At 46.5% G+C, this 72,089-nt stretch overlaps 1 long non-coding RNA gene across 1 annotated transcript; it reads left to right on the top strand.

Moving 5' to 3' along the window:
• The first annotated feature begins 12,918 nt into the window (after positions 1 to 12,918).
• On the top strand, positions 12,919 to 66,631 carry LOC113612786 (uncharacterized). The gene is made up of 3 exons (XR_003429962.1): positions 12,919 to 13,147; positions 66,036 to 66,134; positions 66,447 to 66,631. It is a non-coding gene; the product is annotated as an uncharacterized LOC113612786 (long non-coding RNA).
• Positions 66,632 to 72,089: the final 5,458 nt, after the last annotated feature.

Here is a 72,089-nt window from a genome sequence, read left to right as displayed (position 1 = left end):
AAGGATATCCTGGATGCTTCTTACTCTTGTATCCTAAACACTTAATTGAAGTGACTGATCCGTGGATCCTCGTAGGTTTTATAAGCCACCCCTGGAGTGCATGGGTCTTCCCCGTGCCTCTTGCCTTGTCTTCCCAGCAAGCATGGGGTTGCTGATGTAATGGGTCAGTGTGATACCCTGTGGGCTGTCTAGGCAGTCAGATCTCTTTGGATGATATTGTGACAGAGGGTGGGTGAGTTCACACAGCCCTGTAGAGAATCTGTAAAGGAATATTGTTTTCTGCTGCACACAAGTGCAAACTGTTTCTGATTCTCTTTTTTATTATTTATTTATTTATAAATTTATTTATCTATTTTTTGGCTGCATTGGGTCTTTGTTGCTGCGCGTGGGTTTTCTCTAGTTGCGGCAAGCGGGGGATACTCTTCGTTTTGGTGCGCGGGCTTCTCATTGCGGTGACTTCTTGTTGCAGAGCACGGGCTCTAGGTGCATGGGCTTCAGTTGTTGTGGCACACGGGCTCAGCAGTTGTGGCTCGTGGGCTCTAGAGCGCAGGCTTCAGTAGCTGTGGCACTTGGGCTTAGTTGTTCCGCGGCATGTGGGATCTTCCCAGACCAGGGCTCAAACCCATGTCCCCTGCATTGGCAGGCGGATTCTTAACCACTGCACCACCAGGGAAGTCCCTGATCCTCTTTTTTAAATTGGAGTGGAAAAGAATGCATTTGCAAAGGCAGTAGTCACATACCCTGTGGTCTTGTTAATCTGCTCCAGCAGTAACGTCACTTTGGACACAGCAGCTGCAATGGCAGTTCCTACACATTTAGGCCTGTGGTGGTTTATAGACACTCTCCGTAGCTTGTTGGTTTCTGCAGGGACCAGACTAATGAATTAAATGAAATATTATAAGGATCAAAGACGCAGCATCTTGTAGGTCATTAATGCTGACACTCATCCTGCTGTCCCCCCAGGGACATGATACTTTGGATGCGATTCAGAGGTTCCCAGTGAGCTTTTCCAACTCTGATAGCTCCTATCCCGTGAGCCAGGGATCGAGTGTGAGGGTTTCTCCATCGGCCAAGTATCCCAGCTCCAGCGATATCCCTGGGGACTGTGTGTAGCAAGTCTGTGGACGCAGGGCCTCTGTGAGCTGTACCTCAGCCAGGCCTGCGTTTGTGACCTGGCTCCAGAGGCCTCATTCTAACAGGGGAGCCATTATGATGCTTTGGGTCTGTGGCTATTGATGTCAGCTAGGGCCCTCTGTTCACCAGTCCTGGAGAATTCTTTCCTTTCCCTTATATACGATCACCTGAGCAAATGGCAGTAAGACCCTTTGGGGAACCACAGGGTATGTATTTGCCATGGAGTTGCAGGGTCCTTCCTCTTGGGAATCTAGTCATCTCTCCGGTCAGTGGTTCCAGGTACCTGTGGAGCGAGTGATCCTGCAAAGGGTTGTGTTTCTTATTTGAGGTGACCGTCTGCCTTCAACCTCTTGCTCCTCCAGTGGACTTTTTGGGATTATAGATATTCAGCAGCACCCTTGTTGCCTCTATTTCTTGGGAGCTTTGTCCTTCCTGTGGATTTTAAGAAGTCCAGCTTTGTGACTGCCTTTCCCAACATCAAATTTAACTGGAAATCCTATATTTGCTAAATCCAGCAATCCCGGCCCCTCTAGTCTTCTCAGTGATCAGTGGCCTGGGGAAGAATGGTCTTTGGGTTCTATAGGAACGGACATAATGCCTTAGCAGGGCTTCTGCCTCATAGTCTGTACTGTCTACCCCAGCACGCCTACTCCCCCAGCCTCTTCTTGCCTTTCTGTTGTGTCTGCCAGAGTAGCTGGAGCATTTCCATTTGCTGAGTGGCCATTGCTTTTCCCTGGCCTTAAGAGCCACGCCAGCAGCTGTTTGCCCCATTCCCTGTGGTCCGTTCTGGGGTATAAAATCCATTAATCAGAGAGGGTGCCCCGAAGTCAGTCAGTGTTTGCTTACCTGGTCTTACATCCTGGCCACTTCGTTTATGTTTTGGTCTGTCCCAATGTACTGATATGAACATACCAATAATCCAATATTCTTCCTTTTTTCCTTTTAGAAACATTGGGGTATAGTTGATTTACAATATTATATAGTATTAGTTTCAGGTGCACAACATAGCGATTACAATTTTTGTAGCTGCGTCCTGGCCGCTTTGATGTAGTGCCTTCAAGTTCAAGCCCGGGAGTGATCCCATGGGGCCTGCTGCACAGGCAGGCTGATTCTTCCATTTCCTCCAGTGGATGGTTTCTTTCCTTCCCTCTCGGACACAGCGTATGTAACATGTCTGTTAGAGTCACAGAGCTGAACTTCATTCTAGTTATTGTCCCAGCACCCAGTAGAGAGGATGGGGTCAGCTTCTAAGGGGGCACCTATCGCCTCGTTGTGGGGAAGAGGGCCCTGGAGCACCGTCCATCGCTGAAGCGCTAGCTGTCTGTAGGGAAGGCTGGGCCATCGCTGCAAGGCCTGAGGCTCTGGAAGGACAGGAAGTCTGCAGGGTCAACATTGTCCATCAGGACATCCCCGTTTTTGCAGGGTCCCACGTTTTGCCCACCAGGGATCTCCCTTTTGCAGAAGAGACCCACTGGCTGAGTATTGAAATGCTTCTGGAGCTCCGTTTCCGGAGCTCTGTAACTCTAACGGACACTGAGCCTGTCACTTAGCTGTGTCTGTTTGTCCACTGTAGGGGACAAGGTCCTCACTGGGGGCTCCCTCGGTGGTCCCCTAGCTCACACACATAGCCATTAAATGGTAGTAGCCCTGGTGTCCATCGCTTTGCAGGGCAACATTGTAACGTAGCAGTAATTAGCTAACTCTGCTGTCTTTGTAGGCATTATCCCGTCCATATTTTAAAAATGCCACAGCATTCCTCCTACTGGGATGCTCCCTAGGGCACCACTGGTGAAATCTTTAGTGACTTGAGCCATCATCTTGTGCTAGACACCATCTGTGCCTCCTCTACCAAAAAGGATGGTGGTGGTGGGATCCGGTACCCAATCCCTATCTTTTTCTTCTTGGACCACTCCTGGGGCTACTTGTGCGAGCAGTGTCTTCAGAGAAGCAGATGTCAGTAAGGATGAGAAAAAATGGGGAGGGGGCTGGGGGAGCAGTCAGCCTGTAGTATTGGTCTGTCCCTGGGTGAAGGTGGAGGAAAGAGGGGAAGGTTGGTGGAAGCATCTCAGTCTGCGGTAAAATTCTAAGAGAGACACCAGGGGAGCGTTCAAGCCAAGGTGGCTTGTCAGAGGTGCCCCGTGTCTTCTAGTTGCTGGCCTGCTGAGAATCCCTGCCGTTTGCTGGGAACAGCCAGTGGGACGTGGAGCCTCAGAGTGACAGTAGGGGTGGAGTTCAGAGGCTGGTAGCTGGTGCTGTCAGCCACTTAGTCTCCTACCACTGGGGACATGAGAGGGGCATTTCCATGGTTCCCACAGGGACCGTGTCCTATGATCTCTAGACTCCAGGTCAGAGGCTGAATTGGCACCGCCTTCATTATTGTAGAGGTTCTAACAGAGGCTGTCATACCCTTGCCTTGCTCCTTATCCTGAGCTCCCCATGCTCTATTGGCTGCTTTGTATATTTGGTCTGTGGTGCGATTTAATCTGTTGTAGGCTGTATTTTAATTGGAGAAATTTTACTGGGTAGAGAGACTGGAGATAAGTTGTTTTATTTATATTCTTTCTAAAATCTGAGTGCAAATTGATCAGTTATTTCAAAGTTTTTCTCTTTTTATAATATCATGTAGCGCTAAAGAAGTCAACGCGTGTTTTCAACATGCTGCCCAAGTTCACACGTTCATTATATATTTTTTCAATCTCCAAGTTACTGCTGGATGTAATTTTACCAAATATTTCACCGCCGTACAACACAAGTTGCCATTTTCTTAGCCTCCACCTGCTGTCCAGTTTCAAAGCCCAATGCCATATATTTTAGCTTTTTGTCGTAGCAGAATCCCGTTTCTATGCCAGTAAATATCAATTTCTATGTCATTAAATTGTTGTTTCAGTAATAGTCCATAACAATCAACAACATCGTGTACAACAATGAGGCTTGATTGAGCTCGTGCCTCTCTGAGTTAGCAGACACAGGCTGGACCCTGTTGGAGCAGCTCTACTCCATGGGTCTCTCATCCCTGTGGGACCAGCAGGCCAGCTTGGAAGGTTCTTTCCAAGGTGATGGCAGACGCACAGGAGAACAAGTTCAATTATGTAAGTGCTTCTTTTGTCCTTGGTTACTTTGCACTTGCAAACCTCCCATTGGTCAAAAGCCCAGGGCCAAGGATGCATCCTCTGCTCCTGGAGATGAAGAGAGGAGAGAATGTTTCTGAACAATGATCTCTTTGACCACAGGTATTTACTCTCTCTTTGTTGCAAACCATGTTTCCATTTTATTGTTTGGAGGTCAATTTTGCTTTCAAAGATCTTTGAAGTCAAAGAAATTAAAGTTTTCCTGGAACCAGAGGCTAATTTTTGTAAACACTTGTGGGGCTACTTTCAAGTCTCTATGAATAGTCTAAGATTGAAGATAAAGAGGTGGTCTGAGAAGAATGGGTTCCTTGTTGGAATTCCACCCATGTTCCGTTTGTATCTTAGGACTCCAGGGGAAGCCCTCAAAAACTCTAGAACTCTCCCCAGCCACTGACCCCAGGAACAGATAGACAAGAGCTTTTCTTCTGGTACACGATGACTTTCTTTTTTTTTTTTTTCCAGTTATCATTTATTGACCAGTGACTGTGTCAAATGCTGTGTTAAATGCTTCAAATGTGGTATCTCACAGGATCATCATAGTGCTATGAGGCTGGCATTCTTATTACCCTTATTATAATCTCTTCCGGATGTGTAAGTGATATGCTTTAAATCTCACAGCAAAGTAAAAGGGATTTGAACTTGAAAGTTTCTGCTCTGACTCCAAAGTCAGTGCTTCTAACCTTTTCAATCAACACTAACCTTTTTATTTGAATCCTGCTCCTGTCTCCTCTTCCATCAAAACAAAGACATCTCAGGGCTTCCCTGGTGGCGCAGGGGTTGAGAGTCCGCCTGCCGATGCAGGGGACGCGGGTTCGTGCCCCGGTCCGGGAAGATCCCACATGCCGCGGAGCGGCTGGGCCCGTGAGCCATGGCCGCTGAGCCTGAGCGTCCGGAGCCTGTGCTCCGCAACGGGAGAGGCCACAACAGTGAGAGGCCCCCGTACTGCAAGAAAAACAAAAAGAGACATCTTAAGAGCCCGAGAGGCTCTTAAGATCCCAATGAAACCAACAGAAACTGCTGACTCAGAAGACTTTAACTATAGACCCCTGTCAGAGGGGTACATGGTGTTGGGAGGGGAGCCTCGCGTTGAGTGTCGCCATGAGAAAGTACAGCTTGCTGAAGGCTGGTTGCCAAGTACCACTCTGTGCCCCGGTCTGCGTTGAGGAAGCAGCAGTGGCTGTGCAGAGGAAGTCAGCTCCTCCCTGCCACATGCTCCTTTTCCTCTCTTCCTAACAGTCAATGCTGCTTCAGGAGGCTCTGCATTGTAGGGCGGGGGCAGGGGGTCAAGGGAGGAGGGGTGGTGAAGGATTTATTGTCCAGTGAACAAAAGGCCAAGGGACTCCCTCTTGGAAGTTTCCTTTGGGGTCTCGGGCCATCGATACAGAGCAACTCAAGCAGAAACCCCACGACCACCCTGTCCTGGCAGTTTGCTCTAAGCCGTCTTCCTCTTTCCTCCGTAATCCCGGCCCCACTCGGCTGCGCACTGCCCAGCTCCGCATCTCTGGCCGGCCTTTGTCTTGGGAGTAAACCTTCTAGCTCCATCTCCGAGAGAGTTGTCTTCATTTCAGGGTTAGCAGCTCCTCACTTTCAAATTACACAGTGAGTTTCTCAAGAAGAATGAGATAATGGACCTGAAAGTGCTGTAACAGGAAAAAGGAGAAGAATGAAGAAAAAACCAAAGCGTCGCCCCCCTCAAGCCCCATGTCCAGTGTGCATTTAATACAGAGAGAGAGAGAGCTGGCTTGGCCAGAAAAAGTACAGGTGTTTGGGGGGCAGGGGGCAGGGAGGGAAATTTCTAGCTTAGAAGTGGCCCTTCTTGTAGGGACAGATTAACTGGGGACCATGGGAATCTGAGCTTAAAATCCCTGAGAGTTGACAGCAGCTTATGATGGCAAGCCCAGGGCCTCACAACTTCCTGATATGGAAACTCAGGTACAGAAACACCTCAAAGATTTAGAAGTTTACCTAGACCAACCCTCTCCTGCTCCCCACGTCTCTCTCCAGCTCATGCTTGGTTCTCTCTGACAGCTCAGCTTGTCTTCTGCCCTCTGGTTGGAAACATCCAATCATGCTAAACTCCCTCTCTTCTGAGACAGAGCTTTCTCTCCTTGGGCAGGTGTGCTTTCTCTCTTTGGGCGGGTGTGTTTTCCCTCTTTGGGCAGGTCTGTTTTCTCTCCCTGGGCAGGTGATGGTGTTTTCCCATCACCACCCTTCCTGATTCACTGTGCTCTGGAACTGGAGTTAAAGCATTGTGAGCAGGGTTTGGAGGTAAAGGATGTGTTGAGGGTCTGGGAAATAAGGAAGAGAGGATTTACAGCATTTCCCTGTGTGGAGAGAGTAAGAGGCAGACGAGGCTGGAGAGGTGCTGGGAGGAGGTGCTCACAGGCTGCAGTCAGCTGGATGTGCTCTGAGTCCCGGACTGATGCACGAGACCCAGGCATCCCAACCACCCTCTTAGGAAATGGCAACCCCCCAGCAAGAGGCTGAATTTCCCCACATGAGGGTTTACAAGGTCTTGCCTTGGCTCTGGAACACAGATATTCCCAAAGCTCAGAAAGTCAGAAAATGATGGAGTAGCTGGGAGACAAAGAGTGGGGCAGTGGGAGAAAGAGAAAGAGGGGAAGGGAGAAATCCACAAAGACAGGAAGTGACACTGAGACACGGAGCATAACAAAGGGAGGGGCAGTGAGTGTGGACAGACAGGAAGAAAAGCGTGAAGCGTTAGAGGGTAGAGGACAGAGGAAGAGAAACAGAGTGACTGCAAGGCTGCCCAGGGCAGCAGCATCTGTGATGCACCCTTGTGGCTTCTTCTGGTCGACCTGACTCCTCCAGGACCAGATCTCCAGGCTGGGGAACTCAGCGGGCAGGGCAGAGGGAGGCGGGGGCTGTGTTTGGAGGGCTGTGGACGCTTCTGATCTGTCTGACGTGGTCCCTGAGCACCCCAGGAAAATGGGCGCTGCCTGGGGAAGGGGGATCTGGGCAGAACTGCTGAGCACTGTCACCACCTGACCTCCTGCTGCTGTCAGAGAGGCTGATGGGAGTAAAAGGTGGGCCCTCGCCCCCCCAGCTGGAGCCCCTCAGCGGCCATCCAGATAGCCCTGAAGCCAGGCAGCGGGTGGTCCCACCAGGGACCTGGGAGGGGAGGGGAGGGGCACAGGTGCACACGTGCAGGTGGCTCCAGTGCTTGCCACATCTGGATCCACTTATGAGATGAGGGGAGAGACATTCCAGGCTCGCCACCCCCCTTCTTAGAGATTGGGAAAATAGACTGGGGCAGGCTAGGGGTTACAGACCAGGGTGGCTGGGAATTGGGCCTGGTGTGGGCTTTGTGTTTTCATTTTTATCAGTGAAACGTGTTTGCAAAAAAACTTTTCTAAACTCTGAAGAGCTATTTGTTATTACCCCGTCCTCACCACAAGCCCTGGGGAACGTGGTCCCCACTTTAAAGAAGAGGAGACAAGGGCAGGGGTGGGTCACAGGGTCATGCAGGAAGACTCCACATCCAGGGCTCTGTCCATCTTGGTGTATTAGCACTGGCTCTCCTGAAGGCCTGAGGTGGTGTTAGTTCTGGACTTTGCTAGCTGGGGGACTGGGCAGGACGTGGCTTTCACTCTCCTTAGGTGCACAGCCTAAAAATTGAGAGTTACGTTTCGTTCAGCGGACAGTCCGAGGACCTCAAGCCCGAGAGGCAGCATCTCAGACAATGCTGAGATGCTGTTCCGAAGAGGCGAGGGGGTGTCAGGATGTATGTTAGGAGTTTTTGCAACAAAAGACCGGGTAGTGGGAACATCAAACGATTACTGTTAATCAAAGAAAACCAGACATCTCAAGTTAATGAAATCCGCACTTTTCTATGTATGGGACGATGCAAAGTCTGGGCTCACTGGCATCATTCCTTTGATGTGCACCTCAGCTGTCTGGGGCCAGTATCCTGCGTTTTCACATCCTGCGTCACTTCAGGTGCACTGTCGTCAGGGGTGGCTGCAGCAGTTGACTGCTTGATGGTGGGCATCCTGTCCCATACTGAGTTTCCTCAGGGCTCACCTGGGGAGGCTGTAATGTGATGACTTGACGGCTGCAACATCCTTTGTTTACTGATATGGCAGCAGTATTTTAGTTCACAGAGGTCTGCCTGCATTACCTGTGGAGCTGCATGGAGTAAAGGGAAAAAACCATTCACTCTCTTTGTTTCCCACCCCCAGGGTAAAGCCACCAGCTGCTAAGCATACGTCTAGCATGGGACTCCTGCCAGGGCTCACATACCTAGGAAGGTACACTGTGGACCCAGTAAAAAATCAGAGATGGTCTGACTCTCACAAGAAACCCCGGGCTAGGGGAGAAACAACTGGATACCAATAGCACGTTGCAGGGTGCAGTGGAGGGAACCTTGATGTCTTCCAGTAATCCCAGACCCTCCCCTGCCCAACACGGCCAGCCTCAGTCAGAACCCAAGGAACCTGGGTTGGTAGGATCCAGATTTAACCCTGCAAGTTTTTATTTTGTGCAAGCGTGTAAAGTTTGCTGCAGGAGGTTGAAACTGAGCAAACTAGTTCTGTTTCACAGTCGAGTCGATGGGCCAAGACCAGCACTCGTGGACCCGCAGTAACAGGAGCGCACGTGCACAGAGAGGAAGGAGCAGACACGGTGCTGTGTGAGATCAGAGGAGGGAGGCGGTCCCTCTGGAGAGTGAGAAATCAGGGAAAGCTTCTCGGGAGAGGTGGCAAGCAGGGTGCCTTTTCAGATCTACATGGAGCTTCACAGTTTGTAAGACTTTTGCATGCATTACTTTGATATACAATGTTAGGGTAACAAATGTTGGTGAAGTGGAGAAACAAGCAATAGCCCGCTGCTGAGAGCATAAATGGAGCATAAACACGTGTAATGCACTGGGAAGCAACCCGACACCATCAGATTTCAAAATTCTAGGAATTTATGCTGCAGACACACTGACACATATGGGCAGATGGGCGTGAACTAGAGACCCACTCTCACAATGTTCCTAGTAGCCAGAGACTGAAAACAACACAAGTGTTCATCCCTAGAGATCAGATTGTGAATTACAGGACATCCAAGTCATGGAACCCCCTGCCGCCATCAAAAAGAATAAGGCAGCTCCGTGTGTGTTGTCATGAAAACAATCTCTAAAGTGTAACTTTAAGTAAGACATAAAGCAAGGCAAAGAGTGGAATGTACAATATATTCTCATTTGTGTAACAATTGGGCACGTGTTTATGGAGGAACAGGAAATTTCCAGAAGGACACACAAAAAACTGTTAACAGTGGTTATTTCTGGGGAAGTAGGGTGAGGGTCTGGAGTGGGAGATGAACTGTGAAAACATTTTCAGTGATTGTGAAATGGATCGTATAGTTCGAAGGGTACACTGAACGTATGTGCTATCTGAAAAGTCATTACAAAACAGAGCAGACTGAACGCATTTTGTGTAATAAATTCTTGTACTCAGAATTTAATAGCATTTGCATATAGTAATATGTCACTTTTCCTGTTTAAAACAACCTCTGTGAGGCAGACAGAAGTATCTTTTCCCATCCCAGCTTCTCAGGACTGGCAGGGTCTGGGTGCTTGGCGGGAAGACCTGGCAGTCTGCTGGGGGCGGCCAGGAGAGAGGCAATGCTGATGGCGGGGTGGAGGCTGGAGGAGGTGGGGCAGGAGCCCCGAGCCAGGTGCTGAGCTGGGGTTGCCAGGCCAGGTCTGGAGTTTGCTAGCTTCCGAGGACTGATCCAGGGTTTTGGGGAGTGACACCATGCAAGACTTACAAGGAGGAACTAAAATCAAGTTGACATGTACACGCTGCTGTATATGAAATAGGTAATCAACAAGGACCTACTGTGGAGCACAGGGAACTCTACTCTACTCTGTACTGACCTATATGGGAAGAGAACTTGAAAAAGAATAGATACATGTATGTGTACCAACTGAATCACTTTGCTGTACTCCTGAAACTAACACAACATTGTTCATCAACTCTACTCCAACTCTACTCAGCAGGTCCATCGGCCAAGCAGAGTAGCCCAGTTGAGGTCGGGGGGAGGGGCTGGTTTTCCCGGCTGGACTCCAAGAGCAGCGGGGGCGGCACCTGCTGACCCTGCGCGGGGGCGTCCTGTCCCCATTTTACAGCCGAGGAGACTGAGTCCCACGGAGAGCAGGTACCTTGCTCGGGGCCACACGGCTGGTACTTGGCGGGGTGCCGGGATCGGACTCCACGTTGCCTGGTTATGAAGCCCGTGCAGCCCTCTCTGCGTCCCGTTTTACTGTCCCTTTGTCTGACGCCCGCTAGTGGTCTGGTGGACTTGCCTGCCTCTCACTCTGGGAGCTGGTGACGCTGGCCCCGCCTCCGAGACGGGTGTGGAGGGAGGGGAGGCCAAGGTGGTTACACGTGACTCCGGAGGCCCCCGGGCCCTCTGGTCCCTTCACCTGGCCTCCGTCAGTCATGGGGCCTCCCCGTGCGTGACGAAACTGCAGGGCAGGGGGGCAGCGTCTGAGAGTGAGTGGAAGATTCCCGGAGCACGGCCTGTGGGGCGTGTGGGCTTGGGAGTCAGAGCCCTGGGCCTCCCTGTGCTACTCTCTAACTTTGTGGGCCTCAGAGTGGCGTTGCGCGTGCCCCAGCTTCGCTGGGTGTCTGCACGCGGCTTCTAGGAACGGGAGGCGCTGATGGCGGCGCTCCCCTCCTGCCTCCATGCGTCACACCAGTTTTATTTTTCAGTCTAGCACATCCTACTGATGAGCGCCATTTCCTGATGTCTGACACAGGCTCCACAGCAAGATTTGGCTAGAATCCTAAAAAAAAAAAAAAAGAAAGAAAGGAGGAAAGAAAGAAAGAGAAAAAGAGGAAGGGAGAAAGAAGGAAAGAGGGAGAGAGAGAGAGAGAGAGAAAGAAAAAGAGAAAAGAAAGAAAAAGAGAGAGAAAGGGAAGGAAGGACGGAAAGAAAGAACGAAAAAAAGAGAAACAGTAGATGCTGCAGGGTGGCCTGGGTTCTGGACCGTGACCCCTGGATTTGTACAAGGACACGAGGGATGCCAGCCGTCCTCCCGAGTCTGCAGAACTGGTGAGGAGCGCGGCCGTCTTCACAGTCTGGATTCGGCCGTGCGCTGGCCGGGGTGGCGGTCAGGTTTGGTCCCAGGGCCTTATTTGTTTTGGTGGAGCCGCAGGCTGTGATAGAGGCCTGCAGGGCCGCCTTCCTTCTCTGGGAGTTTGGTGGGAAGCACCAATGTAATAATCCTGATTTATATCTCTAGCCAACCCCCAAGCACAGCTCCAGTCCCTGACAGAAGTAATTCTCCCTTGAACAGAAACGGGTGGGAAAAGTGCCAGTTTGCGCCTGTGCTGTACATTCTTCTTCTTGACAGGACGGGGCTCCAGGAACATTTCACCTTCATAATGTTGGCCACAGTCGGGGGTTTGCGAAGCTGTCTAAATCCAGTTTATCAGCAGGAATAAATGCCCTCAGACTTGAAAAGTGGGAAGCTGAACTTGGCTCCGTTGGGCTGATGATTTATGGAGAAGCGGAGAGCTGGGAGTGGAGGAGGTGATGGGGGGCTGGGGGAGACAAGGTCCGTGGGGCTCCACTCACAGCCTATAGAAGCAGCGGCGTGTCCTGTAACGAGAGATCGGGTTCCGAGATATATTTCCTCCCGTGAAGGATACGGTGTCTGGCACCCGTCACGTGGTAGGGACAGAGGAACTCCGTAGGGACGCAGCTGCCTTTGGGGTGCTTGGGAGGTGTGGCATGAGCCCGAATTGGGCCCAGGGCTGGGTCTGCGAGAGCTGTGGCCTTGAGGTTGTGCGTCCTGTCCCTGCGGGACCCGCTGCACCTGGGTTTCCTTGTCCTCCTCCTCCTGCAGCTCCTGAAACTCCATCCTCTCCATAAATCATCTCAGACTGATGTCTCTGTGGAGCGTCCTGTGCCTCCACAAGGCCACCCCATGGCTTCACGCGGCCCAGTCAGATCCGTGGTTTTCCTCCTTGTACATTTTGCCATGGGTTCTGTCTCTGTGACATCTGTGAGGTGACCCCCAACTTCGTGCAGGTAGAATCTCAAAGAATAAGCAGTGTGCTTGACACTATGGGATCTGGGGTCAGGCTACCTGGGCTGGCATCTCAGCTGTGCTACTTAATAGATGTGTAATTTTTTTTTTGGCGGTACGCGGGTCTCTCACTGTTGTGGCCTCTCCCGTTGGGAGCACAGGCTCCGGACGCGCAGGCTCAGCGGCCATGGCTCACGGGCCCAGCCGCTCCGCGGCATGTGGGATCTTCCCGGACCGGGGCACGAACCCGCGTCCCCTGCATCGGCAGGCGGACTCTCAACCACTGCGCCACCGGGGAAACCCTAGATGTGTAATTTGGGTGAGTTTTCCCCATGCCTCAGTTCTCTCATCTGTAATATGTGGACAGTAATCGTGCAAGTAAACCCATTATTGGGAGAATGAAACTGAACCATAACTTGGCTCAGTATCTAGCAGGTGGTTTTCGTTCATTACACAGTCTCATCAGAATGATTGGTGATGGAGATGGTGATGATAAGACAAGCATGGCTTTACAGTCACTGAAAAATACTGTGAACAAATGACTGTTTTAAACTGCAAACCTTTTTGCAGGTTCTGTAACGAAGCTGTCTTTTGCTTTTTTGTAGTTTTTTGATAATCAGCACCGGAGTCTCCTCTCAGCTCCTCCCTGGGCACAGCGCAGTGAAAAGAGCGTGAGCTTTGGACTCACACGGGCCTGGAACAGAACTGTGATCATGGGTAGTAGTCCCTCTGAGCCTCAGTTTCCTCATCTATGAAATGGGAGCAGTGATGGCAACTTCACACAAGTGTGGGCAGAGGGGTCGAGATGACTCGTACATCCCGCTGACCACAGCAGAGCATGGTGAGTGCCCACCTACTAGTTTCTTTTTCCCCTCCCTTGCTCCATAGGTTCTAGGCTCCATCTTTCTAAATCCTCTTTCTCTCTCAAGATTTGTTTGAGACCTGCCTGCTCCATAAATTCTCCCCCAGATAACTGGCCAAATCCCCTGTCCGTAATACATTTACAGCCTCACGTCACTGAGTTGGAGATGCCAGGTCACTTTGACCTGCTGGGCTGGAATGCCACTGCTTTGGGTTTTGTAATCCAAAAAGTTCCCTTCGACTGATTCCCTTCGACTCAGAATTTGCCCAGAAAATGTAGATGTCACTTGCTTCCCAGCTAGAAGGAAGGCTCCTCGAAGGTGGTTTTCTGTCTCACCCGCAGTTGTGGATCTTGCTCCTAGCCCAAAGCCTGACAAACAGTGGACCCCAGTACGTGATTGTGGAGTGAAGGAAGGAGCGCACGATGATCTAGAGAGGCAGGGAGACCCCTTACAGTTCAGAGAGGCCTCCCTCGCCACTCTGGGGGAAGCTCTTACCCAGCACCAGCTGTGTAGTTATGTCAGAGGGGCTCAGGCCTCCAGTGTGGCTCTGTAAACAAGGGGAAAGAACCAAGAGCTTTCTGATTAGCCTGCTGTATTTGGATTGGCATCAGGTTTTCAGTTGGAATGAGAGCCTCGGACGTGAATATCAGAGTCATTCCATATGAGAGGAAGGCTTGTTGGCTCAGCCTCCAACTTTGATGTGGAGCATATGGGCCTGGGGGTGCGACCTCAAGACGGGAGGGGGGAAGGGCACAGAGGGACCGCTTGCGTTTGGAACTTCCCAGGTCCTTCCCCGGTCATTCCCATCGGCCGGGAGTTCTGACTTGCCCGGCATGGTCAGGGGTCAGGAATAGCAGGTTCTAACCTGGGCTCTGTTGCTAGCTAGCTGTGTGACCTTAGGCCAGTCACTTTACCTCTCTGGGCTTCAGTTTCCCCATCTGTAAAATGACAGGGTAGATTAGATGATCCCTTCTCATTGTTCTATGCATTTTTTGTTAGTCTGCAGTTTGTTACATCCTGACCAGAAAGCACTGACATTTCTGATGTATGTTGAAGAGTTGGGGGAATTGGGAGGGGATACTAAGAAATGGAGATATAAAACACACCCTGAAATGGAACCCAAGGCTCCTTTCCCCAGTCCTTGGCACTGTAACTGCTTTCCCCTCTGCTCTTGCCTGTCCTCTACTGGCCCCCAAAGATGAGCCTCATGGGAGATGCTGCAGGTGTGGAGGAAGCGCTGGACGTCCCTTAACCTGCGAGCCTTGGTTTTCTCATCCGTGTGGAGACACTGCTGCCACCTCCTTTACTTGGGGGCTTTGAGGTTGGAGCAAAGTCGAACGCATGCTGAGCCTTGGAACGTGTCAAGCACCACGTAAACGGGAGGAGTGGCGGTTGTGGTGTAGAGCTGGCCCCACTGGGAGAAACAGTGCGAATGTCCCTCTGCAGGTTGCCCCTTTCTTCCTCGAAGATGCCTCAGTGCAAGGGATGCTTCTACCGCTGTCGGTCAATGGCCTGCCGTGTTCGGTTTTCCCTGCCCCTTTGAAGCAGAAACGCTGCTGTCTGAGTCTTTATTTCTCTGCACACTTTCCCACCAGTGCAGAAAATGCATTTTCCGTGTAATTTGGCTTACCTGGCTTAACGTGTGCAACAGCATCTCCAGGTCTTAGAAGAAGAGCACTTTTCTCTCAATCCCTGGAGCAGACGCCAGGGACATCTGGGGTCAGGATGACGCTCTCCATGACCTGGGCAGAGTTGGAGGTACTGCTCCTGTGTTTTGGTTTCACCACGTGTTAGTTGAGAGTTGGACGGAACCTCAGGTAACATAGCCCAGCTCCCCTCTTGGACCGGAGAGTGAGGGTCTGGCCTGAAGTTATCAATCGGGCTAGTTTAAAAGGCGCAGGGACCAGGACTCAGTCTCTGGACCATTCTAGTGCTCTTTCTAGGGTACCACGTAGATTCCTTTCTCTGCTTTCACTCACTCCCCATCCCTCCCCATTCCTCCCTTCACATTTGTCCTTTTGTTCTCTTTTTCCAGAGCCCATTTGCTGTAACTCTCAGAATGGAAAAGTTTTCTGAGTTTCTGGGGCAGCCAGGCTGCTTGGTAGGGTTGGGTGACCCCAAGGCAGCTGGGGCATGTTCTCAGGATGTCACATCACCGGGAGTATCCAGGGCACCCGTTCACTACATCAGCTTCTTCCCAGAAATCCTGGAGATGCAGCAGCCAGAGATCCCACCCGCAAGCCCCGCGGCTGAGGGGTCAGAGACAGGCCCTGTGAACTGGGATCTGTGGTGCAGGTGCCCCCGTCCGCTGCCCCCTCCCTCACTGACATGGACGGAGGGCTGGTGTGTGTTGAATGCCTGCAACACAAGTGTGGGCCAAGATCTCCCTGCCGCCCGCACCCTTACCCACCCCTGCTGTCTCGCCTCCCTTCGGGGCATCCCGTCTACTTGGCAGCCGTCTCCAGGGTCACCCAGATAGCGCCGGCCCAAGTTCAAGAGCCCCTTGTGGCCCAATACCGCGTTGGCTTGTAAGGGGAGCTCACCCTGGGTAGATTTCACCCTCTGGCAACAGCTGACTCTGTGTATTCAGATGAGAACAATTTTCTTCCCCTTGCACTTTCAACAAGTTCAACCTCAAGGCGCCCCCCCGCCCCAACCCCGCCCCGCTCTGCTGCCCCAAACAAGAAAAGGCAGAAGGAGAACGTACGGGATGGGGAGACCACCTGCTCTAATTGAGCCGTCTGCTGAGCCCGGGTTTCCTGGAGCTGGGCTGTCTCAGGGCCCAAATGGGCCAGTTTGCGGCTAATGGGAAAGGAGCTGTTTTATTTCCTAATCACCCTTAGAGATAACTGCTCAGTGCATGGGGGAGACGCCTCCGCAGGAGAAGCTGACTGGCAGCCCCGTCGCCATCCTTCCCCTGGGGCTGGGCTGGAGCTGGCTCAGCAGGAGACCCGGCGGGGTTGGGGAGCATCCTGATGGCCTCTGTGCTGTGTCTGTGATGTGTGATGTACCAAAACGAACAAGTCGGGAGGCAGTGTCCCCGCACAGCCTGGACCTCTACCCTCCCAGCCAGTGACTGCCCTGGACAGGGGCGATTGGCTCAGAGCCCCTCCCCATGGAGGAGAGGTCTGGAGTGTCGCTGCCTTTGGCCTTCCATGGTCTAGAGTTTCATGTGAAAAGACAAGTGTGCGGTGGGCGATGCTCTGATTGGACCTGGCCACTCTTTGGTGTTGAGGTCACGTGAGCACAGGGCTGGCAGGCTGGGCTCGTTTCATCCCGGGACGTGACGGCCTGGGATCTGATCAGGTTTGGGAGGCTGAAGGGAGGGCAAATGTGGAGGCAGCACGAAAGCCAACCTTGCTGTCTTTTGAGAACACTTTCTTCTCCCCAGCTTGGTGTTCAAGGCCCTCAGCTCTCTCCTTGCTTGTCCTGCCAACCTGGTGTCCCTCTCCTTGTCCTGCCCCTGGCCCTCACCCACGTTCATCATTCCACGAACATTCCCGGGACTCCAGGACGCCTTTGCTGTCACTGTGCCTTCTGCTTCCACTGTCCTTCCCTCATGTCCAAACCACAACCGTAAATTGAGACCTTGGTTATACTCCGTTTCTTCCCCGACTCCTGGTATGTCCCTCTGAGCGATTCCTCTGGACCTTCTTTATCCCGCCGTTAGAGCGCCGAGAACAGTTGTGTCTGTTGCTCATGAAGGGCCCTGTCTCTCTCTAGCTGGGTTGAGCTCCCTGAGAGAGAGATTTCCTGTTTCCTCATGGCTGTGTCCCCAGCTGGGCTGGCACAGGGCCCTGTGAGTAGGTGTGAGATAATTGCCGGGAGGGATGAGCCATTCTGAAGCGTGCGTCACCATACATTTGCATATAGCACACAGCACATTAACACAGCACGCCGTAAAGATGGAGTTCCTGCTCTCGGTAGCTCTTAGCCTTATTGAAGGATAGTTGATTTACAGTGTTTTGTTAATTTCTGCTGTATAGCAAAGTGATTCAGTTATACATACGTATAATTCTTTTTTATATTCTTTTCCATTATGTTTTATCATAGAATATTGAATATATTTCCCTATGCTATACAGTAGGACCTTGTTGTTTATCCATCCTATATACGCTGGTTTGCATCTGCTAACCCCAGATTCCCCGATCTCTTTCTTATTTTCTAGATGAAGAGACTAAGGTTCCAACAGGTGACTTGCTGATAGTCATATAAGCAGTTAATGGCACAGTGTGATCTGCTCACTCTGGTCACCTTTTCTTGTGGTTTTTGGAGAAGGCTTTCTATCAACGCTCCTGGGGTTTCCAGGGATAGCTCTGGATTCCCCCACCTTGGCTTGTCAGTCTCACCTGCCGCATTCTAGTTTGAAAATCCTGAGAAGCCTGCTCTAGACCACTCTGTGCCAAATCCTGGAGGGGAACCAACTTAAATTCAAAACACCACTTGCACTGGAACCCCAGGTCCTTAGGCCCTTCCATAAGCACTGCTGGATTCCTAGCTCTGTCTCCTGGGGCATGACCTTGCAGTGGATTTTAGACTGTAGTTGATGGGGAGAAAAAAGAAAATTGAAGTTAAAACTAAATGAGAATAGCATATAGAAACATGGGGAGCGCAGATCTGGGAGCTGGGACCCTGGGTTCTAAAAGGAGGAAGATGTTCTTCCTGTGAGCGAGTCATCTGCAGGCTTCCAATGAGTCTCTTGTAGGGACAGGGACTCCTATGTCCCCAGACTCCCTCCACTAAGAAGAGGAGAAGGTTCTGGACAGGAGCTTTCTCCAGATGTTGGGCTGATCGAGTTGGGCTCAGGCTCGGGGCTGGTGAACGAGGCATCTGAGAACAACCGGCAAGTCCTCAGAACCTCTTTGGCAACGAGATTTAGGAACCCACTGGGGTGGAGGGGAGAGACGCAAATGTTCCCCTTCCTCCCTAACTCAGCAACCCTTAGGAGCCTCATTTTCAAGATCTGAAAAGAAGTGATTTCTAACTGTCTCTTCCTTGTCCAGGGGGGCTCTTTGGAGAAAATAAGACAAACAGGGTTAGAAGGAGGGCAGCCCAGCCAGGCGGGTGTCCCAGCTGGGGATGTGCCCAGGATGAGCCTGGGCACCGTCTGTTGGGCACCCTCGTCCCAGTGGGCCTGGGCCAGCCCAGGTTTTCTCTCCTCTGCCGTAAGGTGATGGGGGAAAGAGGAGGCCTGGGGGCGTTCATGGGTGCTGCCCCCAGCCTCTGCTTTCTCCCTTTCCCTGAAAAATGTGTGTTGTATTATTTGACCAGAGAGAACATCCTTTGAAGAGACTGTGAATCCCAAAGAAAGTCTTTTATTTGCCATCCAGGGACCTTCTTTGAGGGCTCCAGCCACAGGGGTCAGAGCTGGCCAGAGGCCCAAGGGCAATCTTCCTTGAGTCTCCGATGTGAGCTGTGGCTTCCAGGTAGGGGCCAAGATTTGGATTTGCCTTGTCCCCACGTGGCTTTTGGCTGCAGAGCTCAGGGAATCCTACTGCCAGGAGGAACTCACTTCCACAATCTGGCTGGCTCAGGGCCTGATGGCCCCGTCCAAGCAATCGCGGCCTGCGGACCACAGGAATGGTTGGATGTTGTGGTGTGGGCCCTGTTCAATCAGAAGCATCACCGGTGAGAAGAGTTTGGAACATTTCTCCGTTGCACAAGTCCACCTGGAATTTTGCCTTGTCCTGCCCACGGTTTCTCAGTCACTAGTGTTTATTCCCACTCTCTCTGTGCTCAGAAAAGAAAACTCTTAGGTCTATTAGCTACTTGAAGTGGGACAGGATTTCCGGGATACCTGAGGCTCAGAGGTCAGGAGAAGGAATGGAGAAGGAAGTCTTAAGACTTGTGTTACTTTGTGCAGTCAGACAGACGTTGAAGAAACTGTCATGTCCTGATTTTTCCAATTGCTGTGACGCACAAACTCTCTTCTTAATCATTTTTTTTTTTTTTGGACTGTGTGTTTGCTTCAGGCCCTGGATCTTTTGCCTGGATTTCTTTAGATTGGCTGTGGAAACCAAAGCCCGGGGAAATTAGTCCTATTATTTCCAAAGCCTGCCATGGACTTGTTTTCTGATCTTAGACAGCTGAGAGAGCCTCTCTCCCTACATCTTGAATCCTGCTTTGTTACCCGAGGGGAATCGGATTGGCTACTTTTTCTAAGATCTCTGCATATCAGGAAGAGAAGCAAGTGGGCTAGATTCTGCAGGGCTTCAAAAGGCCAAACTCAGCTGGGTCCAGAGCTGGCAAGGGTGATGAGCTGTTAAGTGTCATTGGAACCAGGCTAGTTGGAGTCCCTGGAGATTTTCCTGAGGTCATCGTGTCCCCAAATTCCATCTTCTGCCTCATCTGAGGGGGTCTGGCTTGGCAGAATGATTCTCCAGGAGTGAAATTCCCTCTTCCTTTTTACCCTTCTCCCTTCAACTTAAAACCTTGTCTCTACTCCACTGGTTTCTCCAGGTTTTCCATTTTAGAAACAAGGGCCTGTTAAGAAGAAGAAAACCAAATGTCTGCTGGCTGTCACGTGTGCTTTCAGAAATAGCGCTGAGCTGCCATTTAAGATCTCAGAGTCAGAATTTCCAAGGAAGCATCTGAAGTGGGCTCGAGGAGTGGGGTGACTTGCAGTGGCCTGGTGGCTGTTCGACTCCACACTTGGACCGCATGTTCCTTGGGTAGTTGGAGGGTCTCTTTCTCTGGGTCCCTCTGGCTAGTCTGCAGCTCAGCAGCCCCCAGAGGATACAGAGAAAGATTTGGCCCTTAACTGACCAGAGATTAGCCACCATTAACTGCAAGACAGTTTGGGGTCTGGTGTAGCCCAGAGTTCAAGAGCAAGTGCTGTGTAGCCAGACCCACCTGTGCACTTCGTCGCTGTGTGCCCTCGGGCAAGTCATGATGTCTCCAGGCCTCTAAAGCCTCATGCATGAGTGGGGATAATAATATCTGCCTGATAAGATCGCTGTAGCGATTAAATAACATCGAGGAGATGCTTAGCAGAGTCCTGGCTGAGAGTAAGCCTTCAATACACGGTCGCTATTAGCAGATGTAAATTTACCTGTGGTGATGCTCCTTTCCTGGTGTGTACATATCTCTCAATGTGATGAGAAAGAGCTGGCTTGCTTGTCTGGGTCACCCACTAGGCTGTGAACTTCTTATTCTGTTCAATGCATTTCCTTGGAACCTAGGAGATGCTCTCTGTTTGTTGAATCAATTAAAAAATGAACTGATTCAGTAGGTTGGCAGAGAGGCAGCTCCTAGGGTGAATGTCTAAGTGCTTCTTTGGAGAGGACAGGATAATGTGACCTGCCGAGACCCCCCAGCACCAATTTGCTTAGAGTCTCCGGCAGCTGGAGATAATGCTGAGACCAAGAATTCGCCCAGGAATGGGGGTCTTGGGGAGCCTTGTGGTTTCTGTTCTGCCCCTAACTCAGGAACGCCCTTTCACTGCAGTGCAGACACTCCCAGGCCCCTCATTCCGCACCAATCTTGGGGTTACCATTCACATTAAAGTCCCCGTGGATGGTGCCGGTGGAGCTGTGCCCTGCGTGGCCGAGTGGCTGTACGTGGCCGTCCTGGACGCTCCTAGCATTGAGAACAACCTAGATTCCTTGACACTGGGACTTGCCTTCCAAAGGATGATTCGCTTTCAGTGACCTGAAAGAAATGAGGGAGGTAGAAAGAATAAAGGCAGTTGCAGTAGCTCCTCTGGAGATAGGACTGCAGGGCCATGGGGGAGGAGGGGAGGGCACGGCGAGGGCTCCGTGTCCTGGAGCCGGCTCGTGGGGTCACAAGACCTGACGGAGGGCATCTCTTCCCAACTCCGTGGTGAGAGCACTTACACCACGGAAAGCGGCACACGACAGCTGGTTGTTACATGTGCACAGCGCACCCCTGATTTCGGCTGAAGGCCAAGGACGTCCATAGAAGCAGGAGAGGATGGTGAGGAGGGTAGAAGGGGATCCGGGGTGTGTGTCAGCCTCCTGGGCAAACACCAGTGGGAAAACGGAGTTTCCCTAGCTGGACGCAGTTTGAAAAGAGTTCACAGGCCCAGCCTGCTGAGAACAGTTCTCTTTTCAGTTTGAGCACTGGGATAGCACGGCAGTTTGGCAATAACTCTTTCTGGGGCCGACCCTGCCTTGACAGATGGGGGATGCCTTGGGCCCGGGGCAACTGGACTTTCCCAGGAAACGAAGGTGGTGGAGAAAAAGGTGGGAGCACCCAGTACTGCAGCAGCCCAGCCCCCGGGTCCACACGACTGCCCCTGGCCTCCGTGTCGGTCCTGCTTGGTGGCACCACCTCCCCGTCTAAGTGCTGGGAGCTCTCCCTGACAGGTCACACCCACATAAGAATCTAAATTTCAGTTTCACTCAGCAGTGTTTGACGTGCAGTGGACGTGCCAAAAAGAAAGAGAAAACCCTAATGTGGATGGATGGAGGGTTTGAGTATGCTCTGAACTGTTTGCTTACGTATATTATCTCACTTATTGGGTTGGCCAAAAGGCCATAAGATGTTATGTTATGGAAAAACCGGAACGAACCTTTTGGCCAACCCAAATTGTAAGCCTAAGAGCCCTGAGAATCGAGCACTGTGATTCTATTCCCATCATAGCAGAGAGGCCCTGAGACACAGGGAACCCCCCTCCCTAGGAAGGGACAGACCCACGACGCCAGCACAGCCCCCGTTTTTACCTGCTGTGCTGGACGCTCGGTTGGGATTTGAACACATGTAGAGGAGAGAGAGGCAGATACAGAGTGACCTGTGTAAGCTGTGCTGTCTCTGATTGGTCCTGGCTCTGAGGCTTCGTTTTATCTGGGGGGCTCTGACACCCCCTGGCACAGTCAGGCCCACTGTAACACCCCACTCTCCTCATGGGGGTTTTAAAAAAGGTCCACTGGTTCTGTGCTCTAGCCCCCAGATCTCTTTCTGCCTCTCATCTTCCATTTGTTCATTCAGCTGCTTGTTAAAGCCAGCTTATTCCTGGGAAAGGTATACCGTGTGTGTGTGTGTGTGTGTGTGTGTGTGTGTGTGTGTGCGCGCGCGCGTGCGTGCATGTGTGTGTGTGCGCGCGTGCGTGTGTGTGTGTGTGTGTGTGTGTGTAATAACAATAAGAAACCCAACTCCTAAGCCACAGGTTTCTCTCTGCTGCTTGTTCATTTTAACAAGGCAGCTGGAGGTTTGGGCTGAGAGCTTGCTTTTCTATCAGCCACAGCTTTTCCTCCCCCTGGATTTCCTGTTTGTAGTTGCCGAGGTAAAGAGTTGTGGTAGAGGCGAGCCTGAATCGCTCCAAACTAACGGGAGCAGCTCTCGGGACCTGGGCAAAGGGAGCCTCACGCTGGGCCAACCTTGGTCTTTCAACGTAAGAACCTTTTATCGCACACCGGTTCTGGGCCGGGGCTTGGCTCAGCACGGGAGACACGGCACAGATGGAGACGATCAGGTCTCCGAGAAGCACAGTCTAGTGGTAGGGATTAGCCATGCCCGAAGGGTTATTACAAAACCACGCACGGTGCTCCAGCAGTGGCACAGGCTGAGGCTGGAATGCAAAGGAAAGAGCAGATTCTGGACCTGCAGTCTTCTTGGAGGAAGTCAGATTTGAATTGGCCCTGGAGGGGTAGGCAGGTGCTTTTATTTGTTGTTTTAGTTTTGCCTTTTACGAGCAGGGAACAGCCCATTGAGTGAAGGCCCAGAGGTGAGCAGTTGTGGAAGCAGTGACTCCCTTGGGGAGATGAGATGAGAGTGCAGGTGAGGGTGGAGGCAAGGTGAGGAAGAGCCCTGGGAGCAAGGTCGTGGGGACCACATAAGGTCATATAAGGAGTCTGGATTTTTTTTTAGGCAAATGATGGTCACTGTGGACTATCGTGTGTTGGAGGGACATGACCAGAACTGTACTCTAGATAAAGACACCTGGTAAGCGGTCCTCTGGGTCTGGAGGTGGGGGTCATCACTTAGGAGGCTGTTGGGATGCACACGAGGAGGAATGAGTGCCAAGCGGGCGGAGAGGAAGGATTGGGCGCAGGAGACAACTTGGGGGGAGGCCGGGAGCTGCTGACGGTCACTCTGAGGCTTTGAACTCAGGTGATGTTGACGTTAACAGACAACAGAGATGAGGAACCAAGGAAGGAAGGGGAGGGGGCTTTCTGAGGTTGAGTTCAAGTTCAGTTGGTAAATCACTGAAGCTACAGAGGCTGCAGATCCAGCTGCCAGCTTCAGATGCGGTCAGGGTACTGGCTTTGGGTTTTCTCCACATGGAGGTGAAGCAGAAATTCTAAAAGAGGAAGATGATCTTCGAAGGCAACACAGGTGGGGTGATGAGAGGGTGAGGAAGGGAATCAGGAGAGTTTAGGACTCCGAAGCCAAGGCTAGGAGAGCCTTTGAGAAAGGGAGGAGTCCGTGTGCTAGGGGCTACAGACAGGTAGCGGTGAGAGGTGGGAAGACTTTGCCATTAGGAAGACACTGCTGACAACCTGGGGAGAGAAGATTCAGGAGGGTGGCAGCCTCAGAAGTCACAGCATGGAGGCTTGGGTGGAAGGTTCAGAGATGTTGCCTACACAGTATTAATTAATGCATTCATCATAAATCCACTGAGTGCTTGGTGTGCTCCAGGCACTGAAGGAAGTAAGCACCAGGGCTACAGCAGGGAACAAGCAAGGTGGAGACATTTTCTTTCTTCCATAGAGCTTACAACTCAATAGAGTAAGCCCCTTGCATACGAACCTTCAAGTTGCGAACTTTCAAAGATGCGAACGTGCGTTCGCATGTCCGATTAGATAAGTTAGTTCACGTGTCTGGTGTACATTGTCACGTGCGTGCATCCTCTACAAGTGGTTGTGCTTTTGTGTACGTTACGGTGCTGTATGGAGTACAGTAGTACAGTATCTTTATTTCAAGCCCAGGATGTCTGGAAGCAAGCGTAAAAGCAGCGGTGATGTAGCTGGTGCTCCTGTACTTTTCAAGGTACTGTCCTGTAAGATTAAAACTGTTTTCTTTATTTTTCGTGTTTGTTTGTTTGTTTATGTATTATTGGTGTGAAAAGCATTATAAACCTTTTACAGTACAGTACTCTACAGCCGATTGTGTTAGTTGGGTACCTAGGCTAACTTTGTTGGACTTACAAACAAACTGGACTTGCAAGCACGCTCTCAGAACGGAGGTCGTTTGTATGTAGGGGACTTACTGTAGAGCAAGTAAGCATTAAACCCGGAATTACTAAAAGGTTATTTAATCGTTTTATGACATCTTAGTCTGAGGATCAGGAAAGGCTTCTCTGAGGAAGTGCCCTGGAAACTGAGACCGAGGCGGAGCTAGTCGGCAAAGGAGGGGCGGGGGGGGGGGGGGGGGGGGGGGAGGGGGGGGGGGGGCAGAGCAGAAGGCCCAGGGAAGAAAGGAGCTTGAGGAGAGGGAGGGACGAAGGGGAGATCCCTGGGGCTCCCTGAACAGGAGGGTGTGGCTTCCTTTGGAAGTCTGTCAGTGGAGCCAAGATAGATATGAGCGTCTTGAGGGGCAGAGGTCTACGTGAAGCTGCGGTGGTGATGAGGGAGAGTCAGGGTGGGAGGTGGACCAGAATGGGAGACTGCTGCTGGTCTCCAAGGAGCAAACACGGAACTACCTGTGGAGGGTGCCACGTGGCGGGGACTTCCTGGGGCCCCCAGGACCTGAAGGCAGCCTCAGGATGACAGCCAGTGAGAAGCGGGGGCCCTGTCATGCGTCTGCAAGGAAGCCACCTCTGCCCACAACCTAAATGAGTGGCATTAGATTCTTCCCAAGTTGAGCCTCCTGATGAGAATGCAGCCCGGCTGTAGCCTCCATCACCGCCTCCTGAGACCCTGAGCTGAGCCCGGAGCCCTGATGCCCGAAGGCTGTGGGGTAATAAAAGGGTGTGGTCTTGTATGGCCAGGTGTGTAGTAATTTGCTACCCAGCAATAGAACACTAAGATGCTCGGTATTTTAAGGCTGAGGTATTGGAGGCTGTGGGCATGGAGTCGTAGAGGACGTGAGAATAAAATGTTGAGAGCATTGGGAAGGGCTGCCAGCTCTGTGTCTGGGTAGAAATGTCATGAAGGAGGGCAGGTAAAGAGAGGATGGAGGGAGAGAACTAGGCAAGGAGGAAGACAGGAGTCTCTGATTCTCAGAGACATTCCTGCATAGACTTATATTATCTTTTCCCCGTTTCCCTTCCATTGAGAGTGTCCTCTGCTCAGAGATGTCCCCTCCTCCCTCCTCACCGTTAGGCTCTTCCCCAGTGACTTAGTGTAAGATGCTGAGCTAACTAGGGCCTGGTTGGGGCAACTCTGGTAATCATTTAAAATATGTTTTTCTTACTTTTCTTTCCTCTGAAAATATTATTTACGTGAAAGTGAATTAAATATCTCAAGTCTATTTTAATAAATTTTAAGTTAAAAAATATAATTCACCAGAATTCTACCATTTTAACCTATTCACTGATGTTATTTTTTGGGTGGTTCTTTCCAGCCTCTTGACATGCAGGTATACCTCTGCATAGTTGTGATCACGGTTACATATAAAGCTGAAATTATTATTTATATTTTGTGATTGCAAGACTTACACATGCTCCTTAAACATGTACATATAGTGTTGAATTTTCCCTTACCATAGGCGTTCTTCCATGTTTTTTCATAATTTTTCTCGTTATTTTATGGCTAATAGTCTATAGAATTGAAATAATTTACTTTAATATTTGTAGGTTGCTATGGTTGTTAAATTTTATAGATTATGCTTTAAAACCACCTTTATGCAGATAACTTTTTCTTCTTTTGAGAAAAAAATTTAGGATAAACTCTCATAAGTGAAGTTACTGAGTCAAAGGTAATAAACCTTTTTATGGCACTAGGTGTATATATACCCATTAAAAAAACACATCTAAAGGTAATTGAAGTACTGCTCTTCCTTGTATCACAGCGTAAGCAGTTATCTGAGATAATTCCCTTAGGACTTGGCCCTATGACTGGGTAGTGATTTAGGAAGGTGACCCTCTTAGGGCCTAGGGGTCTAATTCCCGCAGATCGCCCATCCATCAACCTATCCCTCCCCTGTATCCACCCATCTACCCACCCACTTATCCGCCTACCTATCCATCCCTCCATCCTTCCATCCCTCCATCCCCAGTAAGCATCCCCTCTTAGCCAGGCACAGCACTCCCGCTGTGATTAAGGGAGAGTGATTAGGGTTACGCCTGTCTTCCCTACATAACTCTGTCTGAAGTTTTTCTGACTTCCTTCCCCTTCTCTGGTTTGCCTTTGATGTTCACTTAATCAATCTTTTTGGGTTTAAAAGTTTTGGCAGAAAGAAAACCTTGGCCCATCTTATTTGCCTCCCTCCTCGTCCTTATAAGGACACTTCTTCTCATGTTCCAGACAAGTAGTGAAGATAGAATAGTATTGTTTCCACCTTAAAAAAACAGCTCCTGCATTTCACAGGAAGAGAACGTTAATCCGTGCTGGTGATATGGCCCTTTCCCCGATGCCAGGCCTGCCAAGAAATATGACACAGTAATCTTATTAAAACAAGGCGTATTGTTGTCCACAGTGTGAAGAAAATTAAAGGAAGGCCATTAACTCAGTGGTTCTTAGGATTCTGAGGTTCTTCCTGTAGGTTTTACACCCCACGTACTTCTGTTTTTCTTAAATTTCACTGTGGTAGGTTGGGCAGTATCTGCAGAGCTTTGGAAAGGACGTGAGGGGAAACAGGAGAGACATGGACGGTGCAGCCAGACTGGGCGGTGGACCTTCCCTCCTCCCTGCCCTCCTGCTTCCTCTCGTCCCTCTTCCCCTCATTCCTTCCTTCCCTCCTTTACAGCATTCCTGAGCCGAGCCATAGGAATGAAATTACTTATATCAGCGAGTCTCCTGTTCATTCTCAAGCATCTCTGGGCTTCTGTATCCGTGTGTGTAAAGCCCAGCTCTTCCATCATTCAAAGAAGGAAATGATTAGGTTTGTTTCTCCAGAACCTTCTCCCTCTTCTAGTGACCAGCGAATACTTTCTGACAGAACCTGCTTTGGTACCCGTCAGTCTTCCCCACAGGAAAGTGACTCTGTCTGAAATGAAATGCATAATGTGTCCAGCGCTGTGTGACCTGCCACCGTCCACGCTAAATGTGTCCATTTTTAACTAGACCCCCGCGTTTCTTTGAAATGATTATTTATCCTCCCCCAACGTCCCTTGTCCATTTGCTCTCCTTCCTCTCGGTGTTTTTCTTCCATGCTTTTCCTTGCAGCCTAACAAACATTTTCAGTCTTAACCGAGCTCCTGAGTTGTCTTCGTTTAGGTGAAGCCTCTCTGAGGACACTTTTTCCTCCACTTACTTTTTCTGTAGTTTTTCTCTTTTAGGTAATCCTGGCTTTATGCAGAAAATCAGTCAATAAATATGTACTTGGTGTATATGTGCGAGGAAAGATGAAACTTGGTTTCTGTCCACAAGGAGCTTGTAGAGTATTTGGGGAGAGGACGTGGGTAGTAGGAAAGCTTCCCCCCAAATCCCCCAAACAAGCCCAAACCAAAAAACCAACAACCCTACGGTTTGGTGTATTCCTGTGAATACTTGTCTTAACAGCTCTTCCTCCACTGAGCTATTCCTTCCCTACATCGGAGTTCTCCTCGAGGGCAGGGATGCCTCTCTGTAGGCCCCCTTAGCTCTGGTCATTCACCCAGAAGAGCCTTTACTGAATGTCTTCTGTTTGTCAGTGCTGTGTTACGCTGGATACTGGTACACAGCTGCTGGTCAAGCCAGGCAGCTGAGCTGTTACGGGATTCCAGGAGAAGGAAGACGTCACTTTGGGTTGGGGTGGACGACAGGGTGGGCATTAAGAACGTGAGCACTGGATACGTGGGCAGAGGGGCCCACAGAGGCTTTCCAGGTGGGAGAAGCAGAGCTAGCAGCAGCGCAGGCGCCGGTTCTGTTAACGCAGGTCCTGGGGGGAGTGGGTAGGACGGTCTGGTTAACTTGGAAGGTTTCTGCCTGCGGCAGATCGGGTGGGAGAGGACAGCTTTTGTGCTGGGGAAGGGCCATGGCTGCTCAGCTTCCCACCTGCTTGTAGGCACTTTCTGTCCCTTCCTGGCCCCTTCTGTCCTTTTTCCTCTGACGGACTGGGGCTGGGTTTCTGCAGGCATATCAGACTGCAAGTTCTCGTATCATGTTTGGATACTGTGCACTGCTGTGCTCTTAATGAAGACGTCTGGCTTACCTCCGCATAAGCCTGTCTGCTCTTGAGGGCCCCTGTGCCTCCGTGTTTACAGAAGGCTCTCGACTGCGTTACATATTTACAACCCTCAGCTTCGGTTCTCACACGGAGAAGCCCAGTCACCGATATCTCTCAGAGAAAACTCATAAAATCGTGTAATGTCAGGGCTAGATGGGGTTTTTAGAGCTCCAACTTCCTCGTTGCAGGGATGATGCAACCAAGACCCACAGAGGGCGGTGGTTTATCCGGGTCCTTGCTGCCAACTTGCTTGGTCATCATTTATGTGCCTATTGTTCATGTGTTTAGTAAAACATCGAAGAAGTGCCTATAAAGGCCACCTGCTGAAGCCAATGTGAATGAACCGTGAGGAGCAGACTTGAGGAACTCACATTCTAGTGGGACACTTGGGAAGGGATCGTTACAAACCCGTGATAAGTGCTGTAATAGTGAAATGAGCAAAGGGGGGAGGAAGGGGTTAGCTTTGCCTTGGCACACCAGGGAAGACGTCACGGAAGGGATGTCTTTATTTTTGTTATTCATTTTTTTTTTTAAATTGGGGTATAGTTGCTTTACAGTGTTGTGTTAGTTTCTGCTGTACAGCAAAGTGAATCAGCTATACGTATACATATATCCCCTCTTTTTTGGATTTCCTTCCCATTAGGTCACCACAGAGCACTGAGCAGAGTTCCCTGTGCTGTACAGCAGGTTCTAGTTAGTTATCAGTTTTCGGAAGGGATGTCTTTAGAACTGGGCCTCGAGAGATGAGGAAGGGGTCACCGGGCAGAGATGAAGCAAGGACACCCCAGGCAGGGGCGGAAGAACAAAATCAGCCCCAAATCATGGGAGGGGATGGGTTGCCCTGGTCATGATAGGGTGCACTGTGGCTTGAGGGTGGGAGACACGGCCACCGAGCAAGGTAGGGGTCAGATTGTGAAGGGCTGGCGATGTGTGGTCCTTGCTAAGGCAGCACTGAGCTGGTGAAGGTCTTTCATCAGGAACTGGTCTGATTTGATTTTTTTTTCTTTAGTACAATACCATCTATGATATTGTGGCAGAGGACGTGGAATGTGAGAGACTGATGGTAGAGAAACGAATCAGAGGATTGATACTTAAAGTCAATCCTGACGCAGTCCTGACTTTGTTTGGTGGTAACAGATTTGCAGACGGTGGGCCTGATTTGGACGATGTGTCTAAGTGGAAAGGACAGGAGTCGGTAACCAAATGGATCTGGGGGATGAGAAAGAAGGGAGAGAGGAGGGTGGCAGAAGTTTTTAGCTTGATGGGCTGGTTATTCATGATGGAAGCATGTCATTAGCTGAAGGGATGCAGAAGGACGGGTGGATATGGGTGGGGAGTGAAGGGGGACATGCAGTGACTGGGTTGGTTACATGCTTCCAGGAAGAGAGGGGCAGTAGGGGCTGGAGATGTGGGTCTGACATTTAGATCTGGGTGTTATCACGTCACAGGTAGATGTGTCAGGGCTGTAGCCCAACGTGAAACTGACTGATTCCCAGTTCCAAGGTCCAATCCAGTCACCAAGCTGCTCATCCTCCCTTTCTCTATCCACGTCCCAGTTCTTGTTTGAATCTGACTGGAGTGAAGGGAGTTGACTAAATGGCCTCTCTCACTCCAGTCAAGACCAAGGAATCTCTGTTGTGTGTCTTTTCCTTCCCCCACCGCAGCCCCGAGTCATTTCCCAGGACTGATGGTACCTCAGGACTCCAGGGGAGGGCCTGTCAGATGGAGTTTATCTATTTAATGAAAAGGACTTAATAATTTGGTTTTGTTTCCCCTGGTTCTTTATTTTTCTTTCTACCTCCCTCTCCTTCCCTGGGCTTTGCAGGGGAGGGAATGGGTCAGCAGCTTGGCCAAAACATTCTTGAGTATTTAATTCTTCAGCTGTTTTACAAGCCTGCCTGGTTTATGTAGCTAATCTCTCTCGTGCTTGTCCCTAGAGGAGTGTGTGGGTGGGGGTGGGGGTGGGGGTGGGGCCTCTTCTGTCCTGGTCCACTGGGTCCAGGTTTCTGTGCACACGCTCCTCCCGCCTTCTTGTTCAGTGTAGGGAGCTTGGTGAAGTTGTTTGTTTCAAGGTTTGCCGTGAGGTCTGAAGACTCTGCAAAGATATAGAGAGACCTGACCCCAGGGTTTGGCTGTCTGTGGGCACCCCTGTGTCCAGAGCCGACAGTGAATAGCCGCTTGCTTAGTCATTCCCAGGCTGTCTCTTTCTTCCTTAGAAAGATGCTGACTACTAAGGAGTTTTCTGCTGACCCAAATCTCCAGCTCCCTACTGCCCTTCTTTTGCAAGAACTGTAACCAGCTCTCAAGTGTAGCATGCTCTGAGTTCCCGAGTCCAGGGACAGGCCTCCCAGCCAGCCTGTCAAGCGCATATTAACTGGAACTTTCATAAAGGGCTCCCAGTCAAGGAGTGGGGGACACGGCGCGACAGCAGGGGAACGGGCTTGGGAATCAGAAAAATGCAGGTGGTGGTGTGGTGGTGTTTCCACTGTAGCAGGCCTGTTTCTCTCTGGCAGAAAACGAGATGACTCCGTGAATCTGAAGTTTCCCACATGCCTTGGATTCCATCTTAGGAAAGTATGTACATTCCTGATGGATGGACAGTGGGAAAAGAATGCTTTTTGATGCTGCTTATGTGCTAGGTCTTCTGTGAGTGCTCTTATGCATCATCTCACTAAATGTGACAAATCGTTGAGAAATAGGCATTACTATTATTATTATCATCATAATTATTATTGTTATTTACATTGTACAGATGAAGAAACTGAGGGTCAGATGATGTGTCCAAGGTGGCTCTGCTAAGAAGTGCAGGGCCGAGCTGGTTTCCTTAGACCCCATGCTGTAGTACTGCATGATTTTTGTAGCATTTTCTCCTACACTCACATATCGGATTCCCTCCATAAAAATGTGTGGCCCAGCTAAGTATGATTATCCCCATTTGACAAATGAGGAAACTGTGGCTAAGAAAGGTTAAGTACTTGGCCAGAGCCGCAGGGCTAATTAGGAGTAGAAGCACTCTTAGGCCTTGATCTGATTCTTAGTCCAGACTTTTCCTGTCCTACTCTAAGCTGCCTGCTCTTTCTTGTCACTGCTGTACTCAGCCCTATTCCTGGGTCTTGTTTTTTGAAGTCTGAAAAATTCCCCTGTATTAATCTCCAAATTTAAAGTGTAACTTAAAGAGTCCCAGGGAAAACAAATCAATTGAAGTGCTTTCCGTCAAGGCTACAAAATCCACCCCAGAATTAATGGGACAGTTATTGTTTATAAAATGCTAACTTGATTAAAAACATATTTGTTGAGGATTAGCAAGTCTGTAATAGCTATAAATCTCCTTCATGGTGATTAAAATCTTAAAGTATGTTTCCAATAACAATGCAATTATTATATGATAATTGCCCGAGTAAAACAGAACGAAATGCATATTTAGTGAGTATAGATTTCAGTCTTTAACACACGGTGAGCCTGGGATTGTGGGGTTGGGACAATAGGAACAACAAAGGTCTCTTTAAAAGAAGAGAGTGAATGGGAATATGAGACAAGTAGGCAAGGCCCCCCAACCTCCTACCCTCTGTGCCCCAGACCTGCCTGGGCCTTGTTGACTTTTCACATGGTGTCCATGCCAAGTGTTTTCACTGCATTTCCAGATGTACCTAACGTATTTCCTGGGCGAGAGTCGAGGAGGAAGAAGCAAGGGGGAAGGGCCAGCAGATTCGGCTGTGCAGCCAGCCCAGGTGGCTTGTCATCCCTTGCCCTGCCCCAGCCGACTCTTTGAGCTGCTGTTGGAATGGTATAAATAAAAGGAATTACATAATAGTATCATTTTGTGGGAGCAAGGTTTAACAACCACCATAGAACTGTTGGGATTCCAGTGACAAGAGTTTTGCTGTCACTGTGATCTTAGGGGACATTATTTATCATACACTGAGATGGAATCGATGGCATATTAAGCTATTCGACAGATGGCGTTTCCTATGCCAGGTGTGACCATCTTAATCATGTGCTCTCATACGTCAGGCCTTACATTATTTATTCATTCATTCACCCATTAAACACGTATTTATTGAGTGCTCATTAATTGTCAGGCACTGGTAGGCATTATAAGTGAATATATATGAGGGATAGAATAAGCCACACTCTGCCGATGTGATTTTAGGGTGTGGGGAAAAGTTCTGGACAAAACTGTCCCATTACTTTTTATTTCGTTTATTCAACAAATATTCATCGAAATCTTCTTAGATACTAGGAATGAATCTAGATGCCAGGTCTATGGCAGGGAGCAAAACAAATGCTTGTCCTCATTGGGCATACCTTCTTGATGCCTGAAGTTAGTTTATAGAGGATAAAATGTTCCATTGCACAATAAGGAAGAAGCCTTGAAAAGGTCTTCATATTAGAAAGAGAAAAGTAAAACTGTCTCAATTTGCAGATGACATGATCTTGTATATAGATAATCCTAAAATATGCACAAAAAACAAAAAACTATTAGAGCTCATAAAAGAATTCAGCAAAGTTGCAGGATACAAGATCAAAATACAGATATCTATTATATTTTAATACACTAGCAATGAATGATCCAAAAATAAAGTTAAGAAAACAATTCCATTTACAGAAGCATCAAAAAAATAATAAAATACTTAGGGGTAAACTTAACAAAAGCAGAGTAAGACTTGTACATTGAAAACTATGAAACATTATTGAAAGAAATTAAATAGTACCTAAGTAAATGGAAAGATACCTTGCATTTATGGATTGGAAGACTTAATATTGCTAGGATGGCAATAGTTCCCAAACTGGTCTTCAGATTTAATGCAATCCCTATAAAAATCTAGCTGCCTTTTTTTGTTTGCAGAGATTGACAAGTTCCTGAAATTCATATATAAATGCAGGAGACCCAGAATAGCCCAATCTTGCAAAAGAAGAAAAAAGTTGGAATATTCATACTTCTCAATTTCAAAACTTACGACAGTGTTTCAGTGATGAAGATTATATGGTACTGGCATAAGGAGAGATATATAGATCAAAGGAATAGAATTCAGAATCCAGAAATAAACTGTTACATTCATGGTCAATTGATCAAGACAATTGAATGGGGAATGAATAGTCTTTTCAACCAACAGTGCTGAGGCAGTTGAATATCCACAAGCAAAAGAATGAATTTGGACCCTACCTCACACCATATATCCACATCCTTAACTAAAACCGGATCATAGACCTAAACGTAAGACCCAAAACTGTAAAACTCTTAGAGAAAACATAGTCATTTTGGATCAGACTGTGGTTCCTTATATATGACACCAAAAGCACAAGCAACAAAAGGGAAAAAAAAAGAAAATTGTACTTCATCAAAATGACAAACTTTTGTGTTTCAAAAGTCACAAGAAAGTGAAAAGACAACCCACAGAATGTAGAATATATTTGCAAATCATATATTTAATAAGGATCTGGTATCCATAATAAAAAAAAACCCTTACAACTCAACAATGAAAAAGGCAATCAGCCTAATTAAAAAATGAGCAAAGGATTTGAATAGACATTTCCCTAAAGAAGATATATAACTGGCCAATAAGCACAGGAAAAAATGTTCAACATCATTAGTTATTAGGGAAATGGAAATCGAAACCACAGTGAGGTATCATTTCACACCCACCAGGGTGTCTATTAGAAAAGTCATGGACAATTACAAGTGTTGATGAGGATGTAGAGACAGTGGAACCCTCATATCTTTCTGGTGAGATTGTAAACTGGTGCAGCCACTTTGGGAAACGGTTTGTCAGTTGCTCAAAAAGCTAAACATAGAATTATCATATAATCCAACAATTCCACTACTAGGTATATAGCCAAGAGAATTGAAGACATGTATCCACACAAAAATGTGTACACACATGTTCATATCAGCATCATTCATAATAGCCCCAAATAGGAACAACTCAAATATTCAAAAATTGATGAATGGATAATAAAACCTGGTATATCCATACGATGAAATATTATTCAGCCATAAAAAGGAGCAAACTACTGACCCATGCTACAACGTGGATAACTTCGACAACATTATGCTCAGTGACAGAAGCCAGACACAGAAGATCTCTTATTGTATGATTCCATTTGTATGAAATGTCTGGAAAAGGCAAATCCATAGAGACAGAAAGTTGATCAGTGGTTGTTAGCACTTGGGGGAAGGAGAGATTGAAGAATAACTGCTAATGCTTATGGGTAAGGGGTTTCTTTCCGGGGTAATGAAAATATTCTGGAATTAGATTGTTGTTACAGTTGTACAGTTTTGTGAATACACAACCACTGAACTGTACACTCCAAAAGGGTGAATTTTATGATACGTGAATTGTATCTTAATAAAAAGTATGAGAAAAAGTTCAAAAGACTTGAAATGCAAACACTCCTAAGAGAAGCTGTAAATGACTGATTTTTTATCTATTGCAGTATCTGGTACACAGTAGGTGCTCAACATATATTTGTTGAATAAATGAATGAAAAATCAAGTTTTTTCCCCTAGGAAGCAGGTTTTGATGAGAGAGGAGACAAAAGGCAAAGAGCAACTGGAGGGAACTCTTTACAGTACAAAGCAGGGGTGGGTGGGAGTGGATGGAGAATAGTAGCTAAGACATTTCATCGCTTCATAATCTCACCTGGCCCTGGGGCTGTCTCTGTCTGCTCCTATAGCCTCCCTTCTCTGACCTGGTTTGGTTTTGCCCCTCCCCTCCCAGGGTATCCCTAGTGCCTGTTATGTAATAGGATCTCAAGGAAGACTTGTTTAATAAACAAATGATTGAAACTTCAGGAGCTTGTTCTAGCCTCCTTGGTCATCTTGGGGAGAGTTGGGGCTTGAGAGAAGTTGCAGTTCTTTGGAGAGAAAGCCAGGTTCATCTTTTGCAGCAGGATCCTCTCACTGGACAGAAAACTAAGCCCTGGCCCCTCGGCCCTCTGCACAGCTGTGCGCAAGGCTTGGAATCCCGTTCCTCATTCCCAGGCGACGTGGCCTGGAGCTAAGCCAGACCATGGGAGGGAAGGGATATTCCGGAACAGCAGATCCTGCAGTTATCGGAGGACTTGACCCGACTTCGTGGTGGGGAAAGCCGTGGTGGGTTCAGTCCTTTCTCTAGGCTGTGCAGCTGAGAGAGTCGGCCAGCAGTTACTGTGAGGGCTTTGCGGACATGTTCAGAGTTAGTTAAGGACTGTACTCGGTCAGCAGTACACATGTTATACGGATGGCTTCGTACATCTGTGTTGTTAAAGAAACTATGAACTGTGCAAAACACACATTTATGTGTATGAGAGAAGCGTGTATTCATTTAACGAATACTTCCTTACATACCTTAAAGAATACCATTAAGAAACAAATTCATTAGAATAATGTAAGAAGGACAGGACCAATGTTTCGTCCTGCTCTGTGACTAAGTGTGGGTCTTTGGACATGTGACCTTACCTCTCTGGCTCCCATGTTCTCATCTGCAGAAATTCGGTGTTTCGTCCCTCGCTCTTGAGTCTGCCTTCTTCTGCTTACATGCCAGAGGTGATAAGGGCAAGGAACATGAAAGCTAAAGCCTTTTAAAAATAATTATTACCAAATAAAATCAACATGAAATGAAGTTCTCTTATAAAATCAGGAGCCAATAATAATAATAGATTTTACTCTGCTGTAAACTAAGCATGCCTGGGGTCAAAAAGTGGGACCCAAGAAAAGCCTTTAACTCAGCTTGGGGAACAGATGAGTCGGTCCCTCTGCCATTAAGCATTGTACGCAGGGCTGATCTATGTGCCTTTTATTTCTCAAGTTCTAAAATAATGTGATAGTAGCTAACTTATTTTGAGCACTTCCTGTATGGCAGGTGTTGTGCTAAACAGTATGCTGGTTTTATATCATTTAATTTTCATGACAATCTTATGAGGTAGGTATGATTATTCTCTTCCTTTTACAGATGAAGAAACTGAAGCACAGAAAATTTTCTTGCTCAAGGTCAACAGATAGTGAATGACAGGGAGAGATTTCAAGCACAGGCAGTGTAACTGCAGACCCAGTACTCTCTTAACTACTATACAACACTGCCTCCTGTCTTGGGATTCTAAGACGTGAAATCCAGAATCTCGTGAGCAGCCCTCCCAAAACTATAGAGTAAGATGTAGGCTAAGAGTAGCGTTAGTGGTTTATCATCAAAGGAGGAAGAACCATTTCTTGAACTATATCATGGTTTTGCAAGAGGATTCCTTTTGGTAATTAGGATGGCTGAGATGGTGTTGGCTCAGTCATTGGCATGGGTCACGCGGAGCCTGGGCACAGGACATAGACCCCATCCTCTGTGGCCTTCTTAGTTTATGGCAAGCCACAGGGCAGCCTTCAGAGTCTTGGTTTTCTATGGTAGTCTGCTCCTTGGTTCTGATTTGGTTTCTGGGCATAGAGAAAATAAACAGAGAAGGGAAGAGAAGAATGGGGTCCTTTTAGAGATGGGGCTGAAGGATGTTTCAGGGAGACCACTTATCACTCCGTCTGTGATTCAGAGACAAAACTAGCCAACAAGTGCCCACTGACATGGGAGAGCAGGCCTGAGGGAAGCAAGGTTGGTCCCACTGTCCGTGGCGAGGTTCCCAGACGTTGGTTTATGAGCAGTAAATTCCTCCATGAGGTTTGTCTTTTCATTTTATTAGGGAAAGTTTTCCTCATAAAGTTCTCCCCCAGACCATCAAAACTCCCTCAAACTCTTGGGAACTACATTCCATCTGCATGCCTTGTGGTTTCCTCCCCCCACCCCCCAGTGTATCTTCTTCCCTCTCTTGTTAGTAATTCCATTTCGATCTCCTCTCCCTCCACTCCATCCCAGTTAGCGATCCCAAGAAGCTTTGTTTTTCTAGAGCTGCCATTCTGAAGATGTTGCCTCCTGCTCTAGGAACTGCTTTGAGGGAAAGACAGATACTTCTCCACTTAGCCATAAGGTGGGGGGGTCACCCAGGGATCTGCATTCCTAGCACAGTGGCTGGCACCTACTGGGCACTACATCTACATTAACTGTTGTCATCATTAAAAATCAGATTGTTTGGGCTTCCCTGGTGGCGCAGTGGTTGAGAGTCCGCCTGCCGATGCAGGGGACACGGGTTCGTGCCCCGGTCCGGGAAGAGCCCATATGCCGCGGAGCGGCTGGGCCCGTGAGCCATGGCCGCTGAGCCTGCGCGTCCGGAGCCTGTGCTCCACAACGGGAGAGGCCACAACAGTGAGAGGCCCGCGTACCGCAAAAAAAAAAAAAAAAAAAAAAAATCAGATTGTTTTCCTAAAACCGAGTTGACATTCTCAAATGTTTTGAATCTAGAAGATCTGAGAGTATGTGGGATTGCATGAATCACCACCGAGGAGCTATACAGAAACCGATTTTGTTATTCTTGTTCCTGACAGATAGCTCACCACAAAGTGACTTCCTGAAAACCCCGCAGCGCGTTAGCAAAGGCCCTGGGAAAAGGACTGGGGACCCCACCTCGCCCCTTGCTATGTTAGGCAGCAAACCCTGCTTTCCTCCGCCAGGACCGGCAACCCGACGATGTTCCCACTGCCAGATACTAGCTTCCCTGCCGAGTCAGGCAGAGTTGGAGAGGCAGATGTGAGCCAAGTGGGGCGCGATTTGAGTCATATCCTGGGAAATGTGTGTCAGCAGCAGGTGAAAGATGTTAAGTTTCATGTGGACTGTGCACCCGATGAAAGGTGAGGAGCACAGGAACCCTCAGCTTTACCTTCGTGCCCAAACCCACTTTCTGTTGTGTGGAGAAATGCACGGCGAGGTTGCAGGATAGAGTGCAGAGCAGCCCTGGGGGCCAGGGATTAGGATGCAGGGGGTGGCGGGAGTGCTGACATTAGGGTCCAGCTTCTACCGGTCATGGGACCAGGAGGCCCAAAGAGGCAGTAATTGCACAGCGATGTGAATGTACTTAATGTCATTGAAATATACACTCAAAAACGACTAAGATGGTAAATCTGAAGTTATGTGTATCTTACCACAATTAAAAAGAACAAGCTGAAAGCATAGAGAGTAAAGTATTAAACAACACGAACAACAACAACAAAGGCAATACTTTGCCCCCAGTTCTTAGCCTCCAGCAACATAATAGGGAACCAAACAGCTGAACTTGAGGACCAAGGGGGACGGAGTGTGTGCAGGCCCTCTGTGCAGACCATACCGACGTGCACTTTGATTATTCTGGCTCCGTCTGTGCCTCTGACTACCCATCTTGCCCAGCATCGTCCCTGGGACCTAAGAGGAGGTCTTTCCTCACCAAAAATGCAGGCTCCTCCCAGGGTGAAATTTTCTTTCAGGGGCTCTGCCTAGGACCTAGCTGTCAGCACACACTAGCTCTCAGACGCTTATCCTGCACGTCTCCCTGCACCGCAAAGCCCGGGCAAACATCTGTGCCTTCCCATTCCTCACTTGAGACAGCCTGATATTTGCAAAGGAACACTGCTAAAAACTAACAGAAGTCGATGAGGAAATAATGACCCAAAGTACAAATTGCATTAGTAGAAAACAGGCTCTACTTTACTAAACACATATTACAGATTAGTCAGAAAACTAAGTGCTGGGCGTGTCATTTTTGATCCTTACAATACTGCGGATGGAAATTACTAGTGTGCTTTTTTAAAGTCAGGGATGCTTCTGCTCAGAGATCTTAGGCACAGAGTGAAGCTAAACCAAGACTCAAACCCTAGTCTGACTGGCTCCAAAGTCTTTACTTTTCCCTCTGTGCTGCTCCTAGATTTCCCATCCAAAGGCTTCCGTGGAAACGGCAGAGAGGTTCAGCAGATGCCCACGTGCCCATGATAACCATGTTCTACCCCTGTTTGCAGACTCGTCTTTAGGCCTGTGTCTGCCCCCCTTAGCTCCTGCCTCTCTGTTCTAAGCTCATGGGGACAGGGCTTTGCTTGCAAGCTCACTGCCGCATACCCACTGCCAGGAACAGAGCTTGGCACAGGGTAGGTGTTCATAAATACTTGCTGAATGGAAGAAGGCATGACTGATTTCTTAGTGACTTTGCATGCTCCCAGCACTCAAGGGCTGGTCTCTTCATCCATCTTGTCCTACTTTCCAAGGACACATATCAACTTTCACTTGTAACTCATTATTCAGACCTCAGTGACTTCCTCCTTCATATCAGTTTCTAAGTAACCCTGTTAGCTGTCAATAAATTTGAGTTCCATCGAACGGGCAAGTCCTTTCATAGCCCACGTGACCTCCCTTAACCACCTCCAGAACACCATGGGCTGTACTGTTCACTCAGGGGAATAGTGATGGTGATTCTCATCACGGTGATGATGCATAAATAACATTTATGGAGCAGTTAATGCGCTACAGGAATCAGACTAGGAACTTGCCATGCATCTTCCAATTTAATCCTCATAACACCTTTGACATAATCATCCCCATTTCACAGATGAGAGAATCCGAGACTGGGAGAAACTGAGAGAAGCAGGTTTAGGGAAATGGCCAAGGTCATGCATAGTTCTCTCTGTCTCCAAAACTTCAAACCACTTTGTACTTTGCAACCCTAAGTCTTTCTGCCTATCATCTCACAAAATACACTTAGAATAAGCTCCACCCGTTACAGCAGACCTATGGTATTACCGTACCCTACAACAACCATACCATCTGCACCATAAAAATCATCCCTTTGCACATAGACTTGGAAGAGCCCACTTGGTTGATGAGATTGTCCCATCCCCCCTCCTTCTGGGATCCTCCACCAGCGCTGCATTTCCTAACCCACTTCCTTCCTTACAAAGAACGCAACCCTTCCAGAAAGCCCTCAAGCTGTATAAATTTTGGCTGGACCCCGTTCAAGATCAGTATTTTACACTTAATCTGCTTCTAGATGGAGTAATCGGGATCAAGAGGATTTACGAGGAGCGGTTCCCTGGAGCCTGACCTTTCTCTCATGTTTCATCATTTATTTATAGTCTGTGTCTTCTGTGAACTTCAGCCCCATCCTGGGGCCTCCAGTTGTGTGATACTATCGGATGGCCCATCACTGCTGGAGTGGATGTTCTTAGCAATGAAAAGAAGAGGTGGGGGCAGAGGGAAAGTATGGGGCCTTGATGCCCTGGCAGCTCAGTGTGGGCTGGGGCGTTGGTGTGACTTCCCTGGAGCTCGTGGTCAGCTGCCTCTCCACCACCTGCCTTGATTCGATTCTGGTTCTTGGTGGTCAGTTTCCTCGGGATCTCTAGAGCCCAAGCCTTACCTTCCTTTGCACCTGGCTGGCTCATCTTTTGCATTGAGTTCAACACTGGAGGTGGAGAGGGAGGTGGGGGGAAGAGGAGAAGTTTCAGTCCCCTGTGAATGAATTCAGTTGGAAAAAAGCATACGGGATTTGAGCACATCTCCGTATTACCCCTGGAATGGTTTCAGGTTTTTATAAAACCCAAGCAGCATCCGCTGATGCCCCTTCTCTTCAAGGGCAAACGTTCCATGATTCTGGAGTGAGCAAATCTGTGTTTCCAGATTTGTCCAGGACCCCGTCTTCCTCACCTTGACTGGAGCCTGCACGGTCCTGATTGAGGCTTCCTTTGCAGCCTCTCCCAGGCTTGCATTCGGAGAGGTGGGGCTGCCCGTCCTTCCCTCCTGCTGTCACTTTGAGATCACTGCCCACAGGGACTGATTCTTTTCTCCAGAGACTGTTTTCTTTTAAAGTTCATGATGTTCACTTTTTTGTTTGTCTTTCTGTTTGCTGCAAGGAGAACTCTGAATTCTGACGGAAATTCTGCCAGTTAGGAAGATAACTTTGCAAGGTCACTCAAAGTGTTGGGAAAATTGGATACCAGAATTTTTAAGATCCCTGGTCCACCAAGGGATCTTCAGGGCTCTCACAAGGTCCAGGGAGAGACCCATATGACAGCCCTTGGGAACTTTCCCCCTTTAAATTCTTCTGTTTATTTATTTATTTATGTTTAAAATTAATTAATTAATTTATTTTTGGCTGTGTTGGGTCTTCGTTGCTGTGCGTGGGCTTTCTCTAGTTGCGGTGAGCGGGGGCTACTCTTCATTGCGGTGCGTGGGCTTCTCGTTGCGGTGGCTTCTCTTGTTGTGGAGCACGGGCTCTAGGCATGCGGGCTCAGTAGTTGTGGCTCGTGGGCCCTAGAGCACAGGCTCAGTAGTTGTGGCACATGGGCTTTGTTGCTCTGCGGCATGTGGGATCTTCCCAGACCAGGGATCGAACCCATGTCCCCTGCATTGGCAGGTGGATTCTTAACCACTGCGCCACCAGGGAAGTCCTGCTTCTGTTTATTTTTAGTAAAATATATCCACACATACAAAGATAAAATATAATGTATATAAGATATAAAAGATAATAAATACTCCTGGATCCATCACCCAACTTGAGAAATAGAATGTTGCCAAAATGCTGAAGCACCCCCGAGCCCTCCCTATTGGTTATATTCTCCCTTCAGGGGAATTTTATGTTTACTGTTCTTTTGCTTTTCATTACAGTTCGAAAGCTTATTTAGTAAGATGAATCTATTTTATAATTTCCGTGTGCATTTGAACTTTATATGAAGAGTATCACATGGGATAATTTTTTGTGTCTTACGTTTTGCAGATTCATCTGAATTGGTGCATGTAGCCATAGTTAATTCATTTTTACAGGCATATATGACTACGTCACACTTTTTTGCCATCCCCCTGTCCCTGTGCATTGGGTTGCTCTCCATGATGCTATTAAAGGTAACACTGCGGTGAATATTCTTGGCTGTGTCTCCTGGGAACACGGGCAGGATTTTCTGCTGGGTCACAGCATTTCTCTGCGTGGATCCTCTTCTTACCCAGTGACCTTGGTGCTGGTTGTTACCCTCAGAGCCTGTGATGCGCACGCTGGTGGTGTAAATGCAAACAAAGCCCAGGGCCTTCCTTGGGCCACTCCCAGTTTGGTGGAACAACTAATCCCAGCATTCATGCTGGTCACCCCACTGGAACCCCGGCCCAGAGTTCCTGGAGGTCAGCTGGCCTCTCTCTACTGGTCATCTTACCCCTTCCCTGCCTCAAAATCGCTATCTTTACCTATTCCTTCCCCCTGACCCCCGCAACCTTTTTGGATCCCAGACAGTCTCTGCTTTCCAAGTCAAATCTTTGACCTGTCCTTATTTTTTTTTTTTTTTTTGTGGTAGGCGGGCCTCTCACTGTTGTGGCTTCTCCCATTGCGGAGCACAGGCTCCGGACGCGCAGGCTCAGCGGCCATGGCGCACGGGCCCAGCCGCTCCGCGGCATGTAGCATCCTCCCAGACCGGGGCACGAACCCGCGTCCCCTGCATCGGCAGGCAGACTCTCAACCACTGTGCCACCGGGGAAGCTCTGACCTGTCCTCTTGATTCTATCCAGTGGACCAAACCCCCCAACCACTCTTTCATACATTTTTATTTTCAGTTCACAGTCTTTCTGTAAAATTCTTGTAGAATTAGGCTCTTAGTAGACACATTCCAGTCTTAGTTAGGATTGGGCCAGAGACTGGACAGGATGACCCAAGGCGGTTTCTGGACTCAGCAGTGTGGCTTATCCCATGAACTTCAGTGCTGGCCGTTTCACATGAGTGATCCTAGGTCTCATCTGCCTGTGTACCTGTCTGTCTGTCTGTCTCTTTCTCTCCTCGCTTCCTCCACCTCTCTTTCTCAAACTTGCATAAACATTGTAAGAACACTAATAAGAACCTTTCCCACCATGACTCTTGGAGAGTAAGTTGGTGACATGATACACCATCAGCTCTGAATACTTTCATGTGTATTTTCTGCAAACAAGAGCACTCTTATGCATAAGCAAAACACAGCCAAAACCAGGAAATTGAGGGATGCATCACCACCATTTAACCCTCAGGCCCCATTTGATTTCTTCTTACTGTCCCGGTAAAGTCTCTTTTAGCAACAGGATCTGGTCTAGAAGCAGTCACACCTCCTCCCCTCCTTCAGTCTACAGTAGTGCCTCTATCTTTCCTTGACGTCATGCGCTTGACAGTTTTGAAGATGAGTCCAGTTATTTTGTAGAATGTCCCTCAGTTTTGGTTTACTGCCGACTCCTCGTGATTAAACTTAAGTTACACATCTTTGCTAGGAATTTTCCAGAAGTGATGCTGCGTTCCTCCCATTGTGCTACTAAAGGACATTATTTAAATGGTCCCATTGCTGAGGATGTTAGTTTTAATCACTAGATGAAGATGGTATCTCTCGGACCTCCTCACTGTAAAGTCACTTTTCCCCTCTTTATAATTAATGACTATTTTATGGGAAGTTGCTTTGAGACTCTGTAAATATACTGTTAATCATAAACTTTCAATTTATTCATCAACTTATTTATGTCAGGATGAACTCTCGGATTCCTATTTTATTCAATGTATTTTTGATCTGTCGCTATTTATTATCATTATTTATTTTGGTACTAGACTGTCAAGCTGGCTCTTGTGTTCTTGTGACATGTTCCATCATTCTTTGAAAACTGCCTCATTTTCTGGCACAAAAAATCGTTTCTTTTACTTTTTCTATTCTGTCTCAGAATCAGCCATTCTTCTAAGCAATCCTGGGTTCTTTTAGTGAAAAATGGTATTTGGAACCCAAATTCTGGGTGTTAGATGACTCTACTGCTCTTGGGGTGTCACTGCTCCCAGCCCCCTCTCAGAGGCAAGAGCCAGGGAACACACACGTGTTTACATCTATGTTTCTCTGTGTATTGAGGACCGTGAATCCACATTTACATCTCCAATTCCAGCCCATAGGGTTCATTCCAGGTTTTTTCCTTTCCATTTTGTTAACTGTGATGGTGAATTTCATGTGTCAACCTGATTGGGCCACGGGGACCTCAGATATTTGGTTAAACATGACTCTGGATGTGTCCATGAGGGTGTTTCTGGCGGAGATGACCATTTGAGCTGGTAGGCCGAGTCAAGCAGATTGCCCTCCCCAGTGCGGGTGGGTCTGATCCAATCCGCTAAAGCCCCGACTAGAACATAAAGGCTGAGTAGGAGAGAATTCACTCCCTCTGCCTGACCATCTTCAGGCCAGGACATTGGTCTTCTTCTGCCTTTGGACTCGGACTTGGACTGAAACCTACACCGTTAGCTCTCCTTGTTCTCAGGTCTTTGGACGATCGGCTCTCCTGGGACTCCAGCTTGTTGACTACGGATCTCAGGACTTGTCAGCTTCCATAATTATGTGAGGCAGTTCTTTATGATAAATCTTGTTCTCGCTTCGTGTCTCTGTCTACATCTGTATTTACATCTCCTACTGTTTCTGTTTCTCTGGTGAATCCAGACTAATGCAGTAGCCCAGTGGAAAGCCTGGCTTCCATGACTCTCAATATATTTACTTGTTTGATCAGTCATCCTATATGTTAGCCATTTCCCCTTACATCCAGCACCCAGCTCCCCCATATGGAGACCGCCTTCACCTCTCTGAGGCTCTGACAACCTGTGCTGGCTGCCCTTTTGCACACGTGGCCTCTTTGCCCAGCGTGGGCTCTGAGGCCCCTCGAGGGCCCAGGTCACCCTCTTGTGCTGACACCTGTCCCTTCCCCACTGCTTAAATGCCTACCTTGCTCACCTTCAGCAGTAGCTTTAGGACTGAATTATTAGGAAGGATAGGGAAGGGGAGAGACAGGAAGGGGAGGGAAGAGAAATGGTGGTGAAAATAAAGAGGAGGAGGGATCTGATTTTTCTTTTAAAATCTAGCCTCCTTCCTCGCCAACAACTTATTTGCCATTGCCACCGATGCATCCTGTAGGTGCTTTAAAGTCTACATATCTGAAGCTGTTCCTGTTTCCTCTCTAGTAAAAACCCTTCTCTACTCTTCTACTCAGCTGATGGGAGTACAAATGGTTTATTCTTTCTGGAGGACAGTTCGGCAATATGGTTCTAAGGGCTTTAAAAAAATCCTATATGTTTTTTGACTTCAAACTGTACTTTTAGGAATTTATACTAAAGAAATAATTAAAGGTGTACAGAGAGATTCAGCTTTAAAAATGTTAATTATAGCTAAAATTGGAGTCGTGCAGAGTGTTTTGTATCAAGGGAGCAGATAGAGTAAATTGTGATAAATCCATAAGGTAGGATCCTATGTAAACAGTACAATAATGCTGAATTAAAGTTATTGATGGGGAAAGATGTTCACTGTATGTTGTTAGGTGAAAAAGGTATAAAATGGAATGATCCTAATTATAATGAAAATATTAGAAATATATATGTGTAGGTAAAGAAAAAACTTGGAGGGTATATCAAAAGGGAATGTTAACAATCAGATTATGGACTTTTTTTTCAGGTTTTTTTTTCCCCTTAATGGAGTTTTTAGGTTTTTCTTCACCGAATACTTTTATTTATACAGTAATCAAAAGTTACGGAAAGAAAACAACACACAGCCATCTCTGTTAATGGTATAGCCATTCTTGAAGTCATCAAACCCTTTGTATCATCATGGATGACTCTGTCTCATCGGTCACGGAGTGCTGTTGATTCTCCTTTCACAGTACTTCTTGGGGTGTCCCTTCCTTTCCTGCTGCCACCTCCCCAGGTCAGACCTCATCACCTTCCACTGATGGAGTTCCACTCCACCCTGACCCAGGCAGCCAGGTGAGTGGTCTTGGGGTAGTTCTGTGATCACCTTTCTTCCTGCACAGAAATCTCCAGTGGTCCTTTGTGTCCTGAATAAAGGTTGGATGTCTTAGTTCAGCCTTCCATAACCTGGTCCCAGCCTGTGTCTCCTTACACTGATTTCATAATTCAGCTCTGTGCTCCAGCAAACATGTTCTAGCTTCACTTTCTTCAAACATATATTGTGTTTCCTAGCTTCTGTGGTTTGCTCAACTGCTGGCCATTTCTGGAATTACCTTTCCTTCTACCCTTATTTCTACTCATTCTCCAGTGCTCTGCTCATGTCATCTCTTCTCTGGTGTCTCTCCCCATGGGTGCCCCTGGATGTAATTTCCCCATCTCCGAACAAGGTAGCATGTTGTGCCATTCCCATTTTATAGCCCATGTTCAGCACTCTTTGCTTTCTTCAGTTGGGCAAACTGTCTCCCCTAGGGTATAGTTAGTCCACTCCAGAATCGGAGCCTCCTTCCTTGGAATTCCTCAACCTTCCTGTCCATTTCATTCCCTACTTCATGTTGGAGAAAACCAGAAATGGAGATCATAAGACTTGGACTTAACTCCTTAATCTTCTTCCTTGAAATTGTCTGCTTCTCAACTCACTGGACTATAGTTTCCACCCCTCGAAATGCTCTCAAAATTGACCTGGCAAAGATCAACTGATCTCCATTTGCTAATAAATCCAATAAACTCAAGTATGTGAGGGGTACAGGGACTCTGTAGCTGGACAGAGTAGGGTTGGAGTCCCAACTTCCTCTTTCACTGTCTTTGCCTTGTGCAAGTTACATATGTTCTTCAAGGACCAGTTTCCTCATCCAGTAAATGGAGGGGAATAATTGTACCTTCTCACTAGGATAGTAGTAAAAATGACACGTGATGATGTTTAGAAAGTGTTTGGACCCATGTGTTGGACACTACGAAGTGCTCTGTAAACATTAGCTACTGTCAGGACACCATCAACTCTAAGCACCTTGCACTGGCTTCTGCCTGCCCTTCACCCTCATCCCCTCTTGTAGCCCTGCCCTTCTGCCCATCCCATACGCTTTATGCTTCAATGAGAGCAGACTTCCTAGAGCTTCCCAAGCACACTCACTGTGTCCCATCTCTGAGGTTTTGTGTCTGCTCTTTCTTTGACCAAGAATATCCTTCAGCCATTCCTTGTTTACCTGATTGAACTCCTATCCAGCTTTTGAAATCTAATTCACAAGTCATCTCCTAGTGAAACCCTACCCTCCTCTTCTCCGGCAGAGGGAGGATTTCCTTCCTCGCCTGTGCAGTCTTTGTACCTTGCCTGTGTTTCCATGTTGTGTCATCACACTGCGCTAAATCTTACTGTTGGCGTTGTCACCTCCACAGCTATAGCCTCCTTCGCTCGGTCCCCATTCCTCTTTGTGTGTGTGCAGCACGTCTTAGACAGTAATATTTGCTGTATGAAAAACATGGAAGGAGGCAGAGCTCAGAAAGAGCAGAGACGGGACCTGAGATCAGGACCTTTTACTCCTAATGCCATTTCCTTCACTGACATCCCCCAAAGTCACAAGCACATCGAGTCAGTTTTTCGGGTTGTCACCTAATGTCTGATGGCCCTGGATTGACCCTGAGAGTGAGATTTACCGTCTACTATTATAAAAGCTTTAGACCCCAGCCCATCGCAAAGGACTTGTGCAAAGAAGGGACTAACGTATGTCAGAAACCAGCGGGGAGGTGGAAGGTTCTGAGGGTGAGGGCAGGAGCCTCCAAAGCCCCCATCAAAAACAAAATAAAAACTCTTTCTAAAAGCTCAGTAGAAAGGGGAGGACACAAAAAAACTGATATTAACGTGATCTCCAGGCTGTGTTTATTGAAACAATCTTAGGTCCATAATCAAAACAATGTTTTTATCATTTCCCCTCCAGGCTGGTCACAAGCTACAAACTGCATCGTTTGACACACATCTCTCGTGCACTTGAAACTCAAATTGAAACTCTGCCATTGTAACTGTACAAAGAAAAATAACTTTTCAAAGCCCCACATATATATTTTTCTGATTCATCCTTTTGATATTTTACTTGGATCAAAACCCAGCTTCACTTGGTTTTCTCCAAGCACACATTTGGGCTACTTCCATCATTGTTCTTGGAAATGATTTGTCCTTTTGACATACTGTGCGTTCAACATACAACCTGTTCAACGCCATCACAGGCCGTGCCAGGGACTCCCTCATGGGGTGTCAGGAGCTTCTCTGAAATATTGTCTTCATGTAGGTTGACCAGCTGCTTAGTTGTGCAATGTTCAGGAAAGTGTGTGTGTGTGTGTGTGTGTGTGTGTGTGTCAGAGTGAGTGAGTTTGGTGTTTTCTGGGGGAAATGCTGGGTTAGCATGTTTGGAGAATTTCTGTGGCCTGTTGGCTGATATGAATAAATGTCAGAACATGTTTTGGGAAGATATGTGTGTATGTTTTCATTTATCTGAGGGAGGAACCTAAGCAGAGGAGACTGAACGTGGGGAGACATTGTGTCTCCTGCGTGATGTAGGCAGAGGACGTTCGTTAGGAGAAAATGGAAAGCTCGTCAAAACTGGCAAATTTTGTCTGTATGTCTGGGAGGGAGAAGAGTCAGCTTCTTCCGGTGTCGTGGGGTTTTGGCCTGGCAGCTTGTAGGAGCGGAGGCAGCCTACCGGGGGCATGGGCAGGAGAATGGAACTAGCTCTGCTTTGGCCTCACGCTCGAGATGCCAACCTCTTTGTTTTCCCAGGCCATCCGGTGAGTGCACTGCCACCACCCAATAGAACTCAGCTTCTCTACATAGGCTAAGCTCCGCTGTACAGCCTCCCGAGGCATTTCCCTGCCCCGTGACTGGTCTTTGCCCCTTCCACCCCCTTGACTCGTACGCCTGGTCTCCTCTTTCCTTTGTTTTCCTGTCGTATCTCTCTTTTGTTATTGATCCTGGCTGTCTTCCGCTCTTGCGGTCTGTGCCACCTTAGCTCACGCCCATCTGACTTTATTTTTGGCCATATTTTCCCTATTGCTTCTCACCTCTGCTTGTCTTTAGACGCTGCCTTCCTCCTTCATGGCTGCTCATCTTCCCTGACCTTCTTTTCGTCTCCCCCAAGCTCTGCATCTGTGCTATCAAATGGGAACCTGGGAAGATCACTGGGCAGGTAAGGAAGACCGCAATAGAAGACTGAAGGAATATAAACACCACGATAGGCAGGAACTATTAGAATTCCTTGGAAGAATACAAATTCTTTTCACTTGGGCTGCTCTGAATACACAGTGGGAGAATCGGAGCCAATCAAGTAATGATGCTGCCTCTGGCTCATTGCAGTTCATTTTTAATAAACGTTACAGCTGGATACAATGGACCAGATGAATTTTAAGGTCCTCCCAGTGCTGAGATTCTATGGTTGGTAGAATATTGCAGCTGTAATATTTTAAAATTGTGTATTGTCTACAATCACGGGTGCTGTAATTGTCTAACCTAATTATGGCTGAAGGCCATCCATTTATGTCCTCGCTACAAGGACCGGCCACGTTCTAAGCTCTTGCTGCAGAGTCGTTGGACAGGCTCTCCTCCTGTCACTGCTGCAGCCAGAGCCAGTGAACTCTAGCACACCCAGACCTTTCAGAGAGGCCAGAGACGCTGCTTTCCAATTCCTCCCACAATCTGGGGAGGAGATGAGATAGCAGGGCTTTCATTCCAGTGTTGCTGTGGCTTCAAAACACCATAAAGCAAACCGAGAACAGCCCTGGCAAAGACTTTGGTCCTGGCCTTGCTATCCTCCCTGTCTTGAAGAAGCCCTGTCAGAATCCTCCAACTTCTCTACGAAAGTAGGTGGTGTGGACATGGGTGTTAGGGCCCCCTTGAGGAGGAACCTCTAATTCTTGGAGGACATCCTTCCTATGATCTTCCACCAGAATTCAAGTGGCTGCCAGGTAAGGGACCGTATCTTGGCTCGACTGGCACCTGGCCAAGTGTGATGGGGAATTTTATGGGTCACCTTGGCTAGCCCACAGTACCCAGGTATTGGGTCAAACACCAGTCCAGATGTCGGTGTGAAGGTATTTTTTTAAAAGACGAGATTAACATTTAAATCAGTTGACTTTGAGTAAAGCAGATTATACTCCATAATGGAAGTGGGCCTCATGCAATCAGTTGAAGGCTTAAGAGACTGAGGTCCCCCAAGGAAGAAGGAATCCTACCTCTAAATGGCCTTTAGACTCGAGATCGTAGCATAACTTTTCTCTGGGTTTCCAGACTGCTGTTTTTGGACTTGCCGGTCTCCGCAATCACGTGAGCCAGTTCCTTAAAATAAATCTCTCTCTCTCTGTCTCTCGCTCTGTCTCTCTCTCTCTCACTCTCTCTCTCCAGTTGACCCTTGAACAACATGGATTTCAACTGTGCAGGTTCACTTATATGCATATTTTCTTCAATAAATACATACTACAGTACTACATGCTCTGTAGTTGGTTGCATCCGTGGGTGTGGAACCACAGGTATGGAGACTGACCGTAAAGGTATAGGCGGATTTCTGACTGCACAGGGGACTGGTACCCTAACCCCTGTGTTGCTCAAGGGTCAACAGTGTTCATATCTACACATCCTATTGTTTCTGTTTCTCTAGAGAATCCTGACTAATACACCAGGCGAGGACTAATCTGGACAGAGCAGAAGGTGCCCTTTATTTCATTGGTTAATGTATCCCCTGCAAGAAGGTCCTCAGAACAACGCACTGAGTGTCCAGGATTAAATTTGATCCTGATGAATGACTGTGTTTGTGTCCCCACTTCCGGGTGACCAACCATCTTGGTTTGCCTGGGACTGAGGGGTTTCCTGGGATGTGGACTGTTTAGGGCTAAAACTGGGAAACCTAGGAGTAAATTGGTCAACCTACCCGACTTTCACAAATTGGGCTGCTGGTTTTTCTCTATTCAAGTATCCAGACTTCTGGAGGACATTACAGAGGGCACCTCTGGTGGACTTACTGAGAGACTTAACGTCCCCCTAGATCTTGGTTATTGACACAACAGGTACACAGCGCCTATCGCAAACATGTCATTGCAAGGCTCTGGGGTTTCATCCAGGAACCAGTCAGAGCCTTACATAAACATGTCCTCCTAACGTCCCTGAAGCCCTTTAATTATGAGTGTGCCTCCTGCCAGCGAGTGCATTTACGCCCTGACTGTAGAACGGTCCTGAGATTCTCAGCACTGGTCGCCACAAGCCACAGCAGCCCCTGCCCAGGTCCAGCTCTGTGGGCATGGTGCTTGGGAAAGCCACAGCTGTGTATCCACGAGGCCAGGACCTGAACCCTGCCTTATGAAATACTGATGCTTTGTGACTTCCAGTTTTCTGGCAAAATCCCCTGTAACTGTCACAAGCCCTCCAAGTGCCCCTGCGCTGAGGCTTTCATGCCACAGCCCCTTCTTGTGACTGGCTCCCAAGTGGAACGTCTGTGCCCAAGCCGCCCAACAGAATCTGTACAGGATCAAGGTCCTCGCTCTGCTAAACTCCTTTCCTTTGGGATATGGTTCCTCGGCCCCCCAGTCTGTGAGATTGGATAATGGAAGAAGCTGGGGCGTGAGGATGTTGATGCCTCCTTGCCTGGTCACCCTGTTCCCCTCCTTTAGGGGACTGAGTCACAGCCTCTCGAAGAGACTAAGGTCTGGAGGGCCCCCATGCCTTCAGGTCCTCACAGGCCAAGCACTTCCATGTGACATGTGGTTCTTGATGGGAAAAGCTATCTGTTGGGGATTATTGTGTTGTTATTTGCCAGACACTAAACTTCAGTGCTCAGAAAAGCCAAAGCCCTACGTACTCTCACCCAGTCATAGCCGCTGGCCAAGAAGCACTCACTCCCCCAGGCATGGGTATCTGCAGACAGAAACCAAACCTCTCAACGGCCTCTATGGCAGGTACTGCATAGACATCTCCCTCTGTGCAACAGGATTTACAGATGAGGAAATGCGCTCCTGGAGATTAACTGGCGTGTCTGATGTCGTGCAGTTTCCTTCCTCTGATGCCTCACAACTTAACAAATCACACATACGTGATACACTCCACTCTTGGGTTCATCCCCTGTGAACTCGACATTAGGGTGGATGGTGGGATAGACTGTACAAAACAGGCACAAACACGCCTCTCCCTGTATGATAGCTCGTGCACCGTGAGCTTGCTCTTCTCCCACCAGGAAGTGGAAGCGTGCTCTTCCCTCCTGGAATCTGGGCTTGGCCAGCCAGCTTGCTCTGGCTGGTGCGACATTAACAGATACGCCTCGAGCCGAGGCTTGGAAAGGGCTTGTGCATCGGGACTTGCCTTCCCCGCCTGCCGGACACCTCCTTCTGCTCTGCCTCGTGCTGAGACGTGAGATGAACCACCAGGAGGGCTGGGATGCCGTCTTACACCCCCAGCTCCCAGCTGACCCTCCCACTGACTGTAGTTGCATGATTCCAGGAGAGACTGCTCAGCTGAAGCCTACTTAATTATGTGTAGATTTGTGAGCTAATAAATAATTCAGATGGCTTGTTATACAGCAGCAGATAACTGATACGGAAGGCAAAGGAACAGCAAATGCACACCCACACACCCTCACACCCACACCCACGTTCACACGGCAGATAATCCCATGCTGAACTAGCGTTATTTTGCACTGCACCAGGCGGAGGACGCTCCCTGCTAAACCTGCAGAGAGAACCCGCCTGGACCTCTGGGCCTGCATTCCTGTCTTTCTCTCTCTTCTTACTACTTCCTATTATATTCTTATTTCAGACTCTGTGTTGGGTGGGGTTGGCGGTGGCGGTGGAGCTCTACGCCTGGGACTCTCTCCCCTCTACAGGATAATGAAGTACTAGTTCTCGGGTTCATGCTTCTGCTTTGCAAATTCTAAAACTGCAGATGTTTCAAGAACGCACAGTTTTTCCTCCTTTCCTTCTTTCTGTTGAGCTCAGAGTTCAGTGTCTCCTGCTTTTGCTGTGTGTGTGTGTGTGTGTGTGTGTGTGTGTGTGTGTGTGTGTGTTTGTGTTGGGGGGAGAATAGGGATGGGAGGAAGCGTCCTCTGACCCCTCTGTGAGTGGAGGGAGGGGTTGATGAGAAAATGTTGAGAAGTGTCCACTCCAGGGTAGGGTTGGTTTGTATATGAGTATGAGGATTAATTTCCTTCCAGATACTAATTCTGCCTTCCTCTCATCTAGTTTACCTGAGAAATTACAAGAGAAATTTGTATTTCTCTTTGGAACATAACGTAGGCCTTATTTCTTATGACCTAAAAATCCTGTCTGTTCAAACTTTCCATCCAGTGAAAAACAGTACCATTTATATGAGGTATAAATGTCCTTTTCCTCCCCAGACTAAGTTTCTCATCATTATTGTATTATGTTTAGGCACTCATGGAGTGCATTGTAATTTAAAATAAAAGTATCTCAGATTGTCACTCAGTTTTTCATACTGTGTCTTTTAAAAAAAAGAATGTCAGCAAGATTTGGTTCATATTTTGGTTGAAACCATCCAGCAAACATGTAGAGCAGGAGATGGCAAACTTTCTGTAAGGGTAAGGTAGTAAATATTTCAGGCTTTGCTTTCATGTGGTTTTGGTCAGAGCTACTCAACTCTGCTCTTGTAGCACCGAGGCAACTCTGAGGCAACAGTAAATGAATATGCATGGCTGTGTGCCAGTAAAGCTCTATTTCAAAAAGCTGGTGCAGGCTAGATTTGGCCCGGTAGGTCACAGTTAGTCAACCCCTGCTCCAGGACTTGGGCTTTCTGAGCTGTAGGCACACAGTCCTCGGGGTTATACATCAACCTTCCCAAGAGGACTTTGCTTATACGCACTGGGACGCTGGTGTTGGACCTTCGGTAGTATCTAATCTCATCCTTTCATTTTATAGGTGAAGTGATAGGGGCTCAAAAAAGTGAAGCAAGATCACCCAGAATTAGGAAACAGAACCCATCCTCCCGACTCTTAGCCAAGAGTACACCAGTTGCTAGGTATCCTTCTTTGAAAACTTCCAGCAAGTTTCTAAGAGCCTTTAACAGTAAGAGCAGCTAACATCTGTATGTCATTTTATGATTTACTACGGTAGGACACGGTATCCTATCTTGTACGTGAACAGGCTGATCTCATTGACTTAAGTGACTTGCTCATGATTGCAGAGTCAGTAAGTGATAGATCCAGACACAAGCTTGTGCCTTTGGACCCTAAGACTGGTGCTCTTTTTAGCTACATCAAGCATGATCGCCCCATAGACTCAGTTCTGCACGGAATGCTCCACTTGCATCTGTCTGGCAGGGTGCAGAACCAGTGAAGTAGGGAGAAGGTGGTACCTTCCTGTTTAATTGGGAGCTTTGGTCCTGAATGTGCTCCTGAGTAGAGCAGTGGAGGGGATCCTTCTTCGCTCCTGCCTTTGACGATTTGCTCCTGAAGTCTGCGCCTGGCTGGTGTGAGGTCTTACAGTGATCCCAGCGCTTGAAGTTCAGGATCTCCAGCGTCTCCTGGCACTGCCCCAAGACATGCAAGAATCTGGAATCCACGTCAACTTTTGCTGCATAGGTTCTCAGAGATTAGGGAATGCAAGGCACTTGCTGAATAGTGGTCATTAAATACAGAATGATTCAGGCACATACGCTTAGCCCCAGAAATGCTTTCTGCAGCCTGTCTTTTTTTCCTGGGGCGAGGAAGTGGTGAGTTTGTGCATCCTGGAGGCCAGGTACACCTGGGACGGTACAGGGTGCCCAGAGACAAGGCACTACGCGGTATCTGTCAGTCCCTTCTAACCTCTCTGTGACAACCTGCCAGGGCTGTGGTCGCCTGGCAGCTTCCTCCCCATCGCATTCCTGAGCACTGCTGAACCCAGCCCAGCTAAGCCCGGCCTGCCAAGCAGCCCGGCGCACAGCGCGGTGAACCGCCTGGAAGAATGCAGGGGCTGAGGCCAAGGCCTGCTTGGGTTTATTATCACTTATTGTGTGTATTTATTTAATTATATTTGCAATTTCTTCTTTATTTTCCTTCCTTGCTCTTGGATGGCTTATGACAAGACTTTCTGGCATCACGTCTAATTATACTACTTTAAACTTCTCCCTTCACTTTCAATCTACTGGCGAATATTTTTCAACAAACTTGATGGGATTAAAACTAAATTGGCCAGATGGCTTCTTTGCACCTAATTTAGTACAGTCCAATGGTGCCAGATTTCCAGGGCACAGGGACCCACTATCCCCTCACTCACTTCCTTGAGCTGCTCAACTGTTCTGCCTTTTATATTTATCAAATCTGGAAGTGGATTTAAGGAAATGCACAGATGTTCCTGAGCTAAGAGGAGCCCTGAGGCTTTAGGGTTTGGCAGAGAATTTCAGTAACATGCTGGGAGGGGCCCTAAGTGGCATGAAAGGTCATCCATCCTTTCATCGTCCAGTTCTGCTCCCTAGAGCCCAGCTAATAAGGGGGGTAAATGGACTAGAACTGTGAGGCTGGACCTGGGTTTCATTTTCTGTCCCTATATGTTCATTGTCTAAATTGGTTAGAGGGTATGAGAATTTTCTGGTTAACGCTTAGATTTGTCCATCTATCCAATATTTCCTAAGTTTCTCCAACATGCCAGACACTGATCTAGAAGCTAGGATATCATTGTAAGACCGACAGTTTTGCTCTATCAGAACCTGTGGTTTATTTAGGGGAAAATATTAAATAAAGGTGGTCCAGGTGTTGGTAAAACCCTCCTTTTTTCTTGGATCGGGAATCTTTCATAACCCACAAGGAAATTAGGAGTTTTGGACTTACCCATCTTTCTTCTCCATAGGTGTAGGTTCTTCCTTGAATCTTCAATCTCAAATAGCATTCACTAGATGAACACAGGGGTTCACTGACTCTTTGTTTCTCAGGCTCCAGCCCATGAATGAGGATGCAAGGGGATCCAATATTGACCAGAGAAATTTGCTGACCTGCCAGTTCCCTCTTTAACTGTAATGTTAGGTAAAGATATTACTCTAAGGTAAACATAAGCTTTGAACATCAAGCAACAAAAGGCAGCGATCATGAAGAAGTAGGAAGCATATGAGGGGAGTCCTACAATTGCCCCAGCTTACTGTCTGGAAAATGTTTTCAGGTCATGATACAGATGAGAGGAAGCCAGGCAGGACAGTTTCTTTCCTAAGTTGAGAAGGTGGAGCTGGGAGTGCAGGAAAGCCAAGACAGCTAGGATTATCAGGGAAGACCACCAGAGAGGAGAGACCTGCACAGAGAGGGTGTCCCCTTCAAGTGTTCAGCTGAGTACTGATCAGGCCATGCACATGAGAAAATTATCCAAAGTTGGGGGAAGAATCACCTTGAAAGGATTAGGGAAAAATGATAACTGAACATCACATAGGGTTAGAGTATTGCCTGTTTCCCAAATCCATGGTAGAAAATCTTATAATTTAAGGGGCATCAGGAAGAGTTTTAAGAAGAGTCTTCCTCAACAGTGGGGAAGATTACTCCTACACTAAATGCAGCTCTGTTTTCCACCTAACAAAGTTTGAACCAAGTTCTGAAAGGGTCAAATGTTTTCAAGTAACTTAGCCATATTCTAAAATCCAAACTTGGAATATTTATAAGGATACAAAAATATCTAGCACATGACAAGGTAAAATCACAATGTCTGGCATCCATTAGAAAATTACTAGATGCGCAAAGAAACAGGAAAATGAAACCCATAATGAGAAAAAAATCAATCAACCAAAACTGACACAGAAGTGACACAGATGATAGAATTAATAGGAAAGGACATCAGAACAGTAATTGTGACTGTATTCTGCATACCCAAAAAGGTGGAGAAAGGATAGAACACATTAAGTAGACACAGAAAAAATATTAAAAAAGACACAAAAACTTCTAGAAGTGAAGGTTGCTGTGTCTGAGATTTAAAAATACACTAGGTGGGATCAATGACAGATTAAATATTGTGGAAGAAAAAATTAGAAACTTAAGGACATAATAATAGAGACTATATAAAATAAAACACAGAAAAGTGCTGAAGAAAAAAAAATAGACCATTAATGAGCTGTGGGGTGACTCAAATGGCCAAATAGCTGCATAATGGAGTCCCTCAAAAAGAGGGCGCATGGTAAAAAATTGAATAAATAACGACAAAATTTTGTTCACATTAATGGAAATAATGAATCCACAGATTCAAGAAGTTAAATACAAAGAAAACTACATGAAAACACGGAATCAGTTTGCTTAAAACCAGTTATAAAAAGAACACTTTAAAGCAACCAGAGGAAAAGGACACATTGTATATAATGTGGAACAAATGGAAAACAAATAAATTTAAATTCAATCATATAAATGTCAATGGTCTAAATACTTTAATTAAAAGGCAGAGAATATCAGCTTGAAACATAAGACACACTTTATGCTTCTTGGAAGAAAGCCAATTTAAGTGTAAGAACACAAACATATTGCAAGTGAGGGATGGGAAAAGATATACCATGATAATACTAATGACAGGACAGCTGGATTGCTACATTATGATCAGATTAACAAGGATTTCAGAGTAAAGAATATTACTGGGATACATTGGGTCATGTCTTCATAATAAAAAGGTCAGTTCAAGAGGACTTTATAAATCTAAATGTATACGCACCTAATAACAGAGCTTCAAAATACATTAAGTATACACTGATAGGTAGGACTGCTAGATGAAATACACAAATCTAACATTATAGTCAGAAATTTCAACACCCTCTGTCAATAATTGACAGAACAAGTAGGCAGAATGACTAATTTTAAAGAAGACTTGGAAAACACTATCAACCTACTTGACCTTAAAATTTACATTTATAGAACACTTCATCTAACAAAGCAGAATACATTTCTCTTCAAGTGCACATAGAATATTGACCAAGATATGCCATATTCTGGGCCATAAAACAGTCTCAATATATTTTAAAGGATTCAATTCATGCAAAGTAGTTCTCTGAGTATAATTGAATTAAATTGGAAATCAGTAACAGAAAAATTTCTGGAAAATTCCTAAATATTTGGAAACAAAATAACATACATCTGAGTAAGCAATGGGTCAAAATGGAAATAAAAATGAAAATTAAAAATTAATTTAAACTGAATAAAAATAAAAACACAGAACATCAAAACTTGTGGGATGCAGTTAAGGCAGTACATTGAGGGGTGTTTATAGCAATAAACACCTACATTGGAAAAGAAGAAAGGTGTTGAATCACTGATGTCAGCTTTCACCCTGAGAAATTAGAAAAAGAAGAGCAACTTAAACCCAGAAGAAAAGGAATAATAAAGATCAGAGTTGAAATGAATGAAATAAAAAACAGAAAACTATAGAACAAAAAACCCCCCAAAGTTGTTTCTTTGAAATGATCAATAAAATTGATGAAACGCTAGCCAGACTTACTAGTAAATAAAAAAAGAAGAATATGCAAATTACCAATATCAGGAATGAGAGAGCTGATAGCCCACTGGGTCCTACAGATGTTAGAAGAATAGGACAATAGTATGAAGAGCTTTATGTCAACAAATTAGACAACTCAGATGAAATGGACAATTTCCTTGAAAAATATAAATTACCAAAACTCATTCAAGAAAAATAACTTGAATAGCCCTATATCTATTTTAAAATTGAATTTGTAATTAAAAACCTTCCACAAAGTACACTACAGGTCCTGAAGTCTTCTTGGGTGACTTCTACCAAACATTTTAAGAAAAATACCAATTATAGACAAACTACTTTAGAAAACTGAAGAGGAGGGAGCACTTGATAACTACTATTATGAGGTCAGTATTAGTCTGATATCAAAACTAGGTAAAAACATTACAAGAAAAAATTATGGACAAACATACATCATGAACTTAGAGGCAAAAATGCTTAATAAAATGTTAGCAAATTCAATCTAACAATAAAGTAAAAAGAAGAATGCCCCAAGACCAAGTTGATTTTATCCTAGGAATGAGAAAGTTTGATTTAACATTAGAAAATCCATGTTATTAATCCATTAAAAAAGGAAAAATATATGAGTTTTTCCATAGATGCAGAAAAATATTTGACAAAATTTAATATACATTCATGATAAAAACTCTCAGCAAAGTGGGATTAGAAGAGAACTTTCTCAGTCTGATAAAGGCAATCTACAAGTCTCTTCGGTTAACATTATTCTTAATGTTGAAAGACTCAGTGTTTTCCCTCAAGATCAGGAACAAGATAAGGATGTCCTTTTCAACCACTTCTATTCAGCATTATATTATAGGTTCTAGCTAGTACAATTAGGCAAGAAAAAAATGAAAGTCACCCAGATTGGAAAGGAAGAAGTAAATTGTCTTTATTTATAGAACACATGCTTGTCTATGTAGAAAATCCCATGCAATCTACAAAAAAGCTACTAGAACTAATAAGGGAACTTTGTAAGGTTGCAGGGTATAAGATCAGTGTTTAAAAATCAATTACATTTCTATATGCTAGCAACAATCAAAATTAAAATGAAAATACCATTTACAATTGAATCACAAAATAGAAATGCCTAGGGATACATTGAACAAAAGATGTGCAAGATGTTTACACTGAAATTACAAAGCAAAGCTGAGACAGAATTAAAGAGGAATTAAATGAAAGCTATATTTTGTTTATGGATTGGAAGACCAAGCATTGTGAAAATGTCAGTTCTCCCCAAATTGATCGACGGATTCAATGCAATCCCAATCAAAATCCCAGAAGGCTTTTTGTGTAGAAAGTTTCAAACTGATTTACAAATTCACTTGGAAAAGCTTTTAAGTTTAATTAGGTCCCATTTGAAAAAAAAATTTCACTTGGACATATAAAGGATCTAGAATAGTAAAAATAAACCTTAAAAAGAATAAATTTGAATTAATCCTTGAACACACTTTGAGACTTATTATAAAGTTAACAATGCGGCATTGAACTCAAGGGATGCAAATAGATCATGGAATGTAATAGAGTCCAGAAATAGATCCATACATGTATGACATATACAGTCAATAGATTTTAAATTTTATTTATTAACAGACTGTATTTTTAGAGATTTTAGAGAAGTTTTAGGTTCACAGAAAAATCAAGCAGAAACTACAGAGAACTCTTATATATCCTCATGCTACCTTCCCACCCCCAGTTTCCCCTATTATTAACATTTTGCATCAGTGTAGTTAATATGTTATAATTGATTATAACAATATTGATTAAAATAATACTGATACATTATTATTAACCGAAGTCCATAGTTTATATTAGGGTTTACTCTTTGTGTTGCACGTTCTATGGGTTTTGACAAATGCAAAATGTCATATATCCACAATTACAGTATCATACAGAGAAGTTTAACTGCTCTAAACATCCCTCGTGCTCCACTATTCATCCCTCCCCACGATCTTTTTATTGTCTCCATAGTTTTACCTTTTCCAGAATGCCATATAATTTGAATCACACAAGTATATAGCCTTGTCAGATTGGCTTCTTTCATAACAAATTTGCATTTAAGTTCCTCTATGTCTTTTCCCGGCTTGATAGCTCATCTCTTTTTAGTGCTGCATAACATTGCATTGTACGATGTGCCACGGTTTGTTTCTCCATTCACTTACTGAAGGACACCTGGGTTGCTGGAAATTATGGATAAAGCTGCTACAAACATTTGTGTGCAGATTTTTGTGTCAATCTGTTTCCAGCTCCTTTGGGCAAATACCAAGGCGTGTGGCTGCTGGATTGCATGGTCAGAGTGTGTTTAGCTTTGTAAGAAATTGCCAAACCATCTTCCAAAGTGACTCTACCATTATTGGCATCCCCACCAGCAATGAATGAGAGTTCCTGTTGCTCCAGATCCCTTGCCAGCATTTGGTGTTGTCAGTGTTTTGGATTTTTGCTGTTTTAATAGGTGGTGGTGGTATCTCATTGCATTTCTCTAATGACATAGGATGCGGAATACCTTTTCATATGCTTGCTTGCCATCTGTATATCTTCTTTGCTGCGGTGTCTGTCCAGGTTTTTTGCTCATTTTTAATTTGGCTTATTCTCTTATTGAGCTTTGAAAGTTGAGTTTTAAGAGTTCTTTGTATGTTTTGAATACTAGTCAATTAGCAGTTATGTAGTTTGCAAGCCGTTTCTCCCAGTCTGTCTTGTCTTTTCATTTTCTTCACAGAGTCTTTTGCAGAGCAAAGTTGAAAATTTTAATGAAGTCCACAGTTCTTTTAGCTGCAGTCCCTTTATTACGCAGGAGCCCTAATGAGACGGTGGTAATGTGTGGGTGAAGCGGGGAGGGGAAGCATTCTGTGATCACCTGACTGTGTCTCAGTCATAATCATGTGACCGTGAGCCTGTACCTCTGGGCAATGACCTTCATGACTGCTTCTCAGCTTCTCCCTGTGCCCTCTCAGGCAGGACTGGAAAGCTAGAGGAGGCTGGAGTTCGGTTTTCCCGTCACCACGTTGACAGCCAGAGGGGCTGGTGTTGGGCATACTGCTTCTCCCAGCTCAGTCAGGCTCTGGTGGAATAGTCTCCCTTGAAGGCAGACCTTTGTTAAGGAGAGAGAGAGAACTCTGGGCATGTTACAAGATGATTACTGCTCTCCAGTTGAAAGTGTGAGGAGATTTTTCTCTGATCTTTGCCCTGAGAACTTCATGGGGTTCCTGGAGGGTAAACTGATGAAGGTGTAGGGGGCTTGCCTAAGACTGGGCTCCCAGGAGCTTTTAATCGCTCAAGCTAGACCACAGCTCCGTCTGCAGAAATTAGTTAATTATCCCTTAAGTGTTCCTACTGGGCTCCAGCTAGGGTGTTTGCTCCTGTAAGTTCTGTTTCTCTGTATGCACCTGTCACTGCGATTTGTCCTCTTTTTTTTTGCGGTACGCGGGCCGCTCACTGCTGTGGCCTCTCCCGTTGCGGAGCACAGGTTCCGGATGCGCAGGCTCAGCGACCATGGCTCACAGGCCCAGCCGCTCCGCAGCATGTGGGATCCTCCCGGACCGGGGCACGAACCCGCGTCCCCTGCATCGGCAGGCGGACTCTCAACCACTGCGCCACCAGGGAAGCCCTGCGATTTGTCCTTTGACCTCAATTCTCTGACAGATCTAAGAGGAGCAGTTGGTTTTTAGTTTGTTAGCATTTTTTCTTGTTGTGAGGTTGGGATTGATGACTTCCAAGCCCCTAACATGTGTGACTGGAAACCGGAAGTTGTCCCTCGATTTTTGACAAAGGTACAAAGGCAATATTGACAAATAGTAATGGAACAATGGGATATCCGTATTTAAAAGAACTCTGATCCATTCTCTGCTCTACATGCAAAAATTAACTCAGAATGCATCATAGAACTTGAACGTAAAACTTAAAACTATGAAACATCTAGGAAAAAACTAAGGAGAAAAATCTTCTTAAACTTGGGACGGGCAAAGATTTCTTAGACACAACATCAAAAGCATGATCCATGAAAGGAAAATTGTTAAAATAGACTTCACGAAAATTAAGTATTTCTGATCTAAAGACACCACTAAGACAGGCAAGCCACAAGGAAAAAGTATTCGCAAAGCACATATCTATTAAAGGACTGGTACTCAGAATATATAAAATCTCTTTATTAAGAAAATAAACAACCTAATTAAAAAATAGGCAAAAGATTTGAGCATGTGCTTCACCAAAGAAGATATATAGCTGCAGAAAAACACGTGGAAAGATGTTCAGCGTTGTTTGTTATTAGCGAAATGAAAGCACAAATTAAAACTGCAATGAAATACAACTACAGCCCTATTAGAATGTCTAAAATTTAAGAGCTTGACCATACCAAGTGCGGACGAGGATATGGAAGGCCTGTATCTTTCATACACTGTTGGTGGGAACATAAAACATGCATTCCCTATGGAATGTTTGACAGTTTCTTTAAAAGTGACACAAGGGCTTCCCTGGTGGCGCAGTGGTTGAGAGTCCGCCTGCCGATGCAGGGGACATGGGTTCGTGCCCTGGTCCGGGAAGATCCCACATGCCGCGGAGCGGCTGGGCCCGTGAGCCATGGCCGCTGAGCCTGTGCATCCGGAGCCTGTGCTCTGCAATGGGATTGGCCACAACAGTGAGAGGCCCGGGTACGGCAAAAAAAAAAAAAAAAGTGACACAGGTACCATAGGACTCAGCCATTATCATCCTAGTATTCATTTAAGAGAATTAAAAGCAAAGGCTTTTACTGAACGTTCATAGCAACTTTGTTTGTAGTAGCCTAAAACTGGGAACAACTCAAATGTCCATTAACAGGTGAGTGGATAAGTTGTGGTATATTCGTACAATGGACTACAGTCATCAATAAGGAGGTAATGAAGTATTGATACACCTGCAACAACATGTCAGAATCCCAAAATAGTTATCCTGAGTGGAAGAAGCCAGACATAAAAGAGTATATAGTGTAGGTTTCCATTTATATAAAAGTCTAGAATATATAAACTAATTTATAGTGACAGAAGGCAGATCAGTGGTTGTCTGGGGATGGAATGTCAGGGTGGGGCTGAGGAAACTTTTGGAGTGATTATATATCCATTTATATATCCATAGACTATATAAGCATATGTCCATATAATATATATTACATATATTTATACACATACACACATATATATGTGTGTGTATATATATATCATTAGCTTGATTATGGTTTGGTTTCATGGGTGTATATATATGTAGAAATTATCAAATTTTTACATTTTAAATCATGCAGTTTATTATGTGTCGATTACCCAAATAAAGCTTTCAAAAGAACCCCCCAAATAACTAAGTGTTGGTGGGAAACTCTTCCCAGATTAGGGAACAGTATTGTGAAGTCCCTGATACAGGAAACAGCTGTGAACAAAGAGGACCACTGACTCTTCTAGTGAAAGGGACCGGTGAGGTCATCTCACCCATCTCCCTGTCCCCATGAAGATAACAAGGGAAAGCTTTCCAAAGACAGGATTCTGTACTACTTTTAAGATATTTTGTTTTTAAAATTACTGAATTTTGATCATGTTTGTATCGGGCCACATGGTATTCAACAGTATAGCAAAATCCTTCTCCCACAGAGCTCACTTTGCATGGGAGACAGACAAGATGATGGAGTTTATAAACAGTATGTGATACAGAATGGCACAGACGGGTGCTGTGAAGCAGAGAGCAGCGGGGGTGGGGGGGGCTAGTAGTTTGTGGAAGGCCTCCCAGGAAAACAGCAAATGCTGCGCAAATTTGTGTCCCATCCCCGGAGGGAGATTGCAGAGCCTCTGGTCATTAGCATTCTGACTGGGAGAAATTCCCCTGTCTAACAAGAATCCCTTCATTATAATTAACATTATTTCTTGTTTTCTCCTAGAAGAGACAGAACTAGCATATCAGTAGGTTATGAAATACCACCTTGCCTACATTGGAGGCATGAAAAATTCATCTGTACATTTAACCTTTTATATAGTCTCTGCCCTCAAGTTGAGATAACTGTAGATTCACATGCAATTTTAAAGAGCAATGCAGAGAGATCCCGGGTACTCTGCCCGGTTTCCCCAATGGTAACATTTTGCAAGGCTAAAGTACAGTATCACGGTCAGTATATTGATGTTGGTAAAATCCACCAATCTTATTTAGATTTCCCCAGTTTTACATGTACTCATTTGTGTGTGTCTGTGTGTGTGTGTGTGTGTGTGTTTAGTTCTATGCAATTTTATCACATATGTCGGCTCTTGTGTCCACTCTCACAGTCCTGATATAAAACAGCTGCTCATCACAAGGGTTCTTTGTTTCCCCCCACTGCCCAGCCCCTACTGTCTCTAACCTATAGTAATCGCTAATCTCTTCTCCATCTCTGTAATTTTGTCATTTCAAGAAGGTTATATAAATGGAATCATGCCATACATAATTTAGGGGGATTGCCTTTCCTTTACTCAACATAATTCTCTTGAGATTCATCCACACTTTATTGTATAAAAATAGCCCATTCCTTTTTCTTGCTGAGTAGCATTCCTCAGTATGCAGGTACCATCATTTGTTTAACCTTTCACCCGCTGAAGGACTTCTGGGCCGTTTTCAGTTGTGGGCTGTTACAAGTAAAGCGGCCGTGCTCATTCATGTGCAGGTTTTCGTGTTTATATGCGTTTTCATTTTTATGGGATAAATGCCCACAGGTACAATTGCTGGGTTGTATGGTGTTGCATGTTTAGTTGCATAAGGAGCTGCCAAACCGTTTTCCTGAATGGCTGCCACATTTTATATTTCCACCAGCAGTGAACGGAGAGGTAATTCTGTTTCTCTTCCTCTTCACAAGGATTTGATATTGTCACTGTTTTTTTGTTTTGGCCATTCTGATAGGTATCTGGTGATATCTCAGTGTGGCTTTAATTTATATTAGTGTGTGACTGTGAGCAAGATTTAACTACAGAAAGGAAAAAAAGAGAGGAGTAACAGGTGTTCAATAAGAAATCTTTTGGTCACTCTGTTCACCCAAGTTGAGGAAGGACCTCACAAAGTTCTCTAGGGATAGATTGAAAGAATGTACAACTTGCAATCTTTGGACAGCATTGTCCAAAGTGTATTCTCCAGAACTCTTGTTCTCAGAGATGCTTATAGATGTTATGGGATATGGGTGAAAGCCAGTAAAACTGGCTTTATGAGAAGTTAGAATATGAATAATCATGTGAAACTTGTAGGAGCATCTACTATGCAAACGAATAGGTATATTCAAGCCATGAAATCCCTCTCTTTGGAGGAATACACTTTGGTGATGCTGACCTAGGGAAAAGCTTATGCTGTGCAAATGTAATATAAAACCGAGATTGGAAATCAGTCGGCTGTCAGGGAGCAGTTAAGCAGGGTTCTCTGCTCAGGATAATAATGGTAAAAATGCATACCTTTATATATTATTTCTTAACTTTATTAAACAGCTCCAAGAGCAGGGGTCTGGGCTGTGGTGTGCCAGCAACCAGGGTCAGGCCTGGGAACCCCTCCCTCTGATGTGAGAGGGGGTGTCTTGGGGAGAAGCCAAGTGAGAAAGCATGGTGGGCTGCCCAGGAGAAGGCTCCGGGCAGAGAGGAAGAAACTGGGTGTGCACCAGCGGGAGGAAGCTACATTTTTCAATAACATTTTTCACAGATGCTGTCACCTTTCTACTGTTCGACTTCAAAATTGCAACTGTTCTACATCAGTAAGAACAAAGGTAGGAGGAAGAGCCTGGAGGAAATCCCTTGGCCGGTGAGTGCGGGGGTCACATCTCTCTTTAGGGTTGAGAGCCAGAAGCCTAGGTAGGGACAGAGCCATTAAAGGTGGCCACGTATGAACACGTCCCCTGCTCACCTTGGACCCATTTAAGAGACTGTGTGTGCTCCTGGATTGACTCAGACCTAAGGCCCTGATTGTCTCATTTCTCAAGCGGGAAGCAGTCTCAGGACCATTTCTTTGGCTTCTACCCTCTCGGGAGAGCAGGCGCTATGGAGTGATTGGATATTGCAGGGGTCTGACATTTCTTTCACTACAGACTCTAACACCGCATCCTGTAATGTCTAGGCTGTCGGATAGCTGTGCCGGGGCCCAAGAACTCTACCTCGTGGCTTCTGAGCAGGCAGTTTGGTCCAGAGGGTATGCTGCTGCTGGTGAGTCCTCAAAACAGAATGTTTTCTCTGGTATCGCATGGTGGTTTCAGAATGGGGGCCGGAAGATGGTTGAGGTGTTACACAGACCAAATGGCTTACTTTGTGTTCAGAATGAGTTGGACATCTTTAGAAAGCTGTTCTCTACTTGCCGTCTTTCTAGAGACAAAGTTGTAGGTGCCTCTGAGCAGAGGCTTCCTAAAGATTCATTCTGCACAGAACTGTTTCCAGAGCTAAGGGACCACAGGAAGAGGAGGTGGTAAAGAAGGAGGACTATTCTGAGGTCTGAATAAGCTTGGAGGAGGCCAACTTCTCTCCCGCTTTCTTCATTACAGAGAGCACTGGGGCTTCTGCAGGGAGGAACGGTGGACGAGGGTTACCATGGGGTTGTGCGGTCAACCCCATGTGTGTGTGTGTGTGGACCAAGGGGAAGCATAGGTGGTGGGAGCCTCTCCCAGCCCTTCCCTTACAGCTTGAAGCAGACTGTTGCCCCCATATTGGGATTCCAATGCCTAGTTTATTTTCTGGAGCCCCCTGGGACTGGGTGGGGAGTCAGGACTGCTGACCCAGGCCTTGGTCTGTGGCTTCTGTCAGTTTTATTACATTGCTATAGAGTCAGAGACCAATGATCCTGACCCCCTCTGGGATGCAGAAAATTCTTAGAACACAGACAGGACCCAGCAGGTTCCTGGCAGTTGGATTGTAACATCTTTCGAAGAGTGGCCCTGCCCCGCTGTGGAATAGGCACCAATACCCAGCCTAGAACCCTTTGCTTCTCCAGGCACCAGTGGGTAGTGGGTAAGAGCGCCTCCATACGGGGTCCCTTTCCCTCCTGGCCTGGAGGGCTGGGGGCCATGCAGGTGGGCAGCAGCAGACTGATGGAGCAGTGTGGTCCAGGGGCTGGGGCCACCTCACGGCGCAGGGCCTCTGGGAGCCTTCTCAGAACTGTGTCTGATTTTCCCCCGAGACCCTGGCTGAGGATCCAGAGCTCTGGGGCTTAGTGAGCCCCCAGTCCATTCTCTGACACAACCGGTGAGTGACTTTCTGGCTACCTTCTTCCTGGCTGCCAGGAGCTCTGGTAAGACGTTTTGCAACAGCTTGCCAATCAGAAGAAAGGAACTGCCCACATTTCTGCATTCTCTGCCATAAATGGGAAAAAATATGACAGAATTTGAATTGCTTTTCTCCCCCACGGGATAGAGTATTTTACGTTTGATTATTTTCACCCTGCTTCATTCCACAAGGCATGTGAGGTGGCTTACACAAATGCATCTAAAGGAATGAAAATAAATAATCGAATGAGTCAGGGTGATGGGAAAATATTAATAAAGTGAAGCCATAAATAATTTTATCACCCCAAAACGCACACGCTGTGGTCCTGTATGTATCCTAGGGTTGGGTCGCAAGTTTGTACGTATGGTGAAGGAAGTTAAAGTCCTAAAACACAGTTCACTAAAAATTTTAACCAAGGAATAAACCATGCAGTGTTTGAGTCCAGAACAGGACACAAGTTGTATATCTAAGAGCAACTTTTTCATTTTTCTTTATTAGTTTTAATAAGCTATTTGATTTATACAAAAGTATATTCATAACCTATATGTAAGTTATACATTACAGTAATATAATGAGTATCCATGAACCTGAAGGATACATTCCCTAACTTGTATCTACCCACGTGCTCCCTCTTCCTCCCTTTGTCCTGCTGCTTCTCTCCCACCAGAGAGCATCACTATCTTAAATTTTCTTGACCGTCCTTCGGATTTTTCATTTTGTTTTATCCACAATGCATAAATACAGAAATGATATTTTGTTTAGTTTTGCTCTTTTGAAGTTTTGTTAAAATAATATACCAGTTGAAGTCTTCTGGGATTCTTTCTTTTCCATTCAACGTTGTTTCCAAGATTCCCTCATGTTGTGGCCTGTATGTGCAGTTCATGCTTTTTTACTTCTTTGTAACCATGCTTTTTGTGAATAGACCATGCTTCATCCATTCCCTGTTGTTGACCCTGTCGGTAGCTTCTTGTATTGCGCTATTATGAACATTTGTGCTGAATGTTTTTGGCAGATGTCTCCTGGTGCATGTATTCCAGACTGTGTCTAGGGTCATATGTGTGAACAGAATCATTGGGTAGACTTTGTAAGATAATGCCGAAGTGTTTTCCAAAGCTGTTGGAAAGGTACAGTCCTGCCAGTAGAGTACGACCTTCCTCAAATCCTTATCCTTTCCAATATTTGACATTGTTAGACTTATTAATTGTTGTCAATATAGTGGCATGAAAATGATCTCATGTGACACTAATTGCATTTTCTTGACTGGTAAGACAGTTGCATTTCACATATTGATTTGTTTCACGTTTTTCCTCTTCTGAGAAGTATCTTTTTCTTATTGTATTTTGCATATTCTTTTATTGGGGCTTTTTCTTATTGATTCGTATGAATATTTTATGTATCTTGTCTTAGGCCAACTTTTCATTTCCTAGCCAGGCGATTTTGTTTCTGACTCCAATTTTTTTCTATATGCTGATTACTCACAAGTCTAAGTATTCAGCCTGAGACTTCCTTTTGAGCGCCACACCCATGAGCCTAACCGTGTACTCAGCATCTTTACTTGGATGTCCCGTAGGATTCTGAGGTTCAACGTGTCCAAAATTGAGCTCATCATCTTCCCACCCTGGCCGAATTCTTCGATTTTGTTTTCTGTCTCAGGAATATCACCACCAGCGACTCAGGTGTCCAAGCCCCGAACTTAAGTGTGGTTTTTGATGCAAGCCTCCCTCATATGCTATGTTCAGTCCATCAGTTAGGATACTAATTCATAAATATCCCTTGAATCCATTTTTGTCTCTGGAACCCGAATGCTACTTCTTTATTCCATGGTCACAGGAAACCCTAACCCTTTCAGAGCCCTCCTAACTGGACTGCTGGCCTGTCATCTTGCTTCCCTCCAATCCGTGCTCTGCAGTGCAGCCAGGTGATACCTTTCCAAAGCACATTATGTGGTCAGGTAACTCCCTGATTAAACAATTTTCATGGCTTCTATTTCTTTTTCTTTTTTTTCCTTCTTTTCGGTACGCGGGCCTCTCACCACTGTGGCCTCTCCCATTGTGGAGCACAGGCTCCGGACGTGCAGGCTCAGCGGCCACAGCTCACAGGCCCAGCCGCTCCGCGGCATGTGGGATCTTCCCGGACCGGGGCACGAACCCGCGTCCCCTGCATTGGCAGGCGGACTCTCAACCACTGCGCCACCAGGGAAGCCCCATGGCTTCTATTTCTGACGAAGGTCCAAGCACAAGAGACTCCTCATCAGGCCCCAGTTCACCTCTTGTTCCTCATCTATGGCCAAATCCTCTGCTTGCCCTGTGCTCAGTTGTACCCAGATATGGTAGAAACTGTGTTATCTGATAAAATTAATAAAAATTGTTGGGTGAAACAGAGAACCATAAAAATGCTGTATACATGGGATGCATATTTTATTTCAAAACACGTAAGTGTACATCTATTCAGCAATGTTTTGAAATAGGGCCAAGACCTTTTCTTGGAGTGTCAGTAAGCTGATGGTTGTTGAGAGTCATCTTTCTTGCATAAACCACACCAATAATAGATTATTTATGATTTCCAGTTGCAGTCTTCCAAAAAGTATATCATAGACTTGACACTTGAGAAGCAATGTGAGTGTGTAATTCTTCTATCTTTTAAAGACTTTTTTTCCTCCTCAAGCTATTGAAGTTGTTTTACCCATATCTAATTTGATAATATTTTCTTTTTAGGATTCACCTTCATTAAATCTTTTCAAAGCATTCTACTTAGAATAAAAACAGCAACTTTCTTTTCACAATCATATTTCATGAGTTTACATGGTATTTAATTCAATAACACTAAAACTGGCATAAGCAGCCTTGGGAACAAACACAGCTGACCCTTGATAAGCATTTAACTCATCTGGGGGTACAGAAGTGCACAGGCTTACACCCATGCACGCTCAGTGTGCTGTGGGCAGCAGTCAGTTTGTTTTACAAGAGTTGATATAAGGGAAGGTTGCTTTAGAGAAGGTCTACTCTATTTGCAGTTCTTTACACGCTCATCTCCAGGCTTTTGCCTAAGTCGTTTCTTCTGCTTGGGATCCTGTTTTCCATTTAAGTTCACTCCTAATTCTTCTTCAGGTGTCAGTGTGCGTATCACTCATCTGATAAGCTTTCACCGACTCCCTAGGACTTGGATAGAAACCTCACTATGTGCTACCATGGGTTTCTATCTCCCTCTCTGAGGTTCCTCAACATTTGGGGTCAGATTATTCTTTTGTGTTCCGTGCACTGTAAGATGTTTAGCACCATCCTTCGCCTCCCCCAGATGCCAATAGCACCCTCCACCAAGCTGTGACAATCAAAGATGTCTTCAGATGTTACCCATGTGCCCTGGGGGACAGAATTGCCCCGGTAGAGAACCACTGCTCTAGATTATAAATGTCTGTTGAACGACTGAATGACTTGATTACTTGGCCTGATACAAAAGCGAACAGCGACAAAGCAGCCTATAAATTCAGGAGAGTACTCAGGTGCTCTTTCAGACAATATCTCCATCCTGCAAAACACATTTCAGTGCACTTCTTATTTGGAGCTTTGCTGCCGGCCTAAGAAGTTGTTTTTACTGCCTGCAGGAAAATGCGATGATGTTTTCTATATTTTATGTTATTTTTAGCCTGCTTTGCCATCTGCCCAAATCTTAGGCCTTCATAGTGGGAAAGACATTCTACCGGTCAGCTGAGATCTACAGTACATTTCCAGGTACATTTTGATCTCCATGCTCCTGAAGTTTGTGTAGGAATGACTCTATGTAAGAAAGGGGGGTGGGTTAGGTGCACAGTTAGCTTAGCACCCCATCCTGTTCAACAGTCTCTCTGTACCATAGCCCTTGCAAAGCAGCTCACGAGACCTCTAGGTGGGAATCATTTCCATATTTCCTGGACACTGTCCCACCTATCTATGGGAACTTTGCTCATTTGTTTGACAAATATTTTTGAGCACCTAATATTTTGAGCTAGACACTGGATTAAATGCTGACCATCATACGTATGTTATGTGATTTACCTAAAAATAAGTTTAGGTGATAGAGACATTAGTCCATCATTGGACTAAATGCTGGTCAGAATCCTCCGTGTTGTCTAGTTTATGCCTCCCTCGATTTAAGGGAATGTTGGGAGGTGATTAAGAAGACAAAGAAGTGGTTAAAAGGCTGACTGTCTTGCTTGAGGAATTGCCGTGAACACTGAGGTTCTCGCCTGTGGGACATCAGCAACGAGGTGACAGGTCTCATCTAGAAAAGGGATCCCTCACAGACGCACAGGTCCAGGCAGCACGGACATCATGGATGCCTTCCTGACCTGTGTGCTGTCAGCCCCACTGGTGACAGCGGTCCCACCCACTGTCTTTGAGACCCTCCCTTCCGCCCTGCTGTGTTGGTGCTGCACCTGGGCCTGCAGGACCGACCCGCGGGACTCTCACTAGGAAATCCCTACCTGCTGAACTCTGCTTGGGGAAGATAGGTTTACCTGAACACTCCCAGG

The sequence above is a fragment of the Aethalodelphis obliquidens genome, unplaced genomic scaffold, assembly GCF_003676395.1.
Source record: "Aethalodelphis obliquidens isolate GAN/ISIS:26980383/991018 unplaced genomic scaffold, ASM367639v1 scaffold82, whole genome shotgun sequence".
Lineage (NCBI taxonomy): Eukaryota > Metazoa > Chordata > Mammalia > Artiodactyla > Delphinidae > Aethalodelphis > Aethalodelphis obliquidens.
The sequence above is the reverse complement of the archived record's forward strand: the minus strand, read 5'-3'. Positions and strand labels throughout refer to the sequence as shown.